This window comes from Rattus rattus, chromosome 6 (assembly GCF_011064425.1).
Source record: "Rattus rattus isolate New Zealand chromosome 6, Rrattus_CSIRO_v1, whole genome shotgun sequence".
NCBI classification, from domain to species: domain Eukaryota; kingdom Metazoa; phylum Chordata; class Mammalia; order Rodentia; family Muridae; genus Rattus; species Rattus rattus.
In genome coordinates this window covers 23561890-23633978 of record NC_046159.1, presented here as the reverse complement: position 1 = coordinate 23633978, position 72089 = coordinate 23561890, and the positions used below count along the sequence as shown (strand labels likewise).

Here is a 72089-nt window from a genome sequence, read left to right as displayed (position 1 = left end):
TAAAGTATTTCTATTTCTTAACGTTGGTAGATAACTCATACTTTCTACCAAGCATCATGTCCTCTGGTGTCCAATCCCTCAGGATCAGCCCTGTATCTCTTACGACTTTGCTCTTCCTGGCCCATGACAGGGGGTCAACAGGAGTCCTGGCCCTCCAGGTCTTCCTTCATCTGGATCAAGGCAGCTGGCCTACATCCAAACTCTCTACTGTGTAGAAAGGCATTCCTGTACTTCTTTCCTTATTGCTGCTGTTCTGTCTAATCTGTACTTTGTTGGTCAGCCTAATACTGTGTTTATGATATGCACCTGGTGTTCTGGTTCACATGTACATTAAGTAGTGATCAACTCTGGGTAGCCTGCACACTCACGGCCTTAAATTTTACCATTTGTGTTTGGTGAATTTGCTCAAATTCACTTCTTCCGTTTCTGAAATACTTCATTAGTATTGAGTACATTCACTCATAGAAAAGCTAAAGGTATTCTTCCCAGCCAATGGTAATCTTTGACCCTTCCACTATTCAGTGGCTTTCTTCTGCTCTTGTTTCCCTAGTGAGAGCAATAGCCGGTGGAAATCGGCAGAAATTTGGGAGAAACACCAAGGAGAATGTTCTGGAAGCATCAGATCCTCACTTCTGATATTTTCCCTTTAGAAGCTCTTTGGTTCTGTGGTCTCTGCAAACTTGTAGGAACCAAACCTACTTGAACTGAGTTTTGATCATGGGCAAGAAGGAAGCTCACCATGTATTGTACTTAACGATTTGTGTCTCAGCATATGCTTCAGGAAGCAGACTTTACACTAGGTCTTAGTTGCAGTTTCTACTGCTGTGATTAAGCCATGAAGCAACTTGAGCACGAAACATTTATTTAACTTACACATTCCGGTCACAATCCATTGAGGAAGATCAGGGCAGAAACTTGAGGCAGCAAGCTGGAGGCCAGAGTTGAAGTTAACGCCATGGAGAAACACTGCTCACCCCTCATTACCTCTCAGTTTTTTGAGGTCAAGAAGTTCCTCATCAATCATTAACAATGAAAATGATCCACAGGTCATGTGGATCTTCTCAACCAAGGCTCCCTACTCTCAGATGACCCTTGGCTTGTATCAAAAAAAGCTGACTCTTAGCATAGAAAACAAAAGTAGACAGCATATATTATGTTCTCAAAACTCAAGCAACCTCTAACATAAATGCTACTTGTGACTCAAAAGAAGTCACATGTTAATTGTTTCAAGAGATTGTGGAAAGGCCATTCTGACCTCTTAAGTCATGTGAAAACCATGGTAGCTTCCATCCCCCTGATTCAAGAAGGGCTTCTCTGACCAAATAATTGATAATTGTGTAACTACCTGGTCAAGCCTAAATAACCCAACCATCCAACTCAAATGTCTAATATTCCAAGACTGTAGATTGTACAGAGTGCTAACTGAAATCCGGTACCCCTTTTCTATTCATGAATATGGTCTTAATCAAAGACAAACACATGCAAGAACACACATTGAATTAGTGGAATAATTTTCTCCCAGCCTTTTGGTAATGTCCAAGAGAAGAAAGTTTACATTTTTCCAGTTTCCTATGCACGGATGAAATATTATGAAGCATACATATTTTTGTAGCTAAACATAAGTGATGCTTTAAAAACATTATAACGTGAGGAAATAGCCACATAACTGAAGCCTTCTGTAGACATCAGTGAAGATCACCTCACAGAATCATGTGTCCTTGGCTGGTGGAATACTGTAAATCTGGATCTCAGTCACACTTTGACTATGTCCATCCCTCTTGCTTCCTGGTTTTGAAAGTGGAAATATTGATGACAGGATACTTGGTGTGGCCACATCACCTTGAAATCATGAGTGCCAGTTCTGAGAGCACAGGGGAGGTTAGAGTGGACAAAGTGTCCCTACCCTGAAAACATAGAATTGGAACCACCATGTGACCTCACAATGCTACTCCTGCATATACCTTAGAAGAGACCAATATGGAGCTGGAGAGATGGCTCAGTGGTTAAGAGCACTGACTGCTCTTCCAGAGGTCCTGAGTTCAATTCCCAGCAACCACATGGTGGCTCCCAACCATCTGTAATGGGATCTGATGCCCTCTTCTGGTGGGTCTGAAGACAACTACAGTATACTTATATATGATAAATAAATATCTTTTTTAAAAAACAAAAGAAGAGACCAATGTTAGCATGTGAGAGAAATACACATATATCCATTTTTACAACACTGTTTATGACAGCCATCACGATATGAAGTCAGTCAATGTGTTTGACAAGTGAATAGAATATATATATATTCTATATGTAATATATACATGTATAGAATACATATATATTAGACTATTGTTTATCCATAAAGAGGGATGTAATCTTGTCATTTTTCAGGGGAATAGGTGGACTTGTAGAATATTGCATCAAGGATAAAAAGCAAGGCTCAGAAAGGAAAGCGTGAAGTGTTCTGTGTTTTCTCATGTGTAGAATCCAGGCAGGGGAAAGATAAAGCAGAAGGGGATGATTCAGGAAATGAAAGGGGATCTGAGAAGTGGGAGGAGGAATTAGAGATGACGAGGGTGGATGCACGTGGTCAACATGGATTCAATACGTGTGAGACTCACTGTGGTGTGCATTACCGTGCACAATTAGTATCAGTTAATAAAAGGGAAACGCTGAGTGCAAAGCACTGCGTCTGCTCTTATAAGCCAGGCATAAGTGAACACAGCTGCCATACTATTACTAGAGAAAGAGATTAAAAACTTAGAAAGTGATCTTGACAGGAAAAATAATGAACTCATGCCAAAATGTTTGTTTCAGAAACCATATCTGCACTGCAGTGGGAAAACAACAGAACAGGTAAAATGAATCAGGGTTTCACTTCCTTATTTTTCACTGTTAATGCCTCAAAAGCTGCTTCTGACCCCTCCCCCTGGAAACGTGGCTGTCTTATGTTTTAACGTTTGACCAGATTTCTGTTTTCAACACAGTGTGCTGGGCGTGTCTAGAATAGGCCTGGAGCACTGTTAATGGCAACTAACATTTGCTCACCTCACTGCCTCTCTCAGATCTTTCCGTGACAACAGCCGTAACTGTGCTTTACTTACTAAGCACTGCGTCTCCTGAGGCACCAGCTTCCAGAAGAGATCGCTTTTGCTTGAAGCAGCTATGTTTGTGTCTCAGAAAGTCCACTAAGGATTTCACGGTGATCTCCATGCATAGCTTTGCCACAGTGTCTGCCAGGCAGGAGTGATGTGGAACAACGCCAGTGTCGGATGAGGCCAACCAGGTTCTGCCTCAGAGTGAGGCACAAGGCGGGAGGGGGCGGATTCTCGGTCTTCCCTGGTGAGCGCATTGCGATGCTTCTTTGTGGGTCTAGGAGGGAGAGAAATGTTAGAGTACATGAAAATGTATCATAAAAGAATGAGAGCATGACTTATTTGGGAGAAGCTGATGGTGGTATAGAAGATGAGAGTCTCACAAGAGAAGAGAGTCGTCACACAGAGGATGTGTGGCAAAGGAACTGAATCCTGAAGAAAAAACTGTTATAAATCTGTGCTTGTTAAAGGAAGCTGTATCTGCACTGTTGTACATGTTTTTATCTCCCTCCCTTCCTCCCTTCCCCCTCTCTGTCATACACACTCACACACTGCATACACACACTCATACACGTACATACACACTCATACACATACATGCATACAGATTCAAACACACACTCACATACATACACACGTATACTCATATAGTCACACATTCACATACACACACACACTCACACAGTCACATGTTCACATATACACACTCACACATACACTCAAATGCTCTCTCTCTCTCTCGCTCGCTCTCTCTCTCTCTCTCTCTCTCTCTCTCTCTCTCTCTCATGCAGATGGAGATACTGAAACTAGACAAGACCCCAGGAACGATACCGAAGGCCTGCTTTACAGGAAGAACTACCAACTCTGGTGTGCAGACAGAAACATAAATGTTTCATGTTTTAAGTAAAAAAGAAAAAAAAAAACAAATGCTGAAGAATTACCTATCTAGAAATAATGTGTTTTTGGTTTCCACCCATACATTTGGAGGCTTAACATATATTTTTACATTTTGTATAAGAAAGAATTTATAACATTAAACGGTTACAAGTCCCTATATCCCTATGTCCCTATGTCCCACTGAACTCTATCTATCCTTGCTTTTCTGTGTCCCACATTCACATAAAAACCAGCAACAATCAAGTAAGGTCATATATACTTCATTCCACAAAATATGAGACTATGAGACCCTGACCCCAGAATCATAGCTATTGGGTCACACAAGCCTTCCCCAAATCCTGGAAACCTCGATTGCCTAAATCACAGTTCCATATTCATTTCCTGGCCCTGTTTAGGAAGAGGTCACAGCCTTCATTTCCTCATTCCTCCAAAGCACACTTCCTCTTCATGCCTACTTTCTCCTTGCCTCTAAGGGAGAGACAGCAGCCAGGGAACGCAGCCGGGGGAAGGAAGGGGAGCAAGAATCAACCACAGATTCTCCTAAACAGCGTCTCAGCATTCTTCTCAGGCTCGGCCCTGCTGACTCCAACAGGACTTGGCCTGCATCTTGCTGACCCACGCTCCCCTTCTCTTACCTCCCAGGGCTGTCTTCCCTGTTCCCCGACTTCATTATGAAACAATGCTGAGCACCATGTGGGTGTGCGCTCCCTGAAAGTTTACATAGCAAGCTGCTGCACCATCCCTGTACATGACAGGCAAGCAGGTCAAGCAGAGGCTCAGGTCAGAAGCGTTCTCACTGAGCAACCCATGGCTCTGTATCCGTTTGTTGCCTAGTATAGACAGTAAGGCTGAGGCCAGCTTAGTTTTGATGTTTTAAGTTGCAGGTTGCCTATTCTTTAAATAAACAAGTGTTTTTTCTTCCAGAATTGTCCCCTTATACTCAAAAGATATCCAGATTTTATGTGTATGTATTGTTATTTCCCAAAGTAAAAGAGTTTCTCCTCAATTCACATATTTAATGTATTTTTCCACACAGAGAAAAGTTCTACTCTTTTAGTTCATATTCAAATTCTTGTTCTATCCCATTCATTGCAGCTTATACATACACACATCAGTTTATCAGATGCACTTGGATTTGCAAGATTCTGATCATTTTGTTTCATTGATCTATCATCTATCATATATATACACATATATGTTTGTATATACATGTGTGTGTGTCTGTGCATTTGTCTGTGTGTTTGTCTGTGTGTGTGTGTGTCTGTGGTGTGTGTGTCTATGTGTGTCTGTGTGTGTCTGTGTGTGGTGTGTGTCTGTGTCTGTGTGTGGTATGTGTGTGTCTGTATGTGTGTTTGTGTATGTGTGTGTGTGTGTGTTGTGTGTGTGTGTGTGTGTGTGTGTGTGTGTGTGTGTGTGTGTGTTTGTGTTGTTTTTGTGTGTGTGTCTGTGTGTGGTGTGTGTGTGTGTATGTGTTTGTAGGTGTGTGTGTGTGTGTGTAGGTGTGTCTGTGTGCGCGTGTGTCTGTGTGTGTGTGTGTGTGTGGGTTTTTGTTTTTGTGTGTGCGTCGTGTCGGTGTTTGTGTGTGTGTGTGTCTGTGTGTTTGTGTATGTGTGTGTCTGTGTGTGTGTCTGTGTGCCTGTGTGTGTGTGTGTCTGTGTGTTTGTGTGTGTGTGTGTGTCTGTGTGTGTGTGTGTGTGTGTGTGTGTGTGTGTGTGTGTGTGTGTGTGTGTGTGTCTCTGTGTATATGTGTGTGTGTTTGTGTGTGTGTATGTGTGTGTCTGTGTGTGTGTCTGTGTGTGTATGTATTCCATGACAATAATATATACAGTTTGAATACTATTACAGTGCAGTTAGAGATTGCAAAGCCTCAGTACTTTTTATGGCTTCAATACAAAATGCTCCCCCACCAGTGTGGTAATGTACAAGCTTTGTTCCCTCCAGAGTGCTTCTGGGAACTTTAGGAAATGTATTATAATTGGAGGAAGCAGGTCACTAGAGATATAAAGATACATTTTACACCAACCCTCATTCTGTCTCCCTACCCACTAGCAATGAAGCAACTTGCACTGTCATGTGATCTCCACCCTATGTTCCGCATCACAGTGGTTCTGGCGGGTTCCACCCCACAAATGCTGCTGTCCCTGGTGATCATCCCATCGTACTGACTTCTCCAAAGTGCCTGGGTTTAAACGGCAACTGGGCTGCACCTTCAACCAGAGCTTTTCCTGGGCTCTTTTTCAGGATTCTAACCCTATCACATCCATGACTAACTTAGTTTGCTTTCTATTGCTGTAATAAACACCATTACCAAAACCACCCTGGGGAGGCAAGGGTTTATTTCAGATTACAGTATATAGTCCATCACGAAGGGAAGTCAGGACAGGAGCTCATGACAGGAACTAGAGACAGGAACTGAAGCAGAAGCCATGGAGGAGTGTTACTGACTTGCTCTGTACAGCTTGCTCAGCCTGCTTTCTTATACTTGCCCCGGAATGGAGCAAGTCACAGTGAAGTAGACCTTTCTATGCCAATAATTAATCAAGAAAATGCCCCCACATATATTACCTACAAGGCAATCTGATGAAGGCAATTCCTCAGATGAAATTTCTTCCCAAATAGGCCTAGATTTGTGTCAAGTTAATAAAAATCCAACTAATACAATGACTGAAATATTTCCTCCATTTTCTAAATAACCATCATTTACCTAATTTTAGATTTAGCTCAATATAATATATATATAATTGAATTATCTACACAGTGCCATCAAAAAGAAAGAGAGAGAGAGAGAGAGAGAGAGAGAGAGAGAGAGAGAGAGAGAGATCAGAAACTAAGCTCATGCCACAGGAGAATCCTCCATTGAGTTATTGGTTAGGGATGTCCAAGAGATTTACTAACCATTACATGTTATTGCTATGACCCTTGGTTCCACCCACCCCCAGAGGTGTAAGTTAAGTCCCTATTGCTGAAGACACCATGCACTTCAGACACAGGTCCCAGAGGCCAACTGTGCTGAATCTAACCTGAAAGCCTCCTCCCTGAGGACTAACTCATGGTACCAGAAGGACCATGCAAGCCTCCAAAGGAGAGAAGCAACCAATAATCTTATCAGTTATGAAACCTGTGAACCACATCAGTGACCAGCATGGTAGGGTAACCCTAAGGATGCAGGAGTGGCACGCACACCTTGGCGATAACTAACAGCTCTCCAATTGGATTTAGAGCTTACTCTACAAGATGGAAATCATGCATGGTACCAACTACACAAGGCTAATGAAGTTAGTGATCTACAAGACAACCTACAACTGCCACTTGACTAAACCAGCACACTCCCTAAGTACATCCTAGAGTTCTGTCCTTAGACCTACATATAAGCATAGTTCTCACCCCTTATTTAAAAAAAAAACCTCTTTGAAACAGACAGAAACCATTACAGAAAACCACAGCCAACCAAAATCAGAGTTGTAGAGCCCATTCCCAAGGGATATGTCTGCAGTGCAACACCAGCATCTCAGCCTCAGGGATCAATGCAGACAAGAAGGTAAAAAGATTATGAGTCTCAGGGAAACAAAATTTTCTGGAAGATTATGTCTACTAGACATCTCAGAAGATACATTTATGAAGACTCACCTGGCTACCTAAACAAGACCGAAACAAGAATGACACCAATAAACATGATAACACGGGTAGGTTAAAAAAAAAAAACTCACACAACCTCAACCATAAACAAAGAACTACAGGGAACTAACAAAGTCTGAGAGTGGGAAAAATAGTGTTCCCCAGGGAAGAGCACAACCAATTCATTATCCAATTCCAAATGGTCAGCCCTAAAAACATACATGCAAACATACAGAGGCAGGTGGATCTAGTGAGTTTGAGACCAGCCTTACATACAAAGTGCTTTTCTTTTCTTTTTTTTAAATTGGATCTTTTTTATTTACATTTCAAATGTTACTCTCTTTCCCAGTTTCCTGTCCATACACCCCCTATCCCATCCCCGCTCCCCTTCTTTTATAAGTGTGTTTCCTCTCCCAACCACCCTCTTCACACCTCCCCGCCCTGATATTCTCCTATACTAGGGGGTTCAGCCTTGGCCCAGGGCTTCGCCTCCCATTAGTGTCCAACAAGGTCATCCTCTACTACATATGCAGCTGGAACCATGGGCCTGTCCATCTGTTCTCTTTGGGTAGTGGATTAGTCCCTGGGAGCTCTGGTTGGTTGGTATTGTTGTTCTTATGGGACTGCAAGCCCCTTCAGCTCCTTCAGTCCTTTCTCTAACTCCTCCAATGGAGACCTGATTCTCAGTTTAATGGGTTGCCGCTAACATTCACGCTCTGGCTGAGCTTCTCAAGAGACAGCTATATCAGGCTCCTATAAGCATGCACTTCTTAGCTTCATCAATATTGTCTAGTTCTGGTGGCTGTATATATACGAGATGGATCGTCAGGTGGGACAGGCTTTGAATAGCCATTTCTTTGTCTCTGCTATAAACTTTGTCTCTATATTTCATACTGTGAGTATTTCTGTTCCCCCTTTTAAGAAGAACTGAAGCATCACACTTTCTTTGTTCTTCTAATTGAGCGTCATGTGGTCTGTGGTTTGTATCTTAGGTAATTCAAGCTTTTGGGCTAATATCCACTTATCAGTAAGTACATACCATGTATGGTTTTTGTGATTGGGTTACCTCACTGAGGATGATATTTTTAGTTCAATGTATTTGCCTATGAATTTCATGAAGTCATTGCTTTTGATACCTGAGAAGTACCACATTTTCTTTATCCATTCCCATGTTGAAGGGCATCTGGGTTCTTTCCAGCTTCTGGCTATTATGAATAAGGCCGCACTACCCAAAGACTATACATGGACTGACCCTGGGCTCCAACCTCATAGGTAGCAATGAGTAGCCTAGTAAGAGCACCAGTGGAAGGGGAAGCCCTTGGTCCTGCCAAGACTGAACCCCCAGTGAACGTAATTGTTGGGGGGAGGGTGGTAGTGGGGGGAGGAGGGAGGGGAAGGGGTTCGGGGGATGTTGGCCCGGAAACCGGGAAGGGAAATAATAATCAAAATGTAAATAAGAAATACTCAAGTTAATAAATATATAAATAAATAAATAAATAAATAAATAAATAAATAAATAAATAAAGGCTGCTATGAACAAAATGGAGCATTTGTCTTTGTTGTATGTTGGAGAATCTTTTGGGTATATGCCCAGGAGTGGTATAGCTAGATCCTCAGGTAGTACAACGTCCAATTTTCTGAGGGGCCTCCAGACTGCTTTCCAGAGTGGCTGTACCAGCTTGCAGTCCCACCAACAATGGAGGAGTGTTCCTCTTTCCCTACATCCTCACCAGCATTTGTTGTCACCTGAGTTTTTGATCTTAGCCATTCTTACTGGTATGAGGTGGAATCTCAGGGTTCTTTTGATTTGCATTTCCCTGATGACTAAGGGTGTCGAACATTTCTTTAGATATTTCTCAGCCATTTGGTATTCCTCAGCTGAGAATTCTTTGTTTAGCTCTGTACCCCATTTTTAATAGTGTTAATTGACTCTTTGGAGTCTAACTTCTTGAGTTCTTTGTATATATTGCGTATTACCCCTGTATCACATGTTGGTTGCCATTTTGTCCTAAAGACACTGTCCTTTGTTTTACAGAAGCTTTGCTGTTTAAGGAGGTCCCTTTGTCGATTCTTGATCTTAGAGCATAAGCCATTGAAGTTTTGATCAGGAAATTTTCCCCAGTGCCCATGTGTTCAAGACTCTTCCCCACTTTTTCTTCTTTTTTTTAATCTTTATTAACTTGAGTATTTCTTATTTATATTTTGATTATTATTCCCCTTCCCGGTTTCCAGGCCAACATCCCCCTAACCCCTTCCCCTCCCCATTCTCCCCCCATTATCACCCTCCCCCCAACAATCATGCTAACTGGGGGTTCAGTCTTGGCAGGACCAAGGGCTTCCCCTTCTACTGGTGCTCTTACTAGGCTATTCATTGCTACCTATGAGGTTGGAGCCCAGGGTCAGTCCATGTATGGTCTTTGGGTAGTGGCTTAGTCCCTGGAAGCTCTGGTTGCTTGGCATTGTTGTTCATATGAGGTCTCGAGCTCCTTCAAGCTCTTCCAGACCTTTCTCTGATTCCTTCAACGGGGGTCCCAATCTCAGTTCAGTGGGTTGCTGCTGGCATTCGCCTATGTATTTGCTGTATTCTGGGTGTGTCTCTCAGCAGAGATCTACATCCGGTTCCTGTCAGTCTGCACTTCTTTGCTTCATCCATTTTATCTAATTGGGTGGCTGTATATGTACGAGCCACATGTGGGGCAGGCTCTGAATGCGTGTTCCTTCTGCCTCTGTTCTAAACTTTGCCTTCCTATTTCCTGCCAAGGCTTTTCTTGTTCCCCTTTTAAAGAAGGAGTGAAGCATTTGCATTTTGGTCATCCTTCTTGAATTTCCTCTGTTCTGTGCATCTAGGGTAATTTAAGCATTTGGTATCCACTTATCAATGAGTGCATACCATGTGTGTTTTTCTGTGATTGGGTTACCTCACTCAAGATGGTATTTTCCAGTTCCATCCATTTGTCTATGAATTTCATAAAGGCATTGTTTTGATAGCAGAGTAGTACTCCATTGTGTAGATGTACCAATTTTCTGTATCCATTCCTCTGTTAAAGGGCATCTGGGTTCTTTCCAGTTTCTGGCTATTATGAATAAGGCTGCTATGAACATAGTGGAGCATGTGTCTTTTTTATATGTTGGGGCATCTTTTGGGTATATGCCCCAGAAAGGTCTAGCTGGGTCCTCAGGTAGTGGAATGTTCAATTTTCTGAGGAACCTCCAGACTGATTTCCAGAATGGTTGTACCAGTCTGCAACCCCACCAACAATGGAGGAGTGTTCCTCTTTCTCCACCAGCATTTGCTGTCACCTGAGTTTTTGATCTTAGCCATTCTCACTGGTGCGAGGTGAAAACTCAGGGTTGTTTTGATTTTCATTTCCCTTATGACTAAAGATGTTGAACATTTCTTTAGGTGTTTCTCAGCCATTTGGCATTCCTCAGCTGTGAATTCTTTGTTTAGCTCTGAACCCCATTTTTAATAGGGTTATTTGTCTCCCTGCAATCTAACTTCTTGAGTTCTTTGTATATTTTGGATATAAGCCCTGTATCAGTTGTAAGATTGGTAAAGATCCTTTCCCAATCTGTTGGTTGCCGTTTTGTCCTAACCACAGTGTCCTTTGCCTTACAGAAGCTTTGCAGTTTTATGAGATCCCATTTGTCGATTCTTGATCTTAGAACATAAGCCATTGGTGTTTTGTTCAGGAAATTTTCTCCAGTGCCCATGTGTTCGAGATGCTTCACCACTTTTTCTTCTATTACTTTGAGTGTATCTGGTTTGATGTGGAGGTCCTTGATCCACTTGGACTTAAGCTTTGTAAAGGACAATAGGATTGGATCGATTTGCATTCTTCTACATGCTGATCTCCAGTTGAAGCAGCACCATTTGTTGAAAATGCTATCTTTTTTTCCACTGGGTGGTTTTAGCTCCGTTGTCAAAGATCAAGTGAGCATAGGTGTGTGGGTTCATTTCTGGATCTTCAATTCTTTTTTATTATTATTATTATTATTAACTTGAGTATTTCTTATATACATTTCGAGTGTTATTCCCTTTCCCGGTTTCCGGGCAAACATCCCCCCCCCTCCCTTCCTTATGGGTGTTCCTCCCAACCTCCCCCTTGCTTCCCTCTCCCAACAGTCTAGTTCACTGGGGGTTCAGTCTTAGCAGGACCCAGGGCTTCCCCTTCCACTGGTGCTCTTACTAGGATATTCATTGCTACCTATGAGGTCAGAGTCCAGGGTCAGTCCATGTATAGTCTTTGGGTAGTGGCTTAGTCCCTGGAAGCTCTGTTTGGTTGGCATTGCTGTACATATGGGGTCTCGAGCTCCTTCAAGCTCTTCCAGTTCTTTCTCTGATTCCTTCAACGGGGGTCCTGTTCTCGGTTCAGTGGTTTCCTGCTGGCATACGCCTCTGTATTTGCTGTATTCTGGCTGTGTCTCTCAGGAGCGATATGCATTCACTTTTTGATCATCCGTCTTGAGTTTCATTTGTTCTAGGCATCTAGGGTAATTCGAGCATTTGGGCTAATAGCCACTTATCAATGAGTACATACCATGTATGTCTTTCTGTGATTGGGTTAGCTCACTCAGGATGATATTTTCCAGTTCCAACCATTTGCCTACGAATTTCATAAAGTCATTGTTTTTGATAGCTGAGTAATATTCCATTGTGTAGATGTACCACATTTTCTGTATCCATTCCTCTGTTGAAGGGCATCTGGGTTCTTTCCAGCTTCTGGCTATTATAAATAAGGCTGCGATGAACATAGTGGAGCACGTGTCTTTTTTATATGTTGGGGCATCTTTTGGGTATATGCCCAGGAGAGGTATAGCTGGATCCTCAGGCAGTTCAATGTCCAATTTTCTGAGGAACCTCCAGACTGATTTCCAGAATGGTTGTAGCAGTCTGCAACCCCACCAACAATGGAGGAGTGTTCCCCTTTCTCCACATCCTCGCCAGCATTTGCTGTCACCTGAGTTTTTGATCTTAGCCATTCTCACTGGTGTGAGGTGAAATCTCAGGGTTGTTTTGATTTGCATTTCCCTTATGACTAACGATGTTGAACATTTCTTTAGGTGTTTCTCAGCCATTCGGTATTCCTCAGCTGTGAATTCTTTGTTTAGCTCTGAACCCCATTTTTTAATAGGGTTATTTGTCTCCCTGCGGTCTAACTTCTTGAGTTCTTTGTATATTTTGGATATAAGCCCTCTATCTGTTGTAGGATTGGTAAAGATCTTTTCCCAATCTGTTGGTTGTCGTTTTGTCCTAACCACAGTGTCCTTTGCCTTACAGAAGCTTTGCAGTTTTATGATGGATCTTCAATTCTATTCCATTGCTCTACCTGCCTATCTCTGTACCAATACCATACAGTTTTATCACTCTGTAATACTGCTTGAGGTCAGGGATGGTGATTCACCCAGAAGTTCTTTTATTGTTGAGAATGGTTTTTGCTATCCTGGGTTTTTTATTATTCCAAATGAATTTGCAAATTGTTCTGTCTAACTCTATGAAGAATTGAGTTGGAATTTTGATGGGGATTGCAATGAATCTGTAGATTGCTTTTGGCAAAATGGCCATTTTTTACTATATTAATCCTGCCAATCCATGAGCATGGGAGGTCTTTCCATCTTCTGAGACCTTCTTCAATTTCTTTCTTCAGAGACTTGAAGTTCTTTTCATACAGATCTTTCACTTGCTTCGTTAGACTCATGCTGAGGTATTTTATGTTATTTGTGACTATTGTGATTTTCAGCATAGCCAGGGCTACACAGAGAAATCCTACTCCATGTAAATAAATAAATAAATAATAAATAAATTTAAATAAGTTGCATAGTAAATGCCACTTTTAAAAAATCCAGTTCCTATTTTATCATTTTAAACTTTTTGAAACCTGAAATTTTTCTTCATTTGTACTTTATATTTTATGTACTTACACATACACACACACACACATATATATATATGTATATATAAATAATATATGTGTAATATTGTAGTTATTTGTAAGACATGTTTGTAGTTTTTGTAACCTGCTTTCCTTCTAAAATACCCTGGATTTTATATCTCCATTTTGAACATAATGAAGAGCAATGCCACACCCTGGTGTTAAATATCTGCTGTGTAAATCCTCATTCCAACAATCACAGTAATTGCCAGGACTGTGGTTCTCCTGCTGATAATCAGGTTCAAGCAATGGACTGTGAGGGATCGAGCGCATGGCTTACATGCCTTACTCAGTCTTGTCCTTTAATCATGTTTGTATTATTTTTAGGAATTATTTCTTTGTATTTATGAGTACACTGTCGCTGTCCTCAGACACACCAGAAGAGGGCATCAGATCTCATTGCAGATAGCTGTGAGCCACCATGTGGTTGCTGGGATTTGAACTCAGGACTTCTGGAAGAGCAGTCAGTGCTCTTGACCACTGAGCCATCTCTCCAGCCCTAATTTTTGTATCTTAAAATATAACATCATTTCCCTCCTTTCCTTTTTCCTCCAACCCTCCTGTGTCCTCTCCCTTCAACCCGTTATATCCCCTTATTTCCTCTCAGATTCATAGCCTCTTTTTCTTATTCCATGCATATGCACACATATATAAGTACAAACACCTCCACATTGGACTGTCTATTGATTCAGTCGTGGTTGTGTCATTTATTTGGATCTTGTTTGGGTGGCTTGTTCGAGTATCATGAGTGTTGTTTCTAGAGGATATGTTCTCACTTCCTGGTTGCCTGGCTGTTACTATCTTTCTGCCTCCTTTTCTACAACGTTCCCTGAGCCTTAGGAATGGGAGCTGAGAGCAGGGCACCCCATGATCAATTGGCCTCTGCCTCTTGAACAGGTGTGGTTTTTCCATTAATGGTCTACGTCTGCTGCAAAGGGAAGCTTCTCCATGAAGGATGAGAGCTACAATTACCAAGCAGAAGGCTCATAAATCTGCTCCACTCTCCTCAAGTGTTCCAGTCTGTGTCTTCTCTCCTCTCTGTACCTATGATCATCAAATACCCTGAACCTCTAGTTGGCTATCGTTTGTACAGTGAACTGAGTACTCTAGATGTCAGTTTTACTGAAGTCTCTTCTGAGGGTCTCTGAATGTAAATGTTAGCCAATTTTTAGATCCGGAAGTCACGGTATTCTCGAGATTTATTTTTTTTTTAATATCTACATTTAAAAATGTTTTCTTGGAGTTGGGGATTTAGCTCAGTGGTAGAGCGCTTGCCTAGCAAGCGCAAGGCCCTGGGTTCGGTCCCCAGCTCCGAAAAAAAAATGTTTTCTTTATTTTTAATTAAAATATGAATACATCTTTCTCTTTCTATCTTTAATCCCTTCCATAGACTTTTAATAATATTCCATTGAATGACCATCCTAAATATTATGGGAAAAATCTTTCCCTAAATACATAGCTGTTTCAAATGTTTCACTGCAGTAAAAAAAAAACTGTACATATTTATATTTTAGCATATGACCACATGTTTCTGTGCTGAGAACATTTTGTACTCATTTTTCTTATGAGTAAAAAAAAAGCTGAGCTTTTTAAGCAAGTAGCTGGATGTGTTAGTCCTGTGTTTTGCAAACCTCTGCTGCTTTTTAAAAGAGGAAGAACATTATCCTTAAAATACCCTTTTAAAAAAATCTCTTTGTGAAAACATTCATCTCTAAGCTGACAAAACATAAGGAAAAAATTAAGGATGAGGCTCATGTGCCACTTTGGGAATTCAGTATAAGATTAAATATGTTCATAACCTAATATGTTGTCCTGTTTTGCTATAGAAAATGTTGTTTCCACACCCAGGGCTTCTTTCTCTCAGTCAAACTGCTAAAGCCTGGAGACAAGGAAGCTAAGGAAGCTTTCGCCCTGTGTGCTTCGGGAGCGACATCCTTACTCCTACAGCACTAGCAGTCATGAAAGGTGTAGTGACCTCTGAACCCTACCAAGTTATTTTTGCCCGTTTGTAATGACGCTTCAAAGATCTCAATACTGCTCAGAGCATGGGCTTTACATCCTTTCTGACTTCAGACTATTCAAGAGTTTCTGCTTGCGTTCTTCATGCCAGAAATTCATTGTGCAATTAGCCCCATCGTGGATGAAGTTCCAAGTATCTTTATACACAGTTTTTCTGATGCTGACGTGGCACGTTTAAATGGAAACGAAAATGACGGTGACATCGAAATGGCAAGCTTTCGATGCCCCTTCTACATAGCAAAGGCTCTGGAAGACATTCAACCTACTTGAGCCTCAAGGTTCCGATCTGTAGGAAGCACATTAGGAGCAATCTAACAGGGCGTTCTGCAAGATTAAAGGAGGGTTGAAGAACATGCTGCTCATCCCTGAGTGAAGGACTAGTCGACAGGTTGACCTGAGTGTCTGTTTTCCTTCACTCCTGATTGTTCCTGGAACTATCTATGTTTTCTTTATACATTCAAACTCTGATGCTTTGTTGCTGTTGATCTCTTGTTGTTTTGTGGTAGGTGAGGACAGTGAGGTGTCCTGAAGCTTTTACTTCACAAACAGTTCCACAGGCTGTTGGAACACACACGCACGCACGCACGCACGCACGCACGCACACACAGAGCGCCATCTTAGGGCCCATCCCCTGTCTCTCTGTCCTCCCTCTCCTTCCTGGGCTTCTTCCTGCCTTCTCCCTGTCAAGCTGCTGAAGTCTTCAAACAAGGAAACTCAGGAAGGTGTACACTTGCATTTCAGTAGCTGCAGGAGGTAATGGGTACAGTTGTGCAGCTCCAGGGTCAGTCAGGAGTCTCATCTCCTGCCGTGTGACCTCCACCAGCCTGAGGCTGGGCATCCTCAGGGAGCCGGGCTCCCCTTGTCTGTGGTTGCTTTCCCATGGCCTCCTTGGACAACTGGGGTCACCTTGCTTCTACCAGAAAGTGCTGCCCCTTGCAGAAGCTGATTTTTGTGTGTTTGTTTGTTTGTTTGTGTATGTGTTTGTTTGTTTGTTTGTTTTTGTTTTTAAAGAAAGGTTCTAATAGTTCACAATTTTGATAACTGTTTTTAACTGATAAATGTTTAACTGATAACTTTGAAGGAGTAAGAAGATCTCGGAAAGGTCTCTTTTCCTCCCGAATTCTCTGTTAGCTCTGGTAATCCACCTTCTTGCACAGTTAGTTAGTCTTGCTTTCTAAACCAAGATGTACACCATCTACTCTAATACTTTGCGTTATTCCTGCAGCTGGCTCTTCTATCCACATCTCATTTCTGATTGTAAACCTCAAGGCTACCCTTTATTTTAGGTTCTGAATGGGGTCCCTTATCTGTAGCTCACTCTGTCCAGCTGCGTCTGCTATTTTTTTTTCAATGTTCAATTTCTCTTTTACTAAGTCATTACATTGTATGATACAAAGGAGGATTACAAGAAAACTAATTTCTAGGAAACATATTGAAACAACTCACAAAGGAAAGTTAAGGTAGTCAATTCTGACTTCCAGCTATTGGGTAAATCTCACTTAGAAAGAAAAAAGGCTGTGTTCCCTGACTGCATAGTGTTTCAGACAACCTGCCCATGCCTGAATTCCATGACAAGATACCCTCAAATTTCCCTCTCCTTCTGTGGCTCTCGAGCCAGCCAGAACCAGATTGGAAACATGCTTTACTGTAAGCAATAAGGATTTCAAGCAGGTTAAATGAGGGGGAAATCATTTAAGATATCCCTGTGGGATGAAGCAAGACAGAAAGGCTTCCGCCATGTTGTTAGCAATAGCAACTGCATAACCAACACGGCTCAGTGATCAACTCTGCCTCCAAGCAGGCTTCTTGACAATCATGTTCAATGTTAACCATGCTCCCACACCCTCTCTCCATCATTGAGAAATAATGGGACCGCCCCAGGATCTGAGAAAAATGACCTTGCTATGCCCTGGAGGGGTGTTGTCACCTACGGATCAGTCCTTCTTGGGCCCACTATTCTCCTGCATAGTTTTCAGGATCCAGTCCACATAGTTCTTTACCTTTGTGTAGATCCCATAGGTCCCACACTTTTTCCCCCAGGACACCAGGCCAGCCACATAGAATTTGGGGTCCTTGACATTGGGGACCGGCAGAGCAAAAGCCCCTCCGCTGTCCCCCTCACAGCTGTCCACACCCTTTTCCCCAGCACAGATCATGTTGTCAGTGAAAACGTAGTCGTTTGACCTCGCTTTGGGGTTTTCCTCTTTCACCTGCTTGCACTTTTCTAAAGATGTTACGGGTAACTTCGCCCCTCTGAGTTGAATAACATTGGTTCTCTTCTCTGTTCGGCCCCACCCAGAGATCAGCCCCAGGTCACCCTCTGAGGGGTTGTAGTCTGAGGCGGTTTCTGGCAGGCAGATGGGGGCAACAGTGGGTCCCATTTTCACAGGGTCTTTGAGCTGCACCAAGGCAACGTCATTGTCAAAATTCGTCCGTGTGTTCAGGTCATCCTCTTGTTTCCAGCCGGGATGAATAATCACACGTTCAGTGATGAGCCTCTGGGCATTTCTCAACTGCTCTATTTTCAGAAATGTGGACCCGACATACATCACTGGGTCAGAGTTTCCCTCCACAACGTGAGCGGCTGTCAGCACCCATCAATAAGAGCCCCGCCACCTCGGGGGGACTCAAAGTAGACCTGCCAAGGAAAATTTTGAATCTTTGTAGAGTATCCTCCAAATAGCCTCTGCTGTACTTTAAAGGGCTCAGTGGGTACTCCACAGACTGGAATACATTTTGGAAGTTCGACACCCAGCTGGTCATTCACCCAGCTCCCATTAGCAGCGCAGTGATACTGTCTGCCTTCTTCATGTTCCATGTAGTAATATAGCTCTTCGCACGTGTAGTGGATGACGGAGCCGAATACAGTCTCTTCTGGGTCTTCAACTTTACCGTTCTCAATGGGTTCTGGAACACCATAGTCCACAGGTTGACACTCTAGCCTGAAATTGCTCCACTGTTCGTTGCTTTGACAAGTGGAATAGAATGATGTTGAGCCAACATTTCCCTCCACAACTTCAAATCCATCCACACAGGTTATCTTCACGACATCTTTGAACACATATTTTGCCTTTTCGGGCTCCCAGATAGAATTAGCACTAATTTCTTCGGGACAGGGGATGGGATCTCCATGGTAACGAAGCTTCCAGCCTTTATTTTGCCCTGTTAGGTCAGTTTGAAAGACAATATCAAGAGTATTGCTCTGGGTTTAAATAGTTAGTGGTCCAGGGAATCCATTGCCACAGTAAGGACCAAACTGTTGGATTTTTGCAGCAAAAGTTAAACTGTCATGGCAGTTCCCCTCTGAGTCAGCTGGTTCCACATCAAAATCTTCTCTCTGGATAGTCAACACCAGTCGGAAGCCCTCCTGCAGCCGAATCTGGTATTCACACCTTGAGTTCTCCGGGTATGGGTTGGGATAATTGGGACTTGCGATCTCCCCAATCAGGGCAGTGAATACATCCCCACTACAGTTGACCCCACAATTCCTCATGTCATCATGGAGGAAGTATTCTGGGGGACAGGAGCAGAAGTATCCACCAATGAAGTTATTGCAGAAGTGGCTGCAAGGGACATCTGTAAAGTCTGTGCATTCATTTACATCTGCAAAAAGCAGAGAAAAGTCAAGGTCAAGAACAAAGACCTACAAGGAAGAATGATGTAAGCCAAATCTATAAGGAAAAAACAAACCAAACACCAGAAAAGCCTTGTTACTTAAATACTCTCAAAGCCAGGCGTGATGGCTCATGCCAGTAATCTCAGTATTCAGGTGGATGGAGCAGAACTGACATGAGTTCAAGGCCAGCCTGGGCTTCAGTGCAAACCCTTTCTCAAAGAAAGAAAGAAAGAGAGACAGAGTCAGAGACAGAGAGAGACAGACAAGACAGAGAGACAGAGACAGACTGATAAAGAGAGAGACAGAAAGAGACAGGGAGAAACAGAGACAGAACAGAGAGACACAGAGCGCATTTGCTATTCTTTGTGTTTTGTTTTGTTTTTTGTTTTTGCTTTTTTGTTTTGTTTTTTTAGATAAGTTATTTATTTACATTTCAAATATTATACCCTTTCCCAGGTTTTCCCTCTGAAAACCCCCTATATGGTCCTCCCTCTCCTTGCTTCTATAAGGGTGCTCTCCAACTCACCCACCCACTCCTACCTCCCCACCCTGGCATTTCTCTACACTGGGGCATGGAACCTTTCCAGGACCAAGGGCCTCTCCTCCCACTGATGTCCAACAAGGTCATCCTCTGCTACATATGCAGCATATGTGTACTCTATGCTTGGTGGTTTAGTCCCTGGGAGCTCTGGAAGGTCTGGTTGGTTGGTATTGTTATTTTTCCTATGGGTTGCAAACTCCTTCAGCTCCTTCAGTCCTTTCTTTGATTCCTCCACTGGGGACCCCGTGCAAGCATCCACCTCTTTATTTGTCAGACTCTGGTAGAGCCTCTAAGGAGACAGCTATAACAGGCTCCTGTCAGCATGCACTTCTTGGCGTCCACAATATTGTCTGGGTTTGGTGTCTGCCTATGGGATGTATCCCCAGGTGGGGCAGTCTCTGGATGGCCTTTCCTTCAGTCTCCTTCTATGAATATTTTAGTTCCCCCTTCTAAGAAGGACTGAAGCATCCATACTTTGAGCTCCATCCTTATTCTTGAGCTTCATGTGGTCTGTTGCTTGTATCTTGTGGGTAATTCGAGCTTTTGGGCTAATATCCACTTATCAGTGACTGTATAACATGTGTGTTCTTTTGTGACTGGGTTTCCTCACTCAGGATATTTTATAGTTCCATCCATTTGCCTAAGAATTTCATGAAGTGATTGTTTTTGATAGCTGAATAGTACTCTGTTGTGTAAATGTACCACATTTTCTGTATCCATTCCTCTGTTGAAGGACATCTGGGTTCTTTCCAGTTTCTGGCTATAATAAATAAGGCTGCTATGAACATAGTGGAGCATGTGTCCTTGTTATATGTTGGAGCATCTTTTGGGAATATGCCCAGGAGTTGTATAGCTGGATCAAATTATCTGAGGAACCTCCAGACTGATTTCTAGAGTGGTTGTATTAGCTTGCAATCCCACCAACAATGGAGGAACATTCCTATTTCTCTACATCCTTGCCAGCATCTGCTGTCACCTGAGTTTTTTATATTAGCCATTCTGACTGGTGTGAGGTGGAATCTCAGGGTTATTTTGATTTGCATTTCCCTAATGACTAAGGATGTTGAACATTTCTTTAGGTTCTTCTCACCATATGGTATTCCTCAGCTGAGAATTCTTTGTTTAGCTCTGTACCCCACTTTTAATAAGGTTATTTGGCTCTCTGGAGTCTATAACTTCCTGAGCTCTTCGTATAGGTTGGATATTAGCCCTCTATCAGATGTGGTATTAGTAAAGATCTTTTCCCAATCTGTTGGTTGTTGTTTTGTCCTATTGTCAGCTCTCTTCTTCTTTCAACTTAAATCTTCAGTTCCTAAATTTAAAATAGAATAGAAATGGACCATTGGCATATATTGCAATGCCAGCATTCAGGGAGCTGGTGTAAGAGGGTGGTGAGTTGAGATCAGCCTGGATTGCCACAAATAATCAGACTGAAAATTGAGTGTTATCAGTGTGCAGGTTGGACCAAGGGATGACATGCTAAAGCCAACGTGTAGATCAGAAAACTCTTTAGAAAAGTGTTGAGAGTCCACCACTTCAGAGGACCGACTATCAGGGTAATTCAAAATATCCTTAGTTTAAACATTTCTAAGATTTTAAAAATTATATAACTTATTTGTTTCCGGAATTGTTTAAATAGGATTCTATAACATTATTGATCTAGAATTTGTTTTGAATTCTGAGGAGAATATCAATATCATATATTGTTTATGATCATCCAAATTCCAGGTGAGACATTCAACCTTTGGGGTGCTGGGGTCCTACATTTTATATTTCTCATAGATGTTAACATGAATTAGCTAACCCCTCTGAACTAATCTGAGGGATGAATAGATGAAGATGTCTATAAAGGAATGTGGTCCTTTTGTACACATTTGGACATTATCTTAGAGCAAGATTCAAAGGAGAGAATAGACATAAAATACCTTTAAAATAAACGTTTGGAAATTCACATGCAGTCTTTTGTTGAAAATTTATTCAGAACCTAATGTTAATTATCAACCTTAAAAATGATTGCTACATTGAATGAGCAGCATTTTGTATGAATTTAATTTTCACAATTCTATAAAACTTCTGGAGTTTATATCTATATTTACCTGCTTATTTATGTTGACATCGAGTGTGGTTCTCCTTAGGAATTTTCATGGCAGAGTCTTACCTATATACTTTATCCCTTTTTCCTTTTTTAAAATATTCTGTGCCTTTTTGCTTAACTTCTGAATATTTCATGGACTTTACTTATTTAATAAATATCTGTCAATTATTAATATATTGATATTGCATGTTAGTGTCTATAAAATATTTATATCTTAACCAGAATTGAAATATTAGCTTTTTCTACAATATTTCATAATTCAAACAGTTCTAAATTTATAGCAAATTGTCATCTCAAGATATTTTATTCTTATATACAAAGGGTAATATTTGAAATATATTTAAAACGTCAACTACAGTGTAAGTATATTCAGATGTTAATATATTTTAATATTTTAAACTCAGCTTTAGGTGAAAGTTTGGGAACTTAAAAGTAATTCCACTCAAAATTATTAAAATTGTGTGTTCACAGAAATAAAGTAAGATTCATGCCTAGAACCTCAGCATTTCAGTTTTGGAGGCAAGAGGATCTCAAGAATTCAAGGTCATCCTTGGCTCTACAGATAGTTCAAGGCCAGCCTGGACGATATGCCTGCCCTCAAAAAAAAAAAAAAACACAAAAGCAAGGCTTTGCTGATGGCTCAGCAGATAAGAGTGCACAAGCATGAGGATGGGAGTTCAAGTCCCCAGCACCCATAAACTTGCTGCTGCTATGATAACCTGCACAAGGTCAGGGTAGCATGTTTGATCAACATTCTAATAGAGGGTACTAGTTAGACTCAGTGGCATGGGGTGGGGAGAGAGAGAGAGAGAAGGAGGAGGAGGAGGAGGAGAAGCAGCGGCAGCAGCAAGTGTTGGGGGGGTCTTGGCAACAATGGGAGGAGCTCAGGAGGAGATACGATTACATTTGTTGGTTACACTTATCAAAGAATAAATAAAAAGATGTTTTAAGAAACAATTATTTTTCTTTGCTTAAATGTCTAATTTGGAACAAGCTAATAGTTAACATTCTTTAAGACACATCCTTCTTCCTTCCTGGAAACATGGGCTTTCCCTTTATGTGGGCACTTCACCCTTTACTCAGGCTCTATTCCCAGAAATTGCAGTGGTGAGTACAACTTGCCATCTACAACATTCCTGTTATAGTATTTATGAAAGAATAAGAAGCCTGCGTATAGGAGCCACAGCTAAAAAGCATATTGGTGGGTTAGAAAATAGGAACTAGCCATTTCTCGTCAAGATTGCAGTATAATTGGAATTAGTAAGAATGGTGAAGTGCTGTTCACTGAGGGGGAAGTTGTGTGTCTGAGAATCTTACAGGACTACTCTACCCTCCCCCTTGCTCCTCTTTCTTGGATAATGATCACTACTGGGGCAAAGGATGCAACTAAGCAGATAGAAACCACATTAAATTTGTGAAAAGGCAAAAGCCACTTACCATAGTTAATGAAAACTCAGTTCTTCATTCTAAATTTTTGAATTCTCTCAGCTCTTCATCAATAATGATGAATGATGATAGATGCATTTATACTATCAAGATATATTTGAATTATCTACACATTCCATTCCTATACTTCAAGTACATATAATTGAGTCAGGTATAAGTTTGAGGTGTGACATATTGGTCATTATTGACATGTGCATATATTTTATTTATTTAATAATTTCTTTCCTATAATAATTAACATTGGTGAAACCATCAAGTATATCCCCTCATCTCTAGCACATTTCATTCCTCACTAAACTCTATATGAGTTTATTGACATTGTTTTTCTTTATTGAGAAGTTTGTTATTTAAACAGTGGTATTATGTCTACTTTTGAACATTTGCACTTTACCATACTATAGCCACAGTCCCCTATGGAAAGAATTTTGAGCATATCATGTTATATTTATTTTCAGTATCCCCCTTGTCATTTTATGTTCTTTAGGTACAAGCAATTGTTGGAAGGAAGGGTCTGCAATCTGGAAACAGGCATTAATACACAAAAGCAATCAAGTCAGCAAGTGAAATGTAAGCAGATCATATGGTAGAACAATTCCTGGAACTGGTACTTGACAAAGACTTTGTCATAAGGCACATGAATAAAGCAGAACCACGTTACTAGAATAAGGCAAAATCTATCATCAAGTTCCGAAATCAAAGCCAGCTTTCTGTCAGGAAGCAAGCAACAACCAAAATTTTGTATGTAATAAGCATATATTTATATATGTCAGTGTTCACAGTTTATAGATTCTAGGTAAACAGCTAAATTTGCAAATACATAACCTAAACTTAAATTCAACATGCTAGAATAGTAATGAGAAATAGCTTGAGATACAAGGTCAACATTAAATTAACCGGGGCTAAAGGCATTGTTCTGGGGTATTTTCTATGGAGAAATTAGATACAGGGATGAAGAAATTTTAAAATGATGAAGAAATAAGAATCGATGAAGTTGAAACAAAGGGCTCTCAGACCGAAAACTTAATGGCAGAGAGCCGGTCTGCCAATAGGGCTCTCCCTCCTAAGCCCACAGCTCACAGGAAGGACCCCATGTTCTCTCCACTGACTATAAAAAGAGAGACCTGCCAGAAGTACACAAAGCTCGGGGACCATTGGGTGGCTGTGGACAGGACCCTTTCGGTCTGCATTTGTACCCAGAGCTACAGCTGTCCCACAGCCCCTGGAAACAAAAACTGCCTGCAGAGAGCTGGTCTGCCAGGAGCCTCTCACTCCTAAGATACCGAGCTCACAGGCACACTGGAGGGACAAGCTCCAGTTAGAGACATCAAGAACAACTAACATCAGAGATAACCAAATAATGAGAGGCAAGCAAAAGAACCTAAAAAACAGAAACCAAGACTACTTGGCATCATCAGAACCCAGTTCTCTGATCACAATAAATACTAGATGTCCCAACATACTGGAAAAGCAAGATTTAGATATTTTTGTCTTTTTTTTTTTTTTTTTTTTTGGAGCTGAGGACCCGAACCCAGGGCCTTGCACTTGCTAGCCAAGCGCTCTACCACTGAGCTAAATCCCCAACCAGATTTAGATTTAAAATCATTTCTCATGATGATGATACAGGATTTTAAGAAGGACATAAATACTCCCTTAAAGAAATACAGGACAACACAGGTAAACAAGTAGAAGACATTAAAAAGAAAATGCAAAAATCTCCTAAAGAATTACAGGAAAACACAACCAAACAGGTGAAGGAATTAATCAAAACCATCAATGAAATAAAAATGGAAATAGAAACAATAAAGGATTCACAAAGAGAGACAACCCTGGGGACAGAAAACCTAAAAAAGAGATCAGGAGTCATAGAGGCAAGTATCACCAACAGAATACAAGAGATTGAAGAGAAAATCCCAGGGGCAGAAGATACCATATAAAACATTGACATAATAATCAAAGAAAATTCAAAAAGCAGAAAGCCCCTAACCCAAAACATCCAAAAACTCCATGATGCAATGAGAAGATCAAACCTAAGAATAATAGGTATAGAAGAGAACAAAGATTTCCAACTTAAAAGGCCAGTAAACATCTTCAACAAAATTATAGAAGAAAACTTCCCTAACCTAAAGATAGAGTTGCCCATGAACATAGAAAAAGTCTACAAAACTCCAATTAAATTGCACCAGAAAAGAAATTCATCCAGTCACAAGGTAGTCAAGACACCAAATGCACAAAAATAGAAAGAATATTAAAATTAATAAGGGTTAAAGGTCAAGTAACATGTAAAGGCAGACCTATCAGAATTACACCAGACTTCTCAACAGAGACTATGAAAGCTAGAAGATCCTGGACAGATGTCATACAGACCCTAAGAGAACACAAATGCCAGCCCAGACTACCATATCCAGAAAAACTCTCCAATACCATAGATGGAGAAACCAAGATATTCCATGACAAAACCAAATTTATACAATATCGTTCCACTAATCCAGTCCCACAGAGGATGTAAATAGAACACTCCAACACAAGAAGGAAAGCTACACCCAAGGAAAAGCAAGAAAGTAATCTTCCTGCAACAAACCCATAAGAAGAGAGACACACAAACATAATTTCATCTCTAACAACAAAAATAACTGGAAACAACCACTACTACTTAATATCTCTTGACATCAATGGACTCAATTTCCCAATAAAAAGACATAAACTAAGAGACTGAATAGGTAAACAGGACCCAGCATTTTGCTGCATACAGGAAACACACCTCGGTGACAAAGACAGACACTAGCTAAGAGTAAAAGGATGGGGAATTTTTTCCAAGCAAATGGTCCCAAGAAGCAAGCTGGAGTAGTCATTCTAATATCAAATAAAATTGGCATTCAACCAAAAGTTTTCAAAAATGGTAAGGAAGGACATTTCATGCTCATTGAAGGAAAAATCCACCAAGATGTACTCTCAATTCTGAACATCTATGCTCCAAATACAAGGGCACCCACATTCACAAAAGAAATTTTATTAAAGCTAAAAGCACACATTGCACCTCACACAATAATAGTGGGAGATCTCAGCACCTGACTCTCAGCAATGGACAGATCATGGAAACAGAAATTAAACAGAGGCACAGTGACACTAACAGAAGTTATGAACAAAATGGATTTAACAGACATCTATAGAAGATTTCATCCTAAAACAAAAGAATATAACATCTTCTCGGCACCTCAAGGTACCTTCTCCAAAACTGACCATAGAATCAGTCATAAAATAGGCCTCAACAGATACAGGAAGATTGAAATTATTTCATGCATTCTATTAGATGACCACAGACTAAGGCTGTTCTTCAATAACAACAAAAACTGCAGAAAGCCCACATACATGTGAAAGTTGAACAATGCTCTACTCAATTATGACTTGGTCAAGGAAGAAATAAAGAAAAAATTAAAAAGGCTTTTTAGAATTTAATGAAAATGAAGGCACAACATACCCAAAATTATGAGAAATTGGATTATTTCAGCCCTGAATTGAGTATTTCCTACCATGTGCTCCTCTTGGGTATATTTGCTTCTTTTTGGTCTAGAGCTTTTAGGTATGCTATCAAGATGCTAATGTATGCTCTCACCAATTTCTTTTTGTGGGCACTCAGAGCTATGAGTATTACTCTTAGCACTGCCTTCATTGTGTCCCATAAGTTTGGGTATATTGTGCCTTCATTTTCTTTAAATTCCATTTCGTTCATAACTTCTGTTAGTTTCTCTGTGTCTCTGTTTAGTTTCTGTTTCCATGATCTGTCCATTGACGAGAGTGGATATTGGAATCTCCCACTATTATTGTGTGTGTTGCAATGTGTGCTTTGAGCTTTAGTAAGGTTTCTTTTATGAGTGTAGGTGCCCTTGCATTTGGAGCATAGATATTCAGGATTAAGAACTCTTCTTAGTAGACTTTTCCTTTGATGAATATGAAATGTTTTTCCTTATCTTTTTTGATAACTTGTGGTTGAAAGTCGATTTTATTTGATATTAGAATTGCTACTCCAGATTTTTTTCTTGGGACTACTTGCTTGGAAAATTGTTTTCCAGCCTTTTACTCTGAGCTGGTGTCTGTCTTTGTCATTGAAGTGTGTTTCCTGTATGCAGCAAAATGCTGGGTCCTGTTTACGTATCCTATCTGTTACTCTATGTCTTTTTATTGGGCAATAGAGTCCACTGATGTTGACAGATATTAGGGACTAATGATTGTTGTTTCCTGTTACTTTTGCTGTTACAGGTGGAATTATGTTTGTGTGGCTCTCTTCTTTTGGGTTTGTTGCATCAATATTACTTTCTTACTTTTCCCAGGGTGTAGTTCCCTTCCTTGTATTGGAGTTTTCCATCTATTAACCTTTGTAGGGCTGGATTGGTGGAAAGATATTGTATAAATTTGGTTTTGTCGTGGAATTTCTTGTTTTCTCCATCTATGTTGAGAGTTTTGCTGGATATAGTAGCCTGGGCTGGCATTTGTGTTCTCTTAGGGTCTATATGACATCTGCCCAGGATCTTCTGGTTTCATAGTCTCTGTTTGGAAGCCTGGTATAATTCTGATAGGTCTACCTTTATATGTTGCTTGACCTTCTTCTCTTACTGCCTTTATTTATTTTGTGCATTTGATGTTTTGATTTTTATGTGACAGGAAGAATTTTTTTCTGGCCCAATCTATTTGGAATTCTGTAGGCTTCTTATATGGTAATGGGCATCTCTTTCTTTAAGTTAGGGAAGTTATCTCCTACTATTTTGTTGAAGATATTTACTGGCCTGTTCTTCTCATTGTGTCCTGGATTTCCAGGATGTTTTAAATTTGGAGATTTTTGCATTTTGCATTTTCTTTTATGGTTATATCAATGTTTTCTATCATATCTTCTGCCCTGAGAGTCTCTCTTCTATCTCTTCTATTCTGATGATAATACTTGAGTCTATGACTCCTGATCTCTTTCCTATGTTTTCTAACTCCAAGGTTGTCTACCTTTGTGATTTCTTTATTGTTTCTATTTCCATTTTTAGATTCTGGATAGTTCTGTTCAAATCTTTCACCTGTTTGGTTGTGTTTTCCTGTAATTCTTTGAGGGATTTTTGTGTTTCCTCTTTAAGGGCTTCTACCTGTTTACCTGTATTGTCCTGTATTTCTTTAAAGGAGTTATTCGTGTCCTTCTTAAAGTCCTCTAACATTACCATGAGTTGTGATTTTAATCAAAATCTTGCTTTTTCAGCATGTTGGGGTTTCCAGGGCTTTCTGTGGTGGGGGAGCTGGGTTCTAATGATGCTAAGTGGCCTTGGTTTCTGTTGCTTAGGTTCTTGTCCTTGCCTTTAGCCATCTGCTTATCTCTGGTGTTAGCTCATCTTGCTGTCTCTTAGTGGCTTGACCCTCCTTTAAGCTTTTGTGTCAGTACTCCTTGAAACTGGCTTTCTCCCAGCAGGATCTATGTAAAGAGAGATGTGTCACAGAGTCAGCTCTGGGCGCAGGCAGAAACCAGAATGATCCTGTCCCAGACTGCTTCTCGGTTCCTGTGTCCAGGGAGCTCCAGGTGTGTTCCTCTTGGGCAAGGAATGTGAGCAGAAGTAGTGATCTAACCTCTGCTCGCATGATTATCTGCACTTCTGAAAATCCAGCTCTCTAGCCACAGGATCTGGAAAAAATGATCTGTGTCACAGGGTCCACTCTGGGAACAGGCAGAAACTTCAAGGATCAAACTCAGAGCTCAAATCAATCAAGTAGAAACAAAAAGAACTATACAAAGAATCAACAAAACCAAGAGCTGGTTCTTTGAGAAAATCAACAAGATAGATAAACCCTTAGCCAAACTAATGAGAGGGCACAGAGAGTACCCAAATAAACAAAATCAGAAATGAAATAACAACAATATGAGGAAATTTAAATATTTTTCAGATACTACTAGTAAAGAGTGTAAAATATGGATGAAATAGAGAATTTTCTAGACAGATAGCAGGTACCAAAGTTAATTCAGGATCAGATAAACCATCTAAACAGCCCCATAACTCCTAAAGAAACAAATCAGTAGCCTTCATCTACTCAAAGGATAAACAGGCTAAGGAAGAAATTACAGAAACAACACCTTTCACAATAGCCACAAATAATATAAAATACCTTGGTGTGACTCTAACCAAGCAAGTGAAAGATTTGTATGACAAGAACTTCGAGTCATTGAAGAAAGAAATTGAAGAAGAGCACAGAAGATGAAAGATCTCCAATGCTAATGGATTGGCAGGATTAATATAGTAAAAATGTCCATCTTGCTAAAAGCTATCTACAGATTCAATGCAATCCCCATCAAAATTCCAACTCAATTCTTCATAGAATTAGAAAGAGCAATTTGAAAATTCATTTGGAATAACAAAAAAACAGGATAGTAAAAACTATCCTCAACAATAAAAGAACTTCTGGGGGAATCAGTATCCCTGACCTTAAGCTGTATGACAGAGCAATAGTAATTAAAACACTGTGTGGTATTGGTGGGGAAAAGATAGCATTTTCAACAAATGGTGCTGGTTCCACTGGAGGTCAGCATGTAGAAGAATGCAAATGTAGTAGAATTCTAAAATGTAGCAGAATTCTAAAATCAAAGGAAGGAAGAAAAAGATGTGTTCTATCCAACACATGTAACAGGAGAGTTTGTCCATGGGTGACAGCTTTAGTATCTGAGTAAAGACAACTCTGACATAGAAGGTGAAGCATTTTCAAGGACAAGGTCTTTATCTGGGATGATGTTGCCTGAGGAGCTGTCATCACCCAGTAATGACATCTGATACCAGGGCAATGTCACCTACCATGCAGGGCTGGGGTATCATTTTCAATGGGAACCAACTTAATATTATGTAGACCCCTAGATTATAAACCAATCAAAGTCACAAATCAGCTGTAATTGTCACCAGAATGTAGCACAGATGAACCTGACAGTTTGTTCAAATTGGATGCATATCAAACCAGAGGTTGGGATGTTTGGAGCACAATCTGTGGTCCATTGGCCTCATAGGAGTGTGTCCTCAGTGTGGTCACCAGCTCTTAAGGAATATGATATAAGATTGAAAGTGTGTAAAGAGCAGGTTAGGGCTCAGAACAAGATAGAGTATTCTAGGGAGCTACTTGTTGTACTAGAATTTGAAAAGGAGTGGGAAGAAATGCCATCCAATTCGACCAGTCATGAAGGCACTATCATGAGATATAAATGTTTTACTGAAACCGTCTTCTAAAGATCCAGCCTGGGCTATTCTCAGTAAAATGTGTACCTTGGGGATATTTCCAATATCATAGTTCAGCAGGGAATAAGATGTCCTAGCAAGGCCTTTTGCTTTGGTTTTGCTATGTGTAGAAATTTGTACAACTGCCACTCATGTTTTTAACATCTTTGACATAAAAGACTCCTAGAAGATTTTACTGTGAAGGGAAACTTTTAGGCAATGGCTCAGTGATTTACAGAAATGGAGAAGTATGGGACAGACACCTTACTGGCCATGGTCTCCAGTACCAAGATAGTAATCTCAAACATTGCAAAGTGCACAACTTCTTTAGTCTTGTCCTTTACTAAAGAGATTTTAATAAAGAGGTGGAAGTCAACAGCTTCTACTAATTTAAATTTGTAAGCAAAATTTATCAATGTAAAGTTGAGCATGGTGGGGGTTGGGGATTTAGCTCAGCGGTAGAGCCCTTGCCTAGCAAGCGCAAGGCCCTGGGTTCGGTCCCCAGCTCCGGAAGAAAAAAAAGAAAAGAAAAGAAAAAAAAAGTTGAGCATGGTGACTTGTAACTGCAGTCTCAGCACTGGAGAAGTTGAGGAAGGAGAATCAACCTCAGTTCAAGTTCAGTCTAGAATACACAGTGAGTCCCAGGCCATTCTGAGGGCCTGTAAGTCCTTGGCTCTTCCTTTGTGGAGCCATTACTACTCCTGACCAATCTATCCATATACTCTATCCATTAGTTAGAAATTACAAAGGCCGCCTGTGTGCTACATCACATGATCACTCAATAGATATGTCCAGCTCTGGAGGTAATGTCAAATAATGAAAAAACCATCTTTTGTGTGTTTTAGTGTTTTCACATAATTTAACTTGTCACTGTTACTATTTTTTCAAGTGTGTATTTAATATACTACGTAAACAAAAACTCAAGGGCTGGAGGAATCATTCAATGGTAAGCACTTTCCTGGCATCTACTTATAGATACTCCATGTTAGATTCCCTGCATTGAACAAAGGAAGCAAAAATAAACTTTCAATGTTAAAAGTAGGGTCTGGACCCAAAGAAGCTAAACAAGAAGAAAGGCCCAAATGAGGATGCTTGAATCTCATTTACAAGGGGAAATAAAATAGTCATAGGAGGCAGATGAAGGGAGGGACCTAAATGGGAGAGGGGATAGGGGAATAGCAGAGGGGTGTTCAGGATCAGGTATGGGGAAGGACAGGAGAGATGGTCAAATGGCCACGAGAGTACATGGAAATCTGCAACTAATGGGGGTAAAGAGATGAGAGGCATCTCCAGGAAGAGACAGAGACTTGAGATAGGGGAGGTGTCCAAGAATCAGTGAGGGTCACCTTAGCTGTGACCCACAGCACTGGGGTTATGAAACCTGAAGAAGCCACCCCTGTAGCCAGGCAGAAAGACACCAACCCACCCAAAATTTATCCTGTCTACAAGGAATGCAGAGATGGGGGATGGAGTAGAGACTGAGGGAATGACCAAACAATAACTGGCCCAACTTGAGACCCATCCCATGGGCAAGCACCAGTCCCTGACACCATTAATGATACTCTTAGTCTTGCAGACCAGAGTCTAGCATGGCTGTCCTCTGAGTGGCTCCACCCAGCAGCTGACTCAGATGAATGCAGACACCAACAGTCAACAGTGAATGGAACTTGGGAAGTCTTACGGGAGAGTTGGGGGTAGGGTTGCAGGCTCTTAAGGGGCTAAGACTCCAGAGGAAGACCAGTGGAGTCAGCTAACCTGGGGCTCTCAGAGACTGAACCACCAACCAAAGAGTATACACAAACTGGACCTAGCCACCCTGACACACACATATGTAACAAATGTGCAGCTTGGTCTTCATGTGAGTCACAAACAACTGCAGTCTCAGGGAGGGGAGCTATCTCAAAAGCTGTTCCTCTCTGAGGGATATGTTCTTGTAGCTGTACTGCCTGTCCGGCCTCAGTGGGAAAGTATGGGCCTAGCCCTACAGACACTTGATGTTCCTGGGTGAGAGGATACCTGGGGGTGGGGATTCCTCCCTCTCTGAGGAGAAAGGAAGGAGGGGGTAGAGGGAAGGATTGTGGGACAGAATGAGGGACAATGAGTAGGATGTAAAATGAATAAGTAAAATAGGACCTGGAGAGATGCCTTAGCCATGAAGAGCACTTGCCACCTTTGCAGAAGACCAAGTTCTGTTCCTTGCGCCCAGATGGTGGTAAAAAAAACCTCCTGTAACTCCAGTTCCGAGGTCTCCAATGTCCTCTCCTGGTCTCTCTTGGTCCCCACACACATGTGGTATATATTCATACAACCAGGCAAAAATATATAACATAAGTAAGACATAATCCATTAATTTTTTAAAACTTGTATTAGTTCTTTGTGAATTTCACATCAGCACCCCAATCCTACTCATCCAACACTACAGCCAGCAAGGGGCAGAGCAGGCTCTCCTGCTCCCATGCCATCAAGGTCAGCTCTATTGTGCTGCCCAGACAAGATACAGGACCCACTCTCCTGAGTGCTGCAGTAGGCAAGGGGCTAAGCTAACTGTCCTGCTCTCGTGTCCTTGGCTCATTTACAGCCTCCACAACCTCCACAACAAACCAAGCTCTACCTTACTTCCCAGGTGAGGTGCAAGGTCTGCTTTCCTGATTGCTGTGGCCAGTGAGGGACAGGGACAGTTCTCTCACTTTCATGATCCCAGAGCCATATATCCTGCCTGCCATGGGTAGTGAGGAATGGGAGGAGGAGGACATCTTTCCCTTATCTGTGCTACCACAAAGCAGGCAAGACCCACAGCTGGCTCTCCCATACTCACACCCTCAGGATCAACTCACTTACAACCTCATGCCCAGGGGCAGTTCTACTGTGCTGTGCAGACAAGGTGCAGGACCTGCATACCCAAGAGCTACAGCAGGTAAAGGTCAGAATCACCTCCCCAGTTCTCATGACCAGTTCTCTCACCTGCCATGGGTGATGAGAAACTCTTCCCTCACTGCCACCGCCACACAGCAAGAGGTAAGGCTGGATCTCCCATGGTTTTTGTCCTTCTGGTTGACTTACCTGCAATTCCAACATCCAAGGCCAGCCCTACTATACAACCCAGGCAAGCCACCAGGCCTGCTTTCCCGAGTACTGCAGTTAGATAAGGATGGAGTTCACTCTCCTGCTTTCACAGACCCATGATCAGCTCTCCCAAGATGCCCAGGTGAATGATGGGGCCAATTCTGCACAGTCCTCAGACATCAACATGGCCCCAGGCAGCAGTCCAGACCAGAGATGTTTGTCCACCTAGCCTTTCATAGTAACAGACCCCTGCATTTTCAGGCCCATTGACCCAGACATGGCCCATGGTGGTAGCACAGGCCAGTACCCCAGCATGTTCTCAAGTGGCATCACAGGCTATTCACATCGGGCTGTTTGTTCCTCACTACCCTCGAGTCTCCAGTTCTGCCTCTCTTCACTGTATGGACATCCTTCTGTTTCCTTCTCTTCCATTTCTCCACCACTTACTTGCTCCTTTTAGTGGTTCCAGGGTCTCTGAGCATGTGGGTTTGTTTCAAGAGTAGTCTCAGTGCATTATAACACTGGCTAGGAGTCATCTCGGGCATGGTCTGCCCCTCTAGACCTGCGCTGCAATGGACTGGTGGTCATCTCAGGCTAGATCCATGTTCGGGCCCCATGGAGCTGGACTGGTGGTCATAATGGGCCCGCTTCTTGCTCGGGACCTCCTGAGTGGCCACATGCAAGGGTCGACTGTCTTGGGCTCACTCCCTTCCCTCCCCCCAACTCCTCACCCCTGAACCATGGTCCCAGGTGGGGTTCCTATGGACACTGCCTCACTCTCTTCTCTGGGAGCTCATCCAGGCTTCCAAGGCACCAGACTGGTAGTCGTCTCGGGCTTTCTTTTTTCATGGGTACAAATCATTCACATGTTCACAGGACAGAACCCTGAGCGAAGTCATAGCATCTCTCCTCCCTGCCACCAGCTAATAATGCAGGTGTGACCCAGTAGCTGCACCTGCAGCATCTCTAGGGGCAGATTAATCAATCGAGTCATTAAAATATCCAATCAAGAGCAGCAGCAAATGAATAAATGAATATACTCCCTAGCTTTCATAAACCAGGAAAACTATTAAACTTTCATTTGGTTGCTTTGTGTCCCAACGTGGGAGGGGAAAGAAGACAAAGGAAGCAAGGACTCTCCCTTTAAGGGTGGCTCCTCCCTCTTTCTGGAGCCTTTCTATTCTTAAGAGTGAGATGATTATCTCCCTCCGTGGTCGTCCACTGTCTTCAGAGAACACATCTATGAAATAGTAAAAGGAGACACACGAGCCATCGGAATCATCAGACTTTGGAATGGGCAAGAACAGAATGGTTCTTCTTGGAGGTGCTGGGTCTCCCGGTAAAAGTCTCTTATTTATCCTTTATTTGAGTTAAGAGATGTCTGACAGTGAATAGATGTGATTGGCATAGGAGAGGAAGGAATAGCAAGGGGCATCCAGGTCCTGTAGAAGTGCTTTCCGTCAGCCATGGATCCCAAACTGTTATTGTAAAGTAGGAAGCCGTGTTTTCCTTAATTTTATAAAATTGCTGAAGTGAAATCAAGTCAGGACCTGAAATAAGCAGAACTGTCCTGGGTATGAAACAGGGGTTTGTCAGGAAAGATAAAGTGTAAGAACCAACACTGATTAAAAGTTGAATCCAATAGGAAGCTTGGAAAACCAACTCAGTGCAAAATTCTACTTCATGATGGGCATGGACAGGCTGGAAATCATTCTTCAGTTCCACATGAGTGCTGAATTGTGGTCACTGTGGAGCTCAGAGCTGTATGGCACTTTTTTAATGCTGTCTGTGGGGATGATAAGATTAACAGTTGGGTATTTTTGGATGCGAAGTGGACTATTTGTCATGCAGTTGAGAACGATACGTAGCAGGTCCTATTGGTGGAACAGTTATGAACATAAGAAATACCAGCCACTCTTCCATGAAGTTGTTAGGAAACTCTGTGAAGCAGAAAGACATGGAGCCTGTTTGATTGATGCCAAGAAGGTAGAGGGACAGAGAGCTCAGAACCCTGTCCTAGAGTGTGCAGAGAACATGCTCCATACCCGGTTTGGTTAATGTCTCTTTCAATAGTGCAAGCTTAAGACCTGCCTTTGAAATTTGCTTCTGTGCCCAGCATTTTCAAAACTCTTCAGTCCTGGGCTGCATGTAAGCAGTTGCATTTCCAAAACTATTCCACCAGCCCTGCTGTTCTTCGTCTGGGTCTTTCCCACTTGCCTTCCAGTTTGAAGGAAGGGTCTTTCTTTTTATTGGTTTAGTCTTTGTCATACCCCAAACTCTGGACCTTCTCTTATCCAAAATCTCCTGTTAGTAAACTTTTACTCCTTCCCCCTTGTTCACAGGTTATAAAAGATTTGTCCACCTAGGTTTCTTTGTTGTGGCTGTGAGCTCACTTCTCAGCGTCTCTGCTGTCACTCAGGCTCCTGGTGAGTATTTTGTCAAGCTTACTTGTGGCCTTAGCCTGCCCTGATATGAACTGTCAAACAAAATCACAATTCCCCTGTATGGTAAAATAGCATCTAAAATTCCATCCTCTGCAGAGCTGAAGAACCAAATATCAAAACTATACAATTGTATTCTAACCAGACCCAAAATTGTTAGCATGGTCTTCCCTCATATAAAACAACCCCATGTTACATAAAGACTGAAAGTGGTATATAGCAGACTAAAAAGAAAGGAGAAGAAAGCTCAGAGTTATTTGGACAAAAGGAAGTTCCGGAAACACTTCAATAAATTCAAAGCGTAAACGTGACATTTTTAAAAAATGTATTGCAGGAAGCCTGGCTGATAGGCCCGCCAGGTTCCTCGGTTAAGCCAAAATAATAGCAAAAAAGCAGGTGAAACAGTCTGAGAATGGGAGTGAGAGAAATAATGTTGTTGTGGTGGTGATGGTAGTCGTTTGTAATCATAGATAATAGGAAAATAACTCTCTAGACTTCAACTTTAAAAGACTAGTTTCATGAGATTTCAGCTACTATGTGTAAAAATCCACGCAAATTTACATAAATGTATGAAATGGTTACTTAATTCCTTTCAACTATTTTCTCTATCCTCACACAATTACTATTAACTTGATTTCTATTGAGTTTGTAGTAGGAAGGAACACACATGGCTCATCCTGTAGAACTCTCCTTATTTCAGATGGTATAAATTGCCACTGCTTAGGACACCCAGTCATACAATTAAAATCCTAGGTAGCACCTTGCCCTTGGCCTTCCCAGTTTTGCCATTGCTCCACTTGAAACTGTGGTACTATCAGTTCCATCCGGACGCTAGAAAATGTCATTCTCCTATTGTACCATGGTAGGGTCAGAATGGGTCCCAACTCGGACTCTAAGTTCTATGTAAGTAATCTAAAAACAGGTCATGTTCTCTGCATGCTTTCTGACCATTTGCTGTGTTAACTTGTTACTTGTTTCCATGTTGATTTGTTACTGCAAAAGGAATGAAGAAGGAACTGAGACTGGCCGGTGGTGAAAACAACTGTAGTGGGAGAGTGGAACTTAAGATCCATGAGAAGTGGGGCACAGTGTGCGGTAACGGCTGGACCATGAACGAGGTGTCTGTGGTTTGCCAGCAGCTAGGATGTCCAACTTCGATTAAAGCCCCTGGATGGGCTAACGCCAGCGCAGGCTCTGGGGACATCTGGATGGACAAGGTTACTTGTACAGGGAATGAGTCAGCTCTTTGGGACTGCAAACATGAGGGGTGGGGAAAGCACAACTGTACCCATGAACAAGATGCTGGAGTGACCTGCTCAGGTAAGGCTTGCCCATGTCAAAGCAAACCCCAGGCACGTATTTCTAATTCAGTTCACAGTGTCTCTTGGATTCAACATTGCATTGAATTCCAGTGCAGTTATTCACTGATACTAAAACTTCATGCAAATCATTTAATCTTTCTAAGCTTCTGATAACTCAATAATAAGACATATGCCAAGCTCTCTGCACACTGTGTGGTGTGCAACAATTGCTGAAAATATTAGTTTCTTCAAGGACTCCATCTTTCGTTACCATGTGGACTCGGCCATCTTCTCTTCCTCCTCGTTTATTTTATTATTAATCTTTACGTTGACAAACATAGCACTTCTAACAAATTTCAAAACTATAAGAAATCTTTCCAGGCCTTCCCTGTAAATGGAGCTAACATTCAGCTGCAGCTTAAGTGTAGTACCCTGTGCTTTTATTTTCTTACATAATGAAGAGTGAAGTTAAACTTATTTTTTGAAGTTTATAAACCTGAAGGTCCAACCAAAAACTGATAAGAGAAGAGCCTATAGCTACTCAAGGACTTGCTAGTTTCATAGGGATCTGTGCTCTGTATCTGTGGGATCCTTCACCCTAACTCCTACTTAGTCTTCAGAGAATCCGCTTCTTGGCACACCAGTCAACAGAAAACTGATGCCGGGCCACTCCACCTACCACTCCACCACTCAGGTCTTGGCTTTGCCATCTTTCTCAATGCTTTCTCAATGCTATGCCCAGTGACTGAGCCTCAGGTCATTGATCTGTGAACTGGGCTAACAATGATAACATATAGTGTTCAAACTTGTAAGGATTGAATAATACAGCACGTGATGCACTTAAATGTACATTGATTGTGACCTCTTACAATTATCAGTTATTATTACTAATTGCCCAGGATGAAAACAAGCCTTGCTAAGTTGTGGTCTTTGGTTGGAGTTTGGAGCTCATAAAATTTAATTTCTTGTTCAACAAAGTGCTTCTAAAATTTTATCCAAATCCACCTTCCCCAGTGGCCCCATATATCAACTAAAGTCTCCTCTTTTTTTCATGTATTTTACTCCTCACAGAACTCATAGCATGAGGAATAAATTTTGCTATAAAAAATAAGAAAATTAAAAAACTCCCTTTTTGCTGAAAATAATGGTAAATTTCTTGGGATGATTTTTAAGAACTTGATAGCACATAGTGTTTTAAAGACTGTTGTGTTTATTTAGTCATTTTAATCTTTTCTTATTTTCTAATTTCAAATTCAACAACAATTACTCATTCTTAGAACTCTTTTACTATGGATAGGTTAAAATACGGAATCTAAGCATCTGGTAAATGACTGTTTTCTCATTTTCTACAACTTGATTAGAAGGCCAATTTACGTTTTCCTGCTTTTGTTTAACGAATAATGTGTCATATTGGTCTTTTCTCTGGTAAAGTATTCTGATCTGTAATACAATTTGCTTGGAAAGCAAATGTAGAGGGAAATCCTTACTGCTCATTGGGCTTTAACATGTTAAAATTCTCTGATACATGGAGAAGGGCCATATCTGAAAGCCAAACACTAACTTTTAATGCCAAGTATCCAGAAAACCCTAAATGAATAGCTGCTTATGAATGACTTTCACTTCCTAACCTTGGTCGCTTCTCTAGATGGATCTAATTTGGAGATGAGACTGGTGAACAGCGGGGGCAACCGATGCTCAGGAAGAGTAGAAATAAAGTTCCTGGGAAAGTGGGGGACAGTGTGTGACGACAACTTCAGCAAAGATCACGCTTCTGTGATTTGTAAACAACTTGGATGTGGAAGTGCCATCAGTTTCTCTGGCTCAGCTAAATTAGGAGCTGGTTCTGGACAAATCTGGCTTGATGATCTGTCATGCAATGGAAATGAGTCAGCTATCTGGGACTGCAAACACCGGGGATGGGGAAGGCACAACTGTGACCATGCTGAGGACGTCGGTGTGATCTGCTTAGGTAAGGACAGCTCCGGGTGTTTTGCTCTCTGTGACAGACAAAACGTAAAGGTACCGGAGGTGTAAGTCCAAGTCCTTGAGAACATAATGAAGTCAGCCTCTGTCATTTCATTATTGTCTCGTCTAGGGTCCCAGCTCTAATACTTTTGGGTTCACTAACTGAAATCAGAAGGTTGCAATAGTCATAGGGGGCAAGGAGGCACTGGAGCGGTGTCTCGTTAATTGATAGTCCTTAAAGCTCTTGCAGGAGACTGGGGTTCAGTTCTCAGCAGCCACCTGTCACTCCAATTCCACAAGATCGGATCCCTTCCCGATCTCCAAGGGCACTGCACATACATGCTGCATATACATTTGTTCAGGCACACGCATATACATGTAAAAATGTTAAAATAATAAACAATTAAAATAGTATTAAAATGATGAAATTTACTTTCATCATAAAAAGGATGTTTCGGAAAAGCTTGATGGGGATTGAAGATGGGATGAAGGCGGGCAGGAGGGGACTGAGGTGGAGGGTGAAGAGAGGAGGGATGGGGTAAAGGGGTCAGTAGCAAATCTTTTAAAGCTTTTGTGTATGTGACTCTTGTATGTTGAGCACATTTCCCCCTTATAATCTCTTATCCTTTCTTTATCTTCCTCCCTCCTGTTAGTACTCTATGTTCCTTTTAGATTGTCTTATTTCTTCTTTCAAGTCATTTATAAATAAGCAGATAGATAATAAGATGATAAATAAGTCAGTAGACAGACAGATGATACATAGATACATAGATGATAGATAGGTATGTAAATAGATGATAATACATACTTACATACATAGACAGTTGATAGGTAAGAAGATAGATAGATAGATAGATAGATAGATAGATAGATAGATAGATAGATAGATAGATAGATAGATAGATAGATGGATGGATAGATGGATGATGGATAGATAGAGACACAAATATAGAAATATCACAAATATATAATTGTATATGTCTATGTAAAACTCTCAGAAATATTTGCTATTTGTCTTTCTGAGATTGTTTAAAACAAACCACTATCCTCATCATCCCCTGAAACCCTCCTTTTTAGTCACATTGGCCCACCCCTTCCCAAACCATCAGCTCAAATCCATAGAATTAAAGAATAAAAGCAAAAGTGCCAATATATCAGCACTCCACAAAGGCTTAGGCTGTCTGTGAGCAAGAACTGCTTCAGAGACTTTTAATTCTCACCAGGGTCCCAGGCTATCGGCTTGTGTTTATCACAGGATATTCTTCAGAACCAAGGAAGGACTTTTTATGGGGTGTTGATTATAGACAGTGAGAGGAGCGGATTAGTCAGCTCCTTCTTCCTCTGCTCTGCCTTTAAACTGAGAGAGTATTCGGGTAGTTACTTTTCTATTGCCGTGGTAATACAACATGATCGTGACAACTTAAAGAAGGAATCATTTATTCTGGCTTGAGGATAGGTGGGTGTCCATCACCATCACAGTGGGGAATGACAGCAGGCCTGCTAAGTGGTGCAGCAAGCTGAGCACTCTTAAAATCAAAGAGCGAAGCAGAACAATGACCAGGAATGGTAAGATGCTTTTAAAGCCTTCCCCCAGAGGCACACTTCCTCCAGAAAGGCCACACCTCCTAAACCTCTCCAAACAGTGCCACCAACTGGGGACCAAGTGTTCAAACACCCGAGCCCATGAGGGAACATTCTCACTCTAACCACCACAGGTACTTGCAGAAGGGCCAGGGTCACAGCACAAACTGGGTAATGGAGACCGATCATGCCATTAACAATGAAAGCGAGTGGTGGGTATTTACCCAAACTGGAGATGAAACACCTAAACACAGGCAGATGTACTTTAACAAAAGAGAGCAAGCAGTTCTAGCACCAGTTGTGGTGACCAAACAGGCACCAACACTGACTCTGGGCAAATCTCTGAGACATTCCCCAAAGTGAGAACTGCATGGTCATGGCTCACCATGGAGCTATAGAACGGCTGCCTCTAACCATCTCGCCTCCCCTTCTTTAACTCTGCCGGGGCTTGTTTTCAAACACCTCATCCTTATTTCCCTTTTGCCGATGTATGATTTGTTTCTGTTGTAGACGGAGCGGATCTGAGCCTGAGACTGGTGGATGGAGTGTCCAAATGTTCAGGAAGATTGGAAGTGAGATTCCAAGGAGAGTGGGGGACCGTGTGTGACGACAGCTGGGATAGCCGTGACGCTTCTGTGGTGTGTAAGCAACTGGGATGTCCAACTGCCATCACTGCCATTGGCCGAGTTAATGCCAGTGAGGGATCCGGACCAATTTGGCTTGACAGTATCTCCTGCGAGGGACATGAGCCGGCTCTTTGGGAGTGTAAGCACCAGGAATGGGGGAAGCATTACTGTAACCACAAAGAAGACGCTGGCGTGACATGTTCTGGTAAGTTAGAACAAAAGGCAGGTCAAAGAGGTATGGCTAGTGTGACTAGTGGAAACGATTACCTCATCGTTGGGAGTTCCTTCACAGCTGGGAAGGGTCAGGCACAGCCTTCATACAAGGGTTACTTGGCTCCTTTGTCTGTATTATTAGTACTCTTTGGAACCACACCTTAAATTCTAAATCTATATGGAGCTCAGAGTTAATACTTAGGAATGAAGTGTGTGTGTGTGTGTGTGTGTGTGTGTGAGAGAGAGAAAGAGAGAGAGAGAGAGAGAGAGAGAGAGAGCACATGTGTGTGCACATGAGTAATTAATATTTTCAGTTCTTAAGAACTATGTACCATTTCTATGTGGAATCCACAGTCTGCATTTGTTTATTAAGGCCTCAGTAAACAGATAAGCCAAGATTAGCTATAGTGGCATAGGCCTGTAATCCAAGCCACTTAAGAGAGATTAGGGCAGAGGGTGGCAAATTCAAATACAACTTACTGAGCCCCATCTCAGGAACATTTAAAACAAAATCATAAAGAGGTATCAGGCATACAATCCTCTAGCTTATAAAGGGGACTAGGTTCAAGCCACAGTAATACCAAGAAACAAGCAAACAGCAGGCGCTGGGTAGATCACAGGTTCCAGTGTCTCGGCAGCGTCTGCAAAGGAGGGGAGTAGAAAGTCTTTCGGGAGCTACCCTGCCCAGGTTCCCTCTGCCTGTGTTTCCTCTGCAGATGGAGCAGATCTGGAACTTCGGCTCGTCGGTGGAGGCAGTCGCTGTGCTGGGATGGTGGAGGTGGAGATTCAGAAGCTGACTGGGAAGGTGTGCGGCCGAGGCTGGACACTGACAGACGCCGACGTGGTTTGCAGACAGCTTGGATGTGGCTCTGCACTTCAAACACAGTCTAAGATCTACTCTAAAACCAAAACCGAGGCAACAGATACGTGGCTCTTTCCCGGCTCTTGTAATGGAAATGAAACTTCTCTTTGGCAATGTAAAAACTGGCAGTGGGGCGGCCTTTCCTGTGATCACTTCGAAGAAGCCCAAGTTACCTGCTCAGGTGATACTTTCAATCCATTCGTTAAGAAGCAACTTAGTTCCAAGGGTTCTGTAGATACTGTGGCCGTGGTTTGCTTTTTCTGCTCTTGTTTTAACCTTATGAATCAGGATATGCAGGCGCATTGCTTATGCTAATGATAGAATTAGGATTCTTTTAACCTCTTCCTTTGAATTTTTTAAAGATTTATTTATTTAGTATATATACATATGCCTATATGTATGCCTGCATGCCATAAGAGGACACTAGAGCTCATTATAAGTGGTTGTGAGCCCCCATGTGGTTGCTAAGAATTGAACTCAGGACCTCCAGAAAGTGCAGCCAGTGCTCTTAACCATGGAGTCATCTCTCCATCCCCTGGGGTTGGTTTTTAAAATAAATCTGATTGCACTATTTCTGTGAAAGCAGTAATTAATGTATGTGACGCATATCATTGTGCATCTGTATTATGCATATGTGACATACTGACAGACAAATGAATAATTATTCTTCAAATAACAACGTATCGGGGATCTGGAGAGATGGCCCAATGGGTAAAGCACTTACCACACACTCAGAAAAGCCTGAATTCAGACCGACAGCACACATAAAGATCTGGATGCCCCAGTGTACACTTGTAAGCTTAGCACTTGCATCTGACTACAGCTATTCTCAAAGGTAGCAAAAGAATGCTATCCAGCTACGAGGTCAAAGAGCAAATTTGCAGATGCCAATACGGACAGATGTCAACCTCTGCCTGGCATTGTTCATCTCAGACATAAGGCCATTTGAAACCTAAGGCTAAATGAAAGCCGAGACCAGCTGGCAAGCTTGATACTTCGGTTGTGCAGCACCAATTTTATCTTCTGCTTTGGCTGCATTTTACCATCGACTCAGCCGAGAAGCAAGACACTTAGGGTGTTTCAAATGATGACGATTTATTCTTCTTTGTGCATCTCGTATACTTTGTTACTGGACAAAAGGAAAAAGTCCTAACTAACTGTTCTTAAATTTCCTCTTCATTCGAGTCCCTTAGGGGAAGAAAAAAATGTTGATTTAGTAACTTTGGCAGATTAAAACTTAACTTGTTAATCGAAAGAATTGATCTATGCACAAAATTCTATTTATTGGCTCTTACACAAAAAAATCAATGAAGTCATATATTTGTTGGGAAGAAAGTCCCTTTAAAAAGCTCAGAGTCCATCATTCTGATATACATAGTGATCTAAAGGCGTGAGTCAATGCATGTTAACAGGATCACAAAATTAAAGCTGAAAAAAAGGAAGGGCCAAAGTAGCCTATTTGGATGGAAGATTTTGGGTTTAGATTCAGATGTTTTAGCATTGGGGAACAGAAAGAATGTGTACAGAAAGAGTTTGCTTTCAAGCACATTACATGCTTTCACACAGGAAAAAAAAAGGGCACATTGGGTTTGGTTTTGCTATTCTCTGATTCTATTTAATTTCATTTGAAATAGCTACACACGAACACTCTAGAAACCAAGGAACATAGTTTGGCCTGATCTCAGAAATTGCCTTGACTTAAAAATTAAGTCCAATGCCAACCCCACTCACAAAGCTTTCAACCCAAAATGTGTCCTACCTGCAAGAAGTGGAGGGACAAAGACGGAGCAGAGGCTGAGGGAATGGCCAACCAATGACTGCCCCAAAATTGAGACCCATCCAATGGGCAAGAACCGATCCCTGACACTATTAATGACACTATGCTATACTGGCAGACAATAGCAGAGCATAACTGTCCTCTGAGAGGCTCCATCTGAAACAGATGCAGAGACCCACAGCTAAACACTGGACATTGGGGAGTCTGTGGAAGAGTTGGGGAAATGATTAAGGGACCTAAAATGAATAGGGACTTCACAGGAAGACCAACAGAGTCAACAAATCTGGTCCCTTGGAGGATCCCTGAGATTGAACCACTAACCAAAGAGCATATATAGGCTGGACCTAGAGCCCACACACATATGTAGCAGATATACAATTTGGTCTGCGTGTGGCTCTCCAAACAACTGGAATGGAGTCTATTCCTGACTCTGTTGCCTGCCTGTGGATCATGTTCTCCTAACTAAGTTGCCTTGTCAGGCCTCAGTGGGAGAGAATGTGCCTTGTCTTGCAGTGACTTGATGTGCCAGAGTGAGTTGGTACCCAGGGGAATGCTCCCCCTTGTCGGAGGAGAAAGAGAAGAGGGGGAGATGAGGGGCTATGGGGGCTAGGAGGAAAGAGGGGCTGCAATTTGGATATAAAGTGAATTGATTAATTAATTAACTAATTAATTAATGTATACGTAATAGCCAGTGACATCTTAGGGGTATTTTATGTTCACTCTATTCAAGTTAAGGACTTTCCAGTTCAACAATCACTGATTCTTTGTGTATAGAATTGTTTGCTCTCAGCTTGGTCTGCATTTAGAAATCATGGGTCCTTCTTCTCATATTTGGATAGGAATCCACTTTAATGAGCAAAATTCCATCACGCTGAGACATTATATTTGTATTTCTAATGCAGAAAGTAGTCATGTCTGGAACATTTTCAGAGTTACCTCGTGTAAGGTAAAAAGACCCATGATCTGAAATATACACAGAGAGTACGAACACTGCAAGGGCTGAAGGGCTGAAGGGCTGTCCATCTGTACCTCAGCGAAGGTAGCGTCAAAGGTTTGCACACGCATCTGTGAAGGATGCTTGCTCTTTAGAAGGTCCAACCTCAGATGAACTTCTGCTTTTTTCTGAAAGAAGTAAATTTGAAGTGGTTCGCATTTTCAAGACACTCGCTGGTTTCTGGTGTTCAAGGAAGCCCTGCTTTCTTTGATGGTTAAGCCTTTTGGCCTGAGAAGGAGCATAACCCCATCTGAGTTCCATGTCCTGTTACCTGGCATCTCTTTCGTCTACATTTTAAAGACCAGCTACACTAAGTGACATACAGGTTTGTTTTCTCTCTCAGTCTGGGAGGCACAAGATCTAGTATCCTGTTGCAGCTCTGCCCTTCCTGCTGGCAGAGCAGATGGGGCACAGAACATGGTGTGGACTGGCAAGGCAGAGGATGCATAGGCCTGTTTGTCTATGAACCACTCTTTTAAAGCCCTGTCAGAAAGGAACAGGACAGGAAAGTCACAGATATCAAGGGTCCCACTTTTTAAAGTCTGGTGTCCATTCAATGTTCCAAGCAAAACTATGTTGAAAACCTATATGCAGATGTTGATAAAACCGTCGTAGACTTCAGACTAAAGCAAGTGCTGGATTGGCTGACAGAGCCCAAACTGTGAACAAACTGTGCTTCATGAATAAATGCAAGTGAAATACTAGAAGAAAAGAGAAGTTCTGATCTTGCTTTTCTTCAAAATTCAAAGCTCTAGAATTTTCTTAGGATAGACCCAATGAATAATTTGAGAGCCACAATTTGCTATACTCAATCTAGACAGAAAATCCAGGAGGTGCAGGGTGAAACTGCAGAGAACCCTGGCTACTAGTCCCAGCAAGCGTGAAAACGTGGAAATTGTACCTCTCACAAAAATACTATTTTTTTTTTAGGCCACAGGAAACCCAGACTGGTTGGAGGAGAAATCCCATGTTCCGGTCGTGTGGAAGTGAAACACGGAGACACGTGGGGTTCCGTCTGTGATTTCGACTTGTCTCTGGAAGCTGCCGGCGTGGTGTGCAGGGAATTACAATGTGGAACAGTCGTCTCTATCCTAGGGGGAGCACATTTTGGAGAAGGAAGCGGACAGATCTGGGGTGAAGAATTCCAGTGTAGTGGAGATGAGTCCCATCTTTCTCTGTGCTCGGTGGCGCCCCCACTGGACAGAACTTGTAGCCACAGCAGGGATGTCAGCATAGTCTGCTCACGTAAGACCCAAAAAGTATCTTCGGTTTGCTCATAGGCTGTGAAACAGAGCGGGTTAGGGAGTCACGGATGTCTTTTCTAATCCCAGTCTCCTTTCAGGATACATAGATATCCGTCTGGCAGATGGCAAGTCCTCCTGTGAGGGAAGAGTGGAGCTCAAGACACTCGGAGCCTGGGGTCCCCTCTGCAGCTCTCACTGGGACATAGAAGATGCTCATGTCTTATGTCAGCAGCTGAAGTGTGGAGTTGCCCTTTCTACTCCAGGAGGAGCACATTTTGGGAAAGGAGCCGGTCAGGTCTGGAGGCACAAGTTCCACTGCACTGGAACTGAGGAGCATATAGGGGACTGCCCTATGACTGCTCTGGGTACACCGATGTGTTCCGAAGGACAGGTGGCCTCTGTAATTTGCTCAGGTGAGAGGATGAAGGGCAGAGCCAGTGATGAGCCTCTCCACAGTGGTGTGTTTTAGAATCAGATGGGCCTGAGTCCAGGGATGAAGCAAAAGAAAAATAAAGTCTGTCTGGGAGATTCATGAGACCTGCGCTAGGATAATAACTTCATTTGTTTTATTAGAGAGTATGTAAACTTAATTTTCACCAACCTTATTGCTCTCTAGTGCTTACTGCAGTGGTTCTCAACCTTCCTAATGCTGTGACCCTTTATTACAGGTTCCTCATATTTTGGTGACCCTTCCAACCATTAAATTACACTTGTTACTACTCTATAACTGTCATTTTGCTACAGCTATGAATCATAATATAATATGGTATGCAAGATATCTGATATTCCACCTCTGGTGGAAGTGTTTTCCTCCTCCCTGAAGGTCATGACTCACAGGTTTGAGAACTGCTGGCTTCCTGTCATCTGTTTTCTCAAATCTGCCCACTTCCAGGTGGCCCATCCACCCATCCCTTTCTCTGTGACCCCTCCAACCTCCTCCTTCCTCTTTCTCTAGCTCTGTTTGTCCTCAACTCGCCTACAGAACTCTCCATCTGATCCTCATTCTTCACCCTTCGTATCTAATATTCCTGAAATTTTGGGTGTTTTCAGGAAACCAATCGCATACACTGTTGCCATGTAGTTCATCATCTTCGGTCCAAACAACAAGTTCTACCATCCCAAAGGAGAGTGACATTCCCTGCATAGGTGAGAATCTGTGATCAATCTGTAAAAATGACCTCAAACCTTCGAAAGTGCACTTTTTCTTTATCTTCATTTCTCTTTCCAGCAAGTGGTCAACTCCGCTTGGTAGGTGGAGGTGGTCGCTGCGCTGGGAGAGTAGAGGTCTACCATGAGGGCTCTTGGGGCACCATCTGTGATGACAGCTGGGATCTGACGGATGCCAATGTGGTGTGCAAGCAGCTGGACTGTGGTGTGGCTATTAATGCCACTGGTTCTGCCTACTTCGGGGAAGGGACAGGAGATATCTGGCTAGACGAAATTGACTGCAGTGGAAAAGAGTCTCATATTTGGCAGTGCCATTCACATGGCTGGGGACGCCATAACTGCAGGCACAAGGAAGACGCAGGTGTTGTCTGCTCGGGTAAGTTCTGCACATAACTCCTGGTCACGATTGCATTTAAAATAACTAAGGAGCAAATGGTAGTGAATATCAACCTGAAATATTCCCCCAATACTCTGTTCAATCATTTCCAGAGTCAGGAACCCCAAAGAATGTGTTCGACATGTTGGTACAACCTCATGTGTTGGTAGTGTACTCTAAAGAGAAAAATACAAAAACAGGCCTAGATATCATAAATTGTTAACATCGAGGTGCTTTTATAAATATGTGTGCAACTGGATATTGGATTCCGTGGCACACTTGATAGTTACAATACAGATATGGTATATTAAGAAGAACAAAAGGAAATAAATCTATATAATATTTACAAAGAAGGAGATAATCACCATATTAAAATAAACCTGAACAGCAGATAAATGAGTTCCATTTGCCAACTGACCAAAGTTTACCATAAAGAGTCCATTCGTTACCCTTGCTTTGCACATAAAACAAGTTTGGAGACTTTCAGGAACCATAAAAAATGTCCCCGGGGTTGGGGATTTAGCTCAGTAGTAGGGCGCTTGCCTAGCAAGCGCAAGGCCCTGGGTTCGGTCCCCAGCTCCGAAAAAAAAAAGAAAAAAGAAAAAAATGTCCCCAATTGCAGTGTGTTGGAGAAAACAGTAGTATGAGTCACTAGACGAGTGAAATGGAGCAATTCTATATCAGAAGCAATCGATCATTATTTAATGACCTAAATCTGCTAGCATCTGTGGCAAAGTGGTGTGTCAAACAAGGAAATATTTCATTTAAATGTACATAAAACATTGGTTTTAGCATCTGTGTCTCATTAAATGTTAAGTATCAAAGACATTGCTCCAAAACCCACATCAACACTCAGTGTACAAGAGGACGCATCCATCTAAGACCTGACTTGATCATAGAATGGAATGGATAGGCACTGAGACTTCACTCCCATATTCCTGAAATATAGAGTTTGCATGTCAATTAAAACCAAGCAAGAATGGAATAAGACTCCTTGGGTTAATTAATTTAGGAAGAATTGCATCACTGAAAGGAGTTTGATTGAATCTCATAAGTTTGAAAGGCTTTGATTGAATCTCATAAGCACCTTCAAGTACTGACAGTATTCAGACGAGATCGCTGGGTACAACACTTCAGATTAGAAAGTGGGGTGGTATGTAAAAACTAATACTACATTTCACTAAGATCTAGAACTCTGTTTAAAAGTTACTAACAAATTCCTAGGAGTTGACACACTGAATTTGTTACAACCATTTCTAAGTTAGAGAAAAAGGAAATGTTTTCTTCAGAGAAGTTGTTCTTTTCCCCAGAGTTCATGTCTCTGAGGCTGACCAATGAAGCCCACAGAGACAACTGTACAGGCCGTCTGGAAGTGTTTTACAATGGCACATGGGGCAGTATTGGCAGCAGCAATATGTCTCCAACCACTGTGGGGGTGGTGTGCCGTCAGCTGGGCTGCGCAGACAATGGAACAGTGAAACCTACATCTTCAGACAAGATACCAACCAGGCCCATGTGGACAGATAGTGTGCAGTGTCCAAAAGGAGTTGACACTTTGTGGCAGTGCCCCTCATCACCTTGGAAACAGAGACAAGCCAGCCCCTCCCAGGAGTCCTGGATTGTCTGTGACGGTGAGTATCCATTTTCAACATGAAATTTCCATTCTACCGCCCCCCTCTGACTGGTTTTCACTGGTAAGCACTCCGGGGCTTAGTTGTGGCCCTAATTTTTAACCTTTTATTTATCTATTCAACAAGATCATATATTAATAGTGACATTACAATAAAATACCTGGTACACTTTGAAATGTTCCATAGCTTTCAAAATTAAAAATTTTTAAAGTTGTTTTGAAAACGTCAGGGTTTTTTTTTTAATTATCTGTAAAGCTTTCTTTAAAGAAGCTTAAAATCTTTCAATCGTCTGTATTTGCAATATCAAAATAAAGCATCTTTATTAAGAGTGAAGACAGAGAGTGTAACCATAATTTTTACAAGGCAAAACCAAATTCTAACAGTGTAAACTATTTAGTTTCCACAATCAATACAAGCGGCTTCCTTTTATGTTACAAAGTTTAGCTTCCCAGAAGAAAAGTTCTTATATATGAATACATGTAGGTACAACTATAATACCTCTTATTTATTTTAAAAAAACTAGTTTTTAAGACAGGGTAGAAATTATATAAAAATTTTATCCCAATTTGAACGTATCTTTGGATACCTGTTTCCTTGGTTGGCTCTTGCCATGTGTTACTGCCCAGAATGGCTCCAACCCTAAGTTAAGAGTTTTCAGTTAACTTTTTGTTACAAATGTTACAGATTTTTAACCATACCCAATAACTAGCCAATATACGTAACATAGTAATCTCATACATTTCAGAGCAGGCAGAAACAAACACATAGTGGCAACATACACTATACAGTTAAAACAGTCAGACAAAACTTTTCTTACTTTCTCCAGCTGTAATTTCAAGAGAAGAGGCTACCTACTGAATCCAATTCCCATGGACCCCGTGGTTCTGTAGCAAGGGTAGCCACCGGCTTCCTGACCGGACAAAGCTGACAAGCTGCTCGTGCAGCTTGAAGAGCAGCCTGTACAAATGCCAATCACCCTTCCACCCCACTCCCAGCTTCGCTTTCAGCTTGATCCAGGGGAAGAAGGTGGGGCTATGCCTGTAGCGCTCAGCTCCTAACTGCGGGTGCGGGCCTCTAAGAGCAGTACCAGTTTAATCAGTTTTTGTTGTCCCGATTCAGCCTCTTTTTTTTTTTCTGAAAATACTTGAGATGGGTTAAGACTAAGTCAAGGGGTGAATGCTCAGCAGATGAAGTATGACCCTTTGTTTTCAGAATATGAAACAGAGCAACAATCAAGCTAAACGAAACTATAAACACAAATTGACCGACATGGACAGTCTGGCATGCCCAAAACCAAGTGTTATCCCAATGGGAACCAATATAGGGCAGGATGTCTTAGGTCCATTTCTGATCGTATGTCCAATTTCTCTTTTCCTGGGTCCCAGACAGGTTCCAACCAGAAATCAGAATACAGATATAAGCTTACTTCTGGTTGGTGTTTGGTTCCCAGCCAGTGCATCAAATGTAAGGGTTCAAAAATCTAAAACGCAAGCAAAAGCAAGAGTTCACACAAAGCCAGATCCTTATTTGAATTAGGCAGCAAAAACTGATGAAACGGGCACAACAGACTCAGGAGCTGACTGAATCTTCAAACGTTTATCCTAGTGAGTATTTACGCAGACGATAAAAGTTTATCATAAGCAGGCCACTGCTGATTGGTCAGAGCTGCAGAACAAATTAGAGGGCTGAACTGCGGCCTTCCCCGTCCCCCTCCCAGAGCCAGACCCTCCCTCCCCTCCCCTCCTCCCTCTCTCTCCCAGAGCCAGAATGTTAAAAAAAATTTTAAAGCTCCAAACCACAAACATCTGTGCCAAGTTTTCCCACCAATAATGATTTAGGGGTAGAGGACGTCCTTAGGAACACGTCTTTGTGGTACACTTATACGGTTCCGTTGATTATTCAACTGTGGCAACTTGCCTAAGATTCTTGTCTCAGCTTGTCAACCATAATGCCAGTTACCCATATGCATGTCTCTTTCTGCCAAGCAGGATGTCAGTTACCCAGGGAGGTCTTAGGAACTTAAACTTTATTTGGCCCCTATTCAAAATGGAGGTTTGATTCAAAATGGATTCAGTTTGGTTTCTTCTTGCATCCACCTCCTGAGAAAACATGAGATTTTATTTCCCTATTCAAAACCTGGCTTGATTTATTAGGTCTCATTAAGCAGAGATAGGTAACTTCCAGGTACTACTTAGGATTGAAATGGTTGGTTTTATGTGATTGTTATCTGTATATATGCACATACAAGGTCAGAGTGGTCATTATTCCAGATCTTCACGTGCATGTACTTGAAAGTTCTATCCGATCGTTTTCTCTAAGAAAACCAAGAAACAGAGAATGCCTGATTGATAAATAGATCATTAAAAGGCCTACTTTCCTTTCCCTGCATTAATTTCCAAATAGTTAACCTTGCTACACTGATGATCAGGCAAAACTCAGAATGGTCAGTCCTGAACTATCTTTTCACTATGCATCTGCTTAAGCTAGGAGCCTGATGTTTCTGTCCACATCACTTTTGCCCATGCGAGGAAGTTTAACTTTCCACGTGATTCACGTTAACTTCGTTCACTGGCAGTTTTTTGGGTCACACTATGATTCTTTCAAAATAACATCTTCGATAGTTCTTCGGAAATTCCATGCTGTGTATTTCGATCAGATCTGCCCCTCTGGACTCCTCCCAGATCCACCCCCACCCCTCTATGTACCCAACCTTGCTGCCTCTTGTATTTTTATAACCCATTAAAAAATCCGAATACTCCTGGGTGTGGGTGTCTTCCCAGGGTTTACACCCTTTAAGACAGTGATCATCCCTCTCCCAGGAACTATGGGTTGCTGACAGATTCTCAGCTGCAGGGAGACTTCACACCCACCTCTCTTCTCCATGCTGGAATTGTTGTCTAGCTTGAACTTGCACAGGTCTGGTGCATGTGGTCATGAATGCTACGAACTCACATGTGCAGGTATCCTGTTGTATCCAGAATATCCCGTCTCCCTGTAGTCACTCACCATGTTTGGATCTTACCATCTTTCCATCCCATCTTTGGCAAAAACCCCTGAGCCTTGAGGGAGGGGCTATAATATAGACATTCAATTTAAATCTTAGAAGCATGGCATCTCTTATTCTGTGCATATTGACAAGTTATATGTCTCAGTTACCCTCCCCATACTCTTTCCTCTACCCTGCCCTCCCATTCCACACCCGATTTAACCCTTCCTTTTCCCCTATTCCTGTTTGCCCTTCTGTATCGCTGCATTCTATCTCCCCGCCAATGAAAGAGCCCCCTCCTCAAGGTCCCATTCTAGTTTCCCTACATCGATGGGTCTCTCAAATGAAGTACACATAGCTAAAGACTCAAAGCAGGTGGTGTTTGTCTGTGTGGGTTGTTAACTCACACAGGACGATTGTTTCCAGCTACTTCTATTTACCTGAAATGATTATAACTTCATTTTTCTCACAAGCCAAAGAATATCCCATTGTGTAAATGTACCACCTTTTCATTTTTCTATTCATCCAGTGGTACACAAATAAGTTGGCTCTATTTCCCTGGTTATTATGACTAGAGTAGCAATAACTATGGATGACCAAGTATCATTATAAGATATAGGAGGCCTTTGGGTATATGCCCAAAAGTGCTATCACGACATCATCTGGTAAATCTATTTCCAGCCTTTTGGGAAGGTTCACATTGATTTTCATAGTGTCTGCACGAGGTTACTCTCTTACCATCATTGAAAAAATGCTCCCCTTTCCCTAAACCCATGCCATGAACCACTGTCATCTGCTTTGTTTTGTTTTGTTTTGTTAATTTTAGCTGTTCTGAGTGAGGTAAGAGGAAATTTTAATGTAGTTCATATTTACATGTCCCTAGTAACTTGGGATGCTAAATATTTTCAAATTATTTCCCAGCTATTTTCACCTCATGTTTTGAGAATTCTCTGTTTCATCCCTCTCCCTGGATTTTTTAACTTTTTATTGGATATATTTCTTTAATTACATTCCAAAGGTTATTCCCCTGCATGGTTTCCTGTCCATTAATCCCCCACGCTCTCCCCTCCCCCTCCCCCATACAGGTATTCCCCCTATACAGCCCCCTTATTGCCCCCCATATTCCCCTGCACTGGGGGTACAACCTTGGCAAGACCAAGGGCTTCCCCTTCCCCTGGTGTCCCAACAAGGCTATTCTCTGCTACATATGCAGTTGGAGCCCTGGGTCAGTCCATGTATAGTCTTTCTGTTGTGGTTTAGTCCCTGGAATCTCTGGTTGGTTGGCATTGTTGCTTTTATGGGGTTGCAAGCTTCTTCAACTCTTTCAATCCTTCCTCTAATTCCTCCCAGGAGGGTCCTATTCTCAGTTCGATGGTTTGCTGCTAGTGTTAACCTCTGTATTGGACATGCTCTGGATGTGTCTCTCAGGAGAGATCTATATGCAGTCCCTTTCAGCATGCATTTTCTAGCGTCATCAATCTTATTTAGTTTTGGTGGCTGTATATATATGGGCCACATGTGGGTCAGGCTCTGAATGGCCATTCCTTGAGTCACTGCTCTAAACTTTGCCTCCATATCCCCTCCTATAGATATTTATTTCCCCTTTTAAGAAGGAGCGTGAGCATCCGCATTTTGGTCATCCTTCTTCTTGAGCTTCCTGTGGTCTGTGGATTGCATCGTGGTTAATTCGAGCTTTATGGCTAATATCCACTTATCAATGAGTGCACACCAAGTGTATTTTTCTGTGATTATGTAACCTCACTCAGGATGATATTTTCTTGTTCATTCCATTTGCTTATGAATTGCATGAAGTCATTGTTTTTGATAGCTGAGTAGTACTCCATTGTGTAGATGTACCATATTTTTTAATCCATTCCTCTGTTGAAGGGCATCTGGGTTTTTTCCAGCTTCTGGCTAATATAAATAAGGCTGCTATGAACATAGTGGAGCATGTGCCTTTGTTGTATGTTGGAGCATCATTTGGGTATATGCCCAAGAGAGGTATAGCTGGGTCCTCAGGTAGTAAAATGTCCAATTTTCTGAGGAACCTCCAGACTGATTTCCCGAATTGTTATACCAGTCTGCAATCTCACCAACAATGGAGGAGTGTTCCTCTTTCTCCACATCCTGGCCAGCATCTGCTGTCACCTGAGTTTTTTATCTTAGCCATTCTGACTGGTGTGAGGTGGAATCTCAGGGTTGTTTTGATTTGCATTTCCCTGATGACTAAGGATGTTGAACATTTTTTAGGTGCTTTTGGGCCATTCGATAATCCTCAGCTGAGAATGTTGTGTTTAGCTCTGTACCCCATTTTAATAGGGTTATTTGGCTCTCTGGAGTCTAACTTCTTGAGTTCTTTAGATATTTTGGATATTAGCCCTCTATCAGATGTGGGATTGGTAAAGATCTTTTCCTAATCTGTTGGTTGCCATTTTGTCCTAATGACAGTGTCTTTTGCTTTACAAAAGCTTTGCAGTTTTGTGAGGTACCATTTGTCAATTCTTGATCTTAGAGCATGAGCCATTGGTGTTTTGTTCAGGAAATTTCCCAAGTGTCCATGTGTTCAAATTCTTCCCAAATTTTTCTTCTATTAGTTCGAGTGTATCTGGTTTGATGTGGAGGTCCTTGATCCACATGGACTTAAGCTTTGTACATGGTGATAAGAATGGATTGATTTGCATTCTTCTACATGCTGACCTCCAGTTGAACCAGCACCATTTGTTGAAAAAGCTATCTTTCTTCCATTGGATGGTTTTAGCTCCTTTGTCAAAGATCAAGTGATCATAGGTGTGTGGGTTCATTTCTGGGTCTTCAATTCTGTTCCACTGATCTGCCTGTCTCTATACCAATACCATACAGTTTTTATGACTGTTGCTCTGTAATACTGCTTGAAGTCAGGGATGGTGATTCCCCCAGAACTTCTTTTATTGTTGAATATACTTTTCCCTATCCTGGTTTTTTTTGTTATTCCAAATGAATTTGCAAATTGCTCTTCCTATCTCTATAAAGAATTAAGTAGGAATTTTTATGAGGATTGCATTGAATCTGTAGATCGCTTTTGGCGAAATGGCCATCTTTACTATATTAATGCTCCCAATCCATGAGCATGGAAGATCTTTACATCTTATGAGATCTCCCTCAATTTCTTTCTTCAGAGACTTGAAGTTATAGTCAGACAGATATTTCACTTGCTTGGTTAAAGTCACACCAAGATATTTTATGTTATTTGGGACTATTGTGAAGGGCGTCATTTCCTTAATTTCTTTCTCAGCCTGTTTATCCTTTGAGTAGAGGAAGGCTACTTATTTGTTTGAGTTAATTTTATACCCAGTCACTTTGCTGAAGTTGTTTATCAGCTTTAGTAGTTCTCTGGTGGAACTTTTGGGATCACTTAAGTATACTATCATATCATCTGCAAATAGTGATATTTTGACTTCTTCTTCTCCGATCTGTATCCCCTTGATCTCCTTTTGTTGTCGGATTGCTCTGGCTAGAACTTCAAGAACTATACTGAATAAGTAGGGAGAGAGTGGGCAGCCGTGTCTGGTCCCTGATTTTAGTGGGATTGCTTCAAGTTTCTCATCATTTAGTTTGATGTTAGATACTGGTTTGCTGTATATGGCTTTTACTATATTTAGGTATGGGCCCTGAATTCCTATTCTTTCCAGGACTTTAATCATGAAGGGGTGTTGAATTTTGACAAATGCTTTCTCAGCATCTGATGAAATGACCATGAGATTCTTATCTTTGATTTTGTTTATGTAGTGGATTACATTGATGGATTTCTATATGGAACCATCCCTGCATGCCTGGGATGAAGCCTACTTGATCACGATGGATGATTGTTTTGGTGTGCTCTTGGATTCGGTTTGCAAGAACTTTATTGAGTATCTTTGTGTCAATATTCATAAGGGAAATTGGTCTGAAATTCTCTTTCTTTTTTGGGTCTTTGTGTGGTTTAGGTATAAGAGTAATTGTGACTTCATAGAAGGAATTCGGTAGTGCTCTGTCTGTTTCAATTTTGTGGAATAGTTTGGATAATATTGGTATGAGGTCTTCTATGAAGGTCTGATAGAATTCTGCACTGAACCCATCTGGACCTGGGCTCTTTTTGGTTGGGAGACTTTTAATAACTGCTTCTAATTCTTTAGGAGTTATGGGGTTGTTTAACTGGTTTATCTGTTCCTGATTTAACTTTGGTACCTGGTATCTGTCTAGGAAATTATCCATTTCCTGCAGATTTTCCAGTTTTGTTGAATATAGGCTTTTGTAATAGGATCTGATGATATTTTGAATTCCCTCTGATTCTGTTGTTATGTCTCCCTTTTCGTTTCTGATTTTGTTAATTTGGATACACTCTCTGTGACCTCTGGTTAGTCTGCCTCAGGGTTTATCTATCTTGTTGATTTTCTCAAAGAACCAGTTCCTGGTTTTGTTGATTCTTTCTATGGTCCTTTTTGTTTCATTGGTTGATTTCAGCTCTGAGTTTGATTATTTCCTGCCGTCTATTCCTCTTGGGTTTATTTATTTATTTTTGTTCTAGAGCTTTTAGGTGTGCTGTCAAGCTGCTGACATATGCTCTCTCCTGTTTCCTTTTGCAGGCACTCAGAGCTATGAGTTTTCCTCTTGGTACCGCTTTCATTGTGTCCCATAAGTTTGGGAATGTTGTATCTTCATTTTCATAAAATTCTAAGAAGTCTTTAATTTCTTTCTTTATTTCTTCCTTGACCAGGTTATCCTTGAGTAGAGCATTGTTCAACTTCCATGTATAGGTGGGCTTTCTGTCATTATTGTTGTTTTTGAAGACCAGTCTTAATGCATGGTGATCTGATAGGATGCATGGGATTATTTCTATCTTCCTGTATCTATTGAGGCCTGTTTTGTGACAGATTATACCGTCAATTTTGGAGAAGGTTCCATGAGGTGCTGAGAAGAAGTTATATCTTTTTGTTTTAGGATGGAATGTTCTATAAATATCTGTTAAATCCATTTGGTTCATAACTTCTGTTAGTTTCTCTATGTCTCTGTTTAATTTCTGTCCATTGATGAAAATGGGGTGTTGAAATCTCCTACTCTTATTGTGTGAGGTGCAATGTGTGTTTTGAGCTTTTGTAAGGTTTCTTTTATGAATGTAGGTGCCTTTGCATTGGAGCATAGATATTTATGAGAGTTCTTCTTGCTGGATTTTTCCTTTGATGAATATGAGGTGTCCTTCCTTGTCCTTTTTAATGACTTTAGGTTGAAAGTCAATTTTATTTGATATTACAATGGCAACTCCAACTTGTTTCTTCAGGCCATTGTGCTTGGAAAGTTGTTTTCCAGCCATTTACTCTGAGGTAGTGTCTGTCTTTTTCTCTGAGGTGTGTTTCCTGCATGTATCAAAATGCTGGGTCCTCTTTACATATTCAGTCTCTTTACATATCTATGTCTTTTTCTTGGGGAGTTGAGCCCATTGATGTTGAGAGATATTAAGGAATAGTGATTGTCACTTCCTGTTATTTTCATTGTTAGAGGTTTAGTTATGCTTGTTTGACTGTCTTTTGGTTTCATTTCGAGGAAGTTATATTCTTGCTTTCTGTACGGTGTAGTTCTCTCCTTGTGTTGGAGTTTTCCATCTATTATCCTTTGTAGGGCTGGATTTTTAGAAAGATATTGCATAAATTTGGTTTTGTCATGGAATATCTTGGTTTCTCCATCTATGTTAATTGAAAGTTTTGCTGGATTCAGTAACTTGGGCTGGCATTTGTGTTCTCTTAGGGTATATATGACATCTGTCCAGGATATTCTGGCTTTCATAGTTTCTGTTGAGAAGTCTGGTGAAATTCTTATAGGTCTGCCTTTATATGTCACTTGACCTTTTTCCCTTGCTGCTTTTAATATTCTTTCTTTGTTTTGGGCATTTGGTGTTTTAACTATTATGTGACAGGAGGAATTTCTCTTCTGGTCCAATCTATTTGGAGTACTGTAGGCTTCTTGTATGTTTATGGGCATCTCTTTCTTTAGATTAGGGAAGTTTTCTTGTATAATTTTGTTGAATACATTTACTGGCCCTTTAAGTTGGGAGTCTTCACTTTCTTCTATACCTATTATCCTTAGGTTTGATCTTCTCATTGTGCCCTGGATTTCCTGTATGTTTTGGGCTAGGAGCTTTTTGCGTTTTACATTATCTTTGACAGTTGCATCAGTGTTTTCTATGGAATCTTCTGCCCCTGAGATTCTCTCTTCTATCTCTTGTATTGTGTTGGTGATGCTTGTCTCTATGGCTCCTTGTCTCTTCCTTTGGTTTTCTTTATCCAGGGTTGTCGCCCTTTGTGCTTTCTTTATTGTTTCTATTTCCATTTTCAAGTCCTTCACCTGTTTGATTGTTTTCTCCTGTAATTCTCTTAGGGATTTTTGTGTTTCCTCTCTAAGGACTTCTACTTGTTTACTTGTGTTTTCCTACATTTCTCTAAGGGAGTTCTTTATGTCTTTCTTTAAGTCCTCTATCACTATCAAAAAATGTGATTTTAAATCTAAATCTTGATTTTTCTGGTGTGTTTGGATATCCAGTATTTTCTTTGGTGGGAGAACTGGGCTCTGATGATATCAAGTAGTCTTGGTTTCTGTTGCTTGGGTTCCTGCACTTGCCTCTAACCATTGTGTTGTTTCTGGGGTTTGCTTGTCTTGCTGTTTCTGAGAGTGACTTGGCTCTGCTGTAGGCCTCTGTGTTAGCACTCCTGTAGAACTGCTTTCCTGTTTTCTTTCAGCCTTTCCTGAGAACAAGTGCTCTGATTTCAGGTGTGTCAGCACTCCCGGAGAGTGTCTTCCAGCTCTAGGCATGGGCAGGAATCAAAGGGTCCTGCCCCTGATTGCTCGTGTAGGTCCTTCCACCCCGCGGGCACAGTTGGCACTATACGGTTCCCTCTTGGGTCTGGACTGTGGGCAGAGGGTATTCTCCTCTGACTTCTCAGGAGTATCCACACTTCTGAGGGTCCAGCTCTCTCCCCCAGGGGATTTGGGTACAGGGAGCTGTTTGACAGGATCAGTTCTGTCCTGGGCACAGACCAGAACCACTCGTACCCATGGTTGTCTGTTGCTATATCCGTGTCCAAAGACACTGTGCAGTTTCCCCTTGGACCAGGGAAGTGGGCCGAGGTGTGCAGAGGTGGCAGTCTGTCCTTGCTCTGGTTTTTTAATTGGGTCATTTGTTTTATTGGCATTAGTTTTCTGAGCTCTTTGTGTATTCCAGATACTAGCTCCTTGTCAGGCTTATAGCTGGTAAAGATTGTTTCTTATTCTGTAGGCTTCATTTTCACCAGGATAATGGTGTACTTTGTTGTATGTTTTTCTGTTCCGTGTGGTCCCATTTGTCATCTGCTTGAATGAAAGGGCATATACTTTTATAAAAGAGAAATTTTATGAACAGTGTAGTATTTTAAAGCCTGCTTTAGTTTTTATATAATTTATTAATTCTTGGAGAGTTTCATACATGCATACAGTATATTTGGGTTATATTAACCCCTTCCACTCCTCCTCCAATGCCTCACAGATCCAGGTCCGTAACTCCCCTTCCAACTTCATGTCCTCTTTATTGTTTTGCTTCACAACCCACTCAGACCAGTCTGCTGCCCACATACTCGTGGATATACGTTCATCTACTGAAACAAGGTCAACCTACCAGGGATCACATCCCCAAAGAAAACCGACTCACCAGCCTCCAAGAGCTGTCAGCTGCCAATACTTCCTCAGTCAGAGCAGGCACTTCCTCCCCTCCCTGCTCCACCCTGAAATGTTGACTGGCTTGATTTTCTGCAGGTTACCAAAGCTGCTGTGAATGCAGTGATCCTGTCATGTCCAGAAAAGATTGCTTTGCCTCCGTGTTTCTCAACCTCTGGACTTTACAATCTTCCCACATCTTCTCCCAAGATGGTCCCTGAGCCTCAGAAGAGAGGAGTGTAATATAGAGGTCTCATGTATGGCTGTCACTTTCTGCACTGTGACCACTGCACATTAAATAGTTTTTAAAGCAATCAAACCTCCCTGTTTTGTAGCCTTTCAGCACCTCAGGAGTAAGCCAGATGTCTCTGATTTCTTTTTTTTCCAGACAAAATAAGACTACAGGAAGGGCATACAGACTGTTCTGGACGTGTGGAGATCTGGCATAGAGGTTCCTGGGGAACAGTGTGTGATGACTCCTGGGATCTTAATGATGCTCAGGTTGCATGTAAGCAGCTGGGCTGTGGTCAAGCTGTGGAGGCACTAAAAGAAGCAGCATTTGGTCCAGGAACTGGGCCCATATGGCTCAATGAAATGAAGTGTAGAGGGAATGAGTCTTCCCTGTGGGATTGTCCTGCCAGACCATGGAGTCACAGCGACTGTGGGCACAAAGAAGATGCTTCTGTGAAGTGCCTCCCAAGTGAGTGTCACCAACATGGATTGAGCTGGACTCTTTGGTAGCAAAGATAGCCAGGCTTTAAAGTGTGGTGTGTGAAGGGTTGATCTGGCAATGAGGGGGTCTGAGGGAGAACAACTGCGATGTTTCTATCTCCCCGCCCCCCGGAGCTGGGGACCGAACCCAGGGCCTTGGGCTTGCTAGGCAAGCGCTCTACCACTGAGCTAAATCCCCAACCCCGCGATGTTTCTATCTAAAGCAGTGGTTCCTAACTTTCCTATGCTGCAACCCTTTAAATGCAGTTCTTCTTGTTGTGACGACCACCCCCACAACCATAAAAATCATTTTGTTGCTGCTTCATAACTGTAGCTTGCTACTGTTGTGAGTCATAACATAAATATCTGATATGTGGGATATGTGATATGTGACTCACACACACCCCCAAATTGTGAAGCACTGATCTAAAGGAATGGTGAGAAAAACATTTACTGTTACACAGTGGCTGTTACAGAAGATAGGCATATGACCTATGTATCTGTGTGCAGAAGAAATACTGGGAGCTGCAAGCTTTAGGTGGGAAGGTGAAGTTCACTTGCTTAAGCAGCAGTGGAGGCTCACACAAAGATACTGATATTTGCTTCATTCATGGCCCATAAAATTAAGGGTTTTTTTCCCCTCTTTTCTCCTGCAGGAATGACTTTAGCATCACAGCATGGCACAGGTATGTCATGAAATTTATAAATGTGGGGCTTATTTATAAGCATGGGACTGTGTTATTTAGGATCCCTCTTGTGACTTGATATGCCAGGGTGGGAGATACCCAGGAGGGGCCCCAACTGCTCAGAGAAGAAAGGGAAGGGAAGAGGGAATGGTTGTGGAAGGGTATGACCTGGAGGGGACAGTGAGCAGGATGTAAGGTGAACTAGTAGTAGTAGTAGTAGTAGTAGTAGTAGTAGTAGTAGTAGTAGTAGTAGTAGTAATTAAAAATAGAATCCCTCCTGTTTAGAAGACTTTGGGTCAGAAGGAGCCCTGAGGATTAGAACTTTACTTCAGGGCCAAAGAAAGAGAAGCTGAGATTTTTATCATCTTTCTAAATATTTACCCTTGCTTAGGTCATTCAACCCTCACTGCACTCCTGGTTTGTGGAGCCATTCTATTGGTCCTTCTCATTGCCTTCCTCTTGTGGACTCTGAAGCGACGACAGACCCAGCGGCTTACAGGTCTGAGCAAATGACGATCTCTCTAACATATGGGATAAAGGCATTCTTGGTATAATTAAAATCTAAATAAGCAAATTACTCAAGTATGCAATGACTAGAAAACAGGGGTCTATAAAAGGTTTGAAGAGTTTCTTGGAATATAAGGAGCAGGGAGAGAAGTTCTGGCTATAATAATGTACTCTGCATTCTATAGGTTTAATTGGCAAAGTTAATTAACATAACTGGTAGTTTAGAATGAATATACAATTTACGTTTTAAGATGAAGGTTTGCCCATACTTAATTTTCTCCAACCTTAATAACCTTAACGTAGAATTGAATTATTCTATGAAACAACGTGCTAGGATCTGAAGGTGAGAAGGGGGATAATAAAATATTTTTGGTTTATGGAATTTTGGGTTTAGGAGAATACTGATAATGCAGTGCTCTATTAATATGAATGAGAAATAAAGTGACAAAAAAAGAGATTATCTGAAGTAAAAGGGAGGATTGAGGGCTTCTGGGATTTTAAAGAGAGTTCAGATAATTGAGCAAGAGAAAGAGGACACGAGCAAGTGCAAGAAAGTATAAAGGATGGCACAGTTGTCTGCATCAAGTGAAATGAGGGTCAAATAGAGAATCAAGTTGTCCGTTTGAAAGAACTTTAAGCAAGCGCATGCGTGAAAGGTTTGAGTAGAGCCTCGGGGTGGACAGGAGCACCCCTGTGGAACAGGAAAAGGCTTTAGAGTGAGAATGGAAGGAAGACGATGCACTTTCAGTCAGTCACAGAGCATTGTTGGCTTCCTTGGTAGGAGAGTGGGTCATTACATCATGACGTAGAGACGATTTCCTATCTCCTAGAGTAGGCTAGTTGAAAACAACAGCGTAGGTAATGACTGGGTCTGTTTAAATTGCTGATGAAAGGCTAGGATGAAGGGGAGACAGTTTTATGGGTACCCGCTGATCCCTAACTCTGTTGTCAGTTTCCTCAAGAGGAGAGGTCTTGATACATCAAGTTCAGTACCAAGAGATGGATTCGAAGACGGATGATCTGGACTTGCTGAAATCCTCGGGTCAGTGAACTGTATAAAAGTCTAAACCTTGGAATTTTAACAAGTGCCCGCAATTGACTCTGAGCATTCTACTTCGATTAATAGTTGAGAAAGTTCTGAAACTCTGTAATGGGAGGTTTGTGGTGCACAGGAAGAAAAAAAAGGAGGGGCGGGATAAATGTCTCACAGCGAAAACATCAAGAAAGGCAGCTGTGAGCTGAAAATTATTCTTAGAGAACGCAAATTGCAGCCACAAAGAAGTCTATGTAGCCTAAGAGGTTGATCAGTGAAAGGGGTGCACCAACCCAACCGCATACTATGACTTGGACCTCGTTTTGCTGAAACAGAAATCGATTTTCTAAAAGACTGTTATGATGACTGTTTAAATTTTCTTTTCCTTCTCTTTTTAAAAATGATTTGGCTGTGTAAACTTGAGGTCTGCAACATGATGTTACAGAGAACACAGAGGCGCTATAAACATTACTAAACTAAAGCGTGGGGGCATTTCCATAGTCTCACAGGAATCCTGCACGCAGCACAATGTTATCACTACTGCGCATGTGCTGCACAAGAGTGCGGACATCCAGTCTCCTGTGCTCACCTTCTTCTTTGCATCCTCCCACCTGTGTCTTTTCCTTCAGAAGTCCACTCCCAGTCGCTGTCCTTGAATTTTATTTTTATTATATTTTTTCTATAAGTCTAAAAGGTCAAGCTTCCTATATTCCATCTAATAAGACACCATAGGGCATTGCCCCCCAGGACCAGCCTTAGCTTTCATTCTAGAAGAAATGGCCTAGTACTCATTGTCCTCACTCCTCAGGAACCTTCTGAGAGGAACTTGCCTTGGTTCTTCAGTCTGTTGCTGCTGCTATGTCAGATGTGTATTTAAGGAATGGTGCTGGGCTTCTCAGCCCCCACCTTTTGGCTGCCCAATGGCACCAGATTTTATAGGTTTAAAGAGCTTCTCAGATACTGCTATACCTGGCTTGTTTATCTCTTGACATTACAAATTATTTCATATACTCAAAAATTAGTGACTACAGTAAATACTCCATTTTATTTTTCATCATCAAGGGCTTTTAAAATGGAAATTCTTGTAGTACAATAGCACCACAATGGGTTATAATTCTTTTAAAAGATTATTACGTATTATTTATTCTGTTACTTTGTGTCTGAGTATGTGACTTCTCATGTGCCTATATGTGTGTTTGTGTGCCCATCACAGTATACATAGGACAATTGGTATTGGTTCTTTCCTTGAACAATATGAAGTCTAGGAGTTGAAGTCAGATTTTCAAGTCTTACCCTTTGAGCTATCTTGCTGGTCCCAATTTTTCATTCATACTTTCATTCCATATCTGAGTAGGTATTCACTGGAGAAAATGATAGTTAATATGTAAACAGGCTAGGTATCAAAGAAGAGTACTTCTCCAATCAGAAGAAGAAAACGTCTACCAAATCAGTAACACTAGCCATTTCATATTTTACTGATAGATTTCTGAAAAGTTATTTTCCATCTTTGGGTCAAAGAGATGGTTGTGTGGGTAAAGACATTTGCACTGGAGTGTGATGGTCTGAGTTCAATTTTCAGGACCTTTGGGTGGAAAGAGAGTCCTTCAAACTACCTTCCAATCACATATCACATATACAACATACATGAACACAATACATAAATAAATTAATAAATATATTTTTAAATGTTAATTTTTCTATACAACTAAGAAAAGTCTTGGTTTTCCTATATAGCATAAAAACTGCTATATTGTTTAATGTCTATTAATTACATGTACGGTACTGTCCTGTACTCATGTACAGTGCAATTGGCCTGGTGGGGAACAAATATTATCACCATTTAAAAATTGTAATGCCATGATTTTTTGCATATGATATTTATTCAGGACTCCCTATTCTATTGGCTTTATAATAACCATACTTTGGTAAAATTTAAGAATTCATTGGAAAAGTATAATCTTTATTTTCCAGATGTAGAAGTTATATAACTGTCTATAATTATCAGGACTACCAAGACGCTGAGCTAACCTGGTTATGCCTGAATCCAAAGCTTCTATGCTTTTCTACTTTGATAGACAGCTGTATCTGTCTCAGACGTCTTTAATTTCTTATTGTTTGTTTTGTCCTCAAGGTGTTATCTGGAATGTAGAGCAAGGGATGCAGGATTCCTGCCTCACTATAATTTTTTGCTGGGAACTTAAGGTCCTGTGATGACAGCTCTCTTGGATTTACTATGTATTTATTTACAGAAGTGCTTTGTTTTTATATGACCTATATAAAAAAAAAGAGCTTCTCAGACACTTGAGGCCAGGGCCGGCATATATTCCCAGTAATTACCTTCTTCCTTCCAGAAAATTCCAATGATTCGTATGATTTTAATGCTGATGGACTAACATCTTTGTCTAAATATCTTCCTATTTCTGGAATAAAAAGGGGGCCGTTCAGAGGCACAGTGAAAAGGAAAATGATAATTTATAACCCACTGAGGTGAGTGAGAATTTACTCATCATGATTCAAAACAGGCACCCTCCTCTTAAGATAGGCAACCCCTTGTATTAGAAAGAAAAGAATGCATATAAATGTATGTTTCCAGATGGATGTACATATGTACATATTTATAAATATGTATCTGTGTTCAGATATAGATCAACTATTTGTAAATATGACTCAACCGTTGCTAAGATGTGTGTGCACATGCACTTGCGTGTGTGAGTGTGTGTGTGTGTGTGTGTGTGTGTGTGTGTGTGTGTATTTGTGTATCTGCTTATCAAGAACATCCACAAGGCTAAGGAGAAGCAGGATAAGTAAATACTTTGAAATGTTACAGGGATCCTGTCAGGCAGTTAAAAACCTATGTATAATTTATGCTATGACAAAGATTGTACAAGACACTACAAATGACAGAAAATCCATCTAAAAGGTTTAGGGAGCAAATAAGAAGATGTGGTATTTAAGTTAAACTTTAATCACGGTTGAAACATAAACCACTCCAGGGAAAGGGTATCATACATACAGACCATGGAGGCAGAGATGACAGGTACACCTTGAGGAAACAGGCTTCCACTCGAATGAACACATCATACAGATTTATACTATGCTTCAGCAGACATGTTTGGAGTCACATTTTACCAATTGTCTTCCATGAAAAAAGTTCAACCAAAGTTATAAAAGCTTACAAGGTGAAAAGGCTAGAAAAAAATTAAGTTTTACATTTTTTAAAGATGGTAAGATGAATTTATAGGTACACTTTTCTGCTTTTTTATTTAAGTAATTAAGGAATAGAGTTTTACATAAGTTTTAATGAGACAAAGAGCAAAAATAGAACTCTTGGAAAGTTTATAAAGTATAAAGTGTTGGGCTGGGTGTCGCTTGTGGGCAGAGTGTTTATTTAGTTTGTACCAGGTTCTGAGTTTAACACCAACTCTATAATGAAAAGAAAGAAAAATACTCACACTGTGAAGTGTTAATATCCACAAAATATATGGAATTATATGTGTGTGCACATATGCATGAAGTTCTTAAAGTTTCTACAGTGCACGAACAGTGATTAGTGTTAATGCATATCTATGTACATTCTACATACGCGCACATGTGTGCACAGTCTCTAAGGAACAGTTGAGCAAAGCTACATAAAGACTTTTTTCACAAAATAAATTGAAATAAAAATCTGAAGGCACTGGAGAGATGACTCAGTAGGTAATGTGCCTGCCACACAGCGAGAGGACATCCTTAAATTCATATCCCAGAACCATGTTAAAAAGCCATGAGACCAGCACTGGTGGAGACAGGCCTGTCCCTGAGACTCATTAGTTTCCAGCCCTAGCCAAATCAATGAACTTCAGAATCAGTGCCTCAAAACACTTTGTGATGGAGAGAGTCGCAGGGAAGACACTTGGGTTTCCACACACATGTGCACCCACATGCACACACCCGCACTAGCAAGTACTGACACAACTAATAAAAATAAACCGATAAATAGAATGAATGGAAAACTACTTCGTAATGAGATCTTGCTTCATATAAACCAGACTAGCAAACATTTAAAACAGCACCAGGACACATTACCAGTGAGAACTGAAAGCGGCCATTTAAACCACTGCTGCTAGAAGACGCACAACAGCCTCGAGAGAACAACCCACTGACCCCCATTGGAGTGACAGTGAAGTGACAGAGAGCTTTATAAATCCTCTCATTCCACCTGTGAACCTGTGCACATCCTGCCCATACAAGTAAAGTCACAAATATTAAGACCTTTGTCAGACGCTGTCATTCCACACTGTTACTTGGGGCCAAAAAGTAAATAGATAAAAATAAAGCTAATGTCAACTGACAGCCCAATGGCTGGCAAACCTCTGGTGTGACTCTAAAGAGAGCAATCGTCCACAAATGTTAGCATGATCCTGCTCAAATAAAATGTTTGTATCAATGACTGAATACATTTCTGTATAGGTAGAAATACAATCTGAACTACATTATAGACAGGGATTCTGAAAAAAAAAATGACCCATAGCCTCAAAGTACATTAACATTCCTGATGTGACAGAGCCTTCTTACCCAGCAACCACCGTGAGACTGCTGCTGCAGGATCACAGGGGTGTGGCCTTTTGGAATGGCATCATTTTCTTTTCTTGGTTTTTTTTGTTTGTTTTGTTTTGCTTTGTTTTGTTTGAGGCAGAGTGTTAGACTGTAGTCTAGGCTAGCTTCACACTCACAATGTGGACAGGCTGGTTTCACACTCAGAGCAATCCTCCTGTCCCAGCCTCATGAACTCTAGGCTCACAGGTGGCGCCACTATGTCTGACCTTTTTAAATGTCGTTCCTTATCTCACTGTCCCACCACGGAACAAAGTGATTTCCACACACACCAAGGCTCAAATTTCTTTGCACTTAATTCTCTGCTCAGCGAAGGTAGTCTGTATTGTCATACAAATGAGTTTGGACATGCATGGTATAATATGATGCATGCTTCTGTGTGAAGACAGAAATGACCTTTTTGTACTTATGGGTTAGGTTGGCATTTAAGAAACCTTGACATGACAGCCAGCTAAATGGACAAGAGCCCAGTCCGTGCACGGATGACCACAGCTACATCTTCACGCTATCCTTTGTTTGCTGGCACTCTACTGAACCTGCAGAAGCCATGTTTGTGAATGTGACCACTGAATAGATATGGGAGAATTTCAAGGGTATTAAATAAACAATATTGTTATTGATTTGATGTTGCTTCTTTGGTTCTTTGTTTTGTCTGCTTGTTTGGGACAGGGTCTCATTATTTAGCCCTAGCTGCCCTGGAAATGGCTATAGAAGGAAGGCAAGTCTAGAATTCACAGAGATCTGCTTGTCTCCGATTCCCAAGTGCTGAGATTAAATATATGTGCCACTACCTGTGGTTTAACCATTTTATCTCGATTTTATAAGCTTCTGGTTGAAGTTTTAAGGTCTTTATGAAAAAAATGATGTCTTTTCATTTGGCATGCTAATATTCAAATATTATACACTTCCTTTTCGTTGAGTTTAAGAATAATTTTCTTATAGCCAAGTCAAGTAAGTTCATTTCACTTGGATTTTTTAATAAAGAAATACGGTCATCGGGACCACACGGCAGTTGTGACTGCCTGTATGAGGCCTTCAAAAAAATGCTTTAAAAAGAAAACAAAGGAGGGGGGCATGAGAGGAGGAGAGGGGACTGACTGAGAGGAGAGTTGGAGCAAGTGGAGGGAGATGAAACTCTAGTAGGGGAACTTATGTGATCATAGTGCATTGTGTTCAAATATGACATGACCTAAAGTGTTATTAATAAAGAAATGGAAAGCAAGCTGTACTGTGACCAATCCTTTTTGTTGCTATAATTCTGCTCACTGACATGGAATGCATAAAAGTATTTGATAAGGAAAAAGACTCAGTGGTGTAGTTCTCTGGTCCTCAGGAACATATATCATAAAAACTAAACCCATGCATAAACTATGAGGATCCTATATAAATATAACTAATATAAATAAGCTCAAATACTATGAAAAATCATAACAACATAAATATGACAACCACTAACATAAAGACAATGATATTTAATTCAATTCAATACTAAGCTGAACATCTACAAACTTACTGAATATTGCAGTCTTTTACACAATTTATTTTTTAATTAAGTATATTTATAATTACAAACATTTATCATGAAAAAATGACATTTTCAACGTCATATGTAGTGAGATGGCTAGATCAAGCTAATTAGTACACATTCCTTTGTGTCTGTTTTTCTGTCCTGAGAACGTGTTAGCACCTACTTCCCAGCTATTTTCTTTTATTTATTGGTTATTTTATTTATTTACATTTCAAATGCTGTACCCCTTCATGGTTTCACCTCCGCAAACTCCCCATCCCATTGCCCCTCTTTCCCCTCTCCTTTGCCTCTATGAGTGTGCTCCTCTACCCACTCACCCACTCCCACCTCACAACTCTAGTGTCCTCCTACACTGGGGCATCAAACCTCCACAGGACCAAGTGCCTCACCCCCTTCTCCCCACTGGTGCAGGATAAGGTAGTCCTCTGCTACATATATAACTAGAGCCATGGGCCAGCTCATGTATATGCTTTGGTTGGTGGCTTAGTCCCTGGGAGCTCTGAGGGATCAGGTTAGTTGAAACTGTTGTTCTTTCTATAGGGTTATAATTCCATTCAGCTCCTTCAATCCTTCCCCCAACTCTTCCATTGGGGTCCCCTGCTCAGTCCAATGTTTGGCTGTGAGCATCTGCATCTGTATTGGTCAGGTACTGGCAGAGCTTCTCAAGGGACATCCATATCAGGCTCCTGTCAGAAAGCACTTCTTGTCATCAGCAATAGTGTCAGGGTTTGGCATCTGCAGAAGGCCTGGATCCCTAGGTAGGGCAGTGTCTGGATGACCTTTCCTTCACTCTCTGCTCAATTTTCTCTCCTTGCATTTCCTTTAGACAGAAACAATTCTGTGTTAAAAAAAATTTTGAGATGGGTGAGTGAGCCCATCACTCAACTGCTGAACATCCCAATCTACTGGAGATAGTCTCTACAAGTTCTATCTCCCCTTTGTTGTAAATTTTGGCTAATGCCATCCCCCATTGGGTCCTGGGAGCTGTTTGCTTCCCTGGTGACTGGGACTTTATAGTGGCCACACCCGTTTCCACATCACCCATTGCTACATATTTCTATTCAAATTCCTGACCCTCTATGTTCCTCTCCCATCCTTTCCCATACCTCATCCCCCCTCTTTTTTTCCCTCCCTCTCCTCTTTCTCCCCCAGGTGCGTCCCTCCCTCTACATCCTGTGATTATTTTGTTCCCCCTTCTAAGTAGGACTGATGCTTTCACACTTCGGTCTTCTTTCCTCTTAAGCTTCATATGGCATGTGGGTTGTATGATGGGTATTCTGACCATTTAGGGCTAATATCCATTCATGATCACACATACCATGTGTGTTCTTTTTGTGACAGGGTTACCTCACTCAGAATAATATGTTCTAGTTTCATCCATTTACCCGTGATTTTCATGAAATCATTTTTTTAATTGCTTAGTATTCCATTGTGTAAATGTAGATTTTCTGTATCCATTCCTCCACTGAGGAACATCTGGGTTATTTAGAGGAGCATGCGTCCTTGTTAGATGCTGGAGCATATTTTGGGTATATGCCCAGGAGTGGTATAGGTGGGTCATCAGGTAGAACTATTTTCAATTTTCTGAGGAACTGCCAGATTGTTTTCCAAATGGTTTTACCAGCTCACAAAGCTATAGCAATGGAGTTCCTCCTTCTCCACATCCTCACCAACATCTGCTGTCACATGAGGTTTTTTATCTTAGCCATTCTGATTGGCATAGGGTGGAATCTCAGGGTCATTTTGATTTGAATTTCCCTGTTAAGGGCTTTGAAGATTTCTTTAGGTGTTTCACAGCCATTTGAGATTCCTCAGTTGGCAATTCTTTGTTTAGTTCTATACCCCATTTTTAATAGGGTTATTTGGTTCTCTAGAATCTAATATCTTGAGTTCTTGGTATATTTTGGATATTAACCCACTATCAGAGGTAGGGTTGGTAAAGATCTTTCCCCAATCTGTAGAGTGCAGTTTGTCCTGCTAACAATGTCCTTTGCCTTACAGAAGCTTTTCAATTTTATGAGGTCCCAATCAGCAGTTGCTGATGAGTCATTGCTGTTCTGTTCAGGAATTTTCCCCTATGCCCATGTATTCAAGGCTCTTCCCCACTTTTTCTTGTATTAGTTTGAGGGTATATGGTTTTATGTGGAGGTCCTTGATCCACTTGGACTTGAGCTTTGTACAGGACAATAAGAATGGGTCAATTTGCATTCTTCTACATGCTGACTGTCAGTTGAATCAGCACCATTTCTTGAAATTGCTCTTTTTTCCACTGGATGGTTTGGCTCCTTTGTCAAAGAGCAAGTGATCATAGGTGTGTGGGTTCATTTCTGGGTCTTCAATTCTATTCCATTGATCTACCTTCCTGTCTCCGCACAAATACCATACAGTTTTTATCACTATTGCTCTGTAATATAGCTTGAGGTCAGGGATGGTGATTCCCCCAAAAGTTTTTTATTGTGGAAAACAGTTTTTACTACCCTCGGTTTATTATTATTCCAAAAGAATTTGAAAATTATTCTGTCTATCTCTGTGAAGAATTGAGTTGAAATTTTGATGGGGATTGCACTGAATCTGTAGATTGCTTTTGGCAATATGGCCATTTTTACTATGTCAATCCTGCCAATTTATAAGCCTGGGAGATCTT

General features: G+C 41.3%; 2 protein-coding genes and 1 non-coding gene across 3 annotated transcripts; 1 reads left to right on the top strand and 2 right to left on the bottom strand.

The window, feature by feature from the left end:
* Nucleotides 1-16889: 16889 nt before the first annotated feature.
* LOC116903302 (complement C1s subcomponent-like) lies at nucleotides 16890-19145 on the bottom strand. The gene is given in 2 exon segments (XM_032905726.1): nucleotides 16890-18149; nucleotides 18152-19145. Coding segments are annotated over 2 exon segments (1557 nt in total). The 5' UTR covers nucleotides 19044-19145; the 3' UTR covers nucleotides 16890-17484.
* Nucleotides 19146-34374: 15229 nt separating this feature from the next.
* Nucleotides 34375-34505, bottom strand: LOC116904731. Its single transcript, XR_004388421.1, has one exon. It is a non-coding gene; the product is annotated as a small nucleolar RNA SNORA17 (small nucleolar RNA).
* A 316-nt stretch (nucleotides 34506-34821) lies between these two features.
* Cd163 (CD163 molecule) lies at nucleotides 34822-68503 on the top strand. The gene is made up of 16 exons (XM_032905719.1): nucleotides 34822-34867; nucleotides 35871-35954; nucleotides 36972-37289; nucleotides 38916-39239; nucleotides 41327-41647; nucleotides 42372-42698; nucleotides 46219-46533; nucleotides 46631-46945; nucleotides 47583-47678; nucleotides 47761-48075; nucleotides 49386-49706; nucleotides 60776-61087; nucleotides 61755-61784; nucleotides 62176-62283; nucleotides 63244-63333; nucleotides 68335-68503. Exons 1-16 carry the CDS (start codon nucleotides 34822-34824, stop codon nucleotides 68370-68372), a joined length of 3360 nt encoding a protein of 1119 aa, XP_032761610.1. The 3' UTR covers nucleotides 68373-68503.
* Nucleotides 68504-72089: the final 3586 nt, after the last annotated feature.

What these genes read in the sequence shown, in the direction of transcription:
- Cd163 (XM_032905719.1), top strand. Translation starts at nt 34,822, where the DNA reads ATGGGCAAGAACAGAATGGTTCTTCTTGGAGGTGCTGGGTCTCCCG. An exon ending in AGCCCAAGTTACCTGCTCAG is followed by an intron (nt 42,699 to 46,218) that starts GTGATACTTTCA and finishes TTTTTTTTTTAG; the next exon opens with GCCACAGGAAACCCAGACTG. An exon ending in GTCCTGGATTGTCTGTGACG is followed by an intron (nt 49,707 to 60,775) that starts GTGAGTATCCAT and finishes TTTTTTTTCCAG; the next exon opens with ACAAAATAAGACTACAGGAA.